Source organism: Thamnophis elegans, chromosome 15 (assembly GCF_009769535.1).
Source record: "Thamnophis elegans isolate rThaEle1 chromosome 15, rThaEle1.pri, whole genome shotgun sequence".
Lineage (NCBI taxonomy): Eukaryota > Metazoa > Chordata > Lepidosauria > Squamata > Colubridae > Thamnophis > Thamnophis elegans.
The window spans coordinates 25269274-25340866 of record NC_045555.1 but is presented as its reverse complement, the minus strand read 5'-3'; the positions used below and the strand labels follow the sequence as shown (position 1 = coordinate 25340866).

At 43.3% G+C, this 71593-nt stretch overlaps 3 protein-coding genes across 3 annotated transcripts in view; 2 read left to right on the top strand and 1 right to left on the bottom strand.

The window, feature by feature from the left end:
* The window catches only part of BMPR1A (bone morphogenetic protein receptor type 1A), a 77183-nt gene extending 67948 nt beyond the window's left edge, over positions 1 to 9235 (top strand). Inside the window, exons 9-12 of the mRNA XM_032231890.1 lie at positions 654 to 951; positions 3766 to 3941; positions 6113 to 6243; positions 7445 to 9235. Coding sequence (XP_032087781.1) covers positions 654 to 951; positions 3766 to 3941; positions 6113 to 6243; positions 7445 to 7570 — 731 coding nt within the window. The 3' untranslated portion in view covers positions 7571 to 9235. The remainder of the gene's footprint in view (positions 1 to 653; positions 952 to 3765; positions 3942 to 6112; positions 6244 to 7444) is intronic.
* Positions 9236 to 19001: 9766 nt separating this feature from the next.
* Positions 19002 to 51219, bottom strand: MMRN2 (multimerin 2). Its single transcript, XM_032231611.1, has 7 exons — positions 50921 to 51219; positions 33989 to 34111; positions 31481 to 31587; positions 30182 to 30247; positions 28870 to 29022; positions 26824 to 28668; positions 19002 to 19870 (listed from the first exon to the last, which is right to left on the bottom strand). Exons 1-7 carry the CDS (start codon positions 51151 to 51153, stop codon positions 19488 to 19490), a joined length of 2910 nt encoding a protein of 969 aa, XP_032087502.1. The 5' UTR covers positions 51154 to 51219; the 3' UTR covers positions 19002 to 19487.
* A 7342-nt stretch (positions 51220 to 58561) lies between these two features.
* LOC116518726 (gamma-synuclein-like) lies at positions 58562 to 71195 on the top strand. Its single transcript, XM_032232241.1, has 5 exons — positions 58562 to 58813; positions 67316 to 67357; positions 67888 to 68015; positions 70858 to 70935; positions 71154 to 71195. Exons 1-5 carry the CDS (start codon positions 58693 to 58695, stop codon positions 71193 to 71195), a joined length of 411 nt encoding a protein of 136 aa, XP_032088132.1. The 5' UTR covers positions 58562 to 58692.
* Positions 71196 to 71593: the final 398 nt, after the last annotated feature.

The window sequence follows — 71593 nt, the reverse complement described above, 5'->3', positions numbered from 1 at the left end:
ATCAAGTGCAAAGGGGGACACTAAACCTTTCAATAAATCTATTAAGGAACGGTTGAAAAAAGAACAGAAAGGAAAAAGAGGGGGAAAAAGAAAAGGGAAAAAGAGAGGAAGGAAGGAAAGAGAGAGAAAGAAAGAAAAGAGAGAGAGAGAATGAGAGAGAGAGAGAAAAGTCTCCGGCGGCCACATCAAATCCCATTGAATTTAAATCCCATTGAATTTAAATCCCCTGGTTATTTAAAAGAGACTGCATGCAAGAAATCCCTCAAAAGATGCATAGTTGAAAAAAATTCTGAATGTTTCAATGAAGATAACATTTTGATATGTCAATAGGAGGTGGGATCTTCTACTTTTTTCACCTAACTGTTAACATTAGGAAGCCTGGAAACACCGCGATGAAAAACTTAAATCATAAACTCAAAAATGGGGAAAATGAGCTGTCTCAAAATGAATCAGCAGTCATTGCTATGGGCAACATTTGGCTTTTCTCCTAAAAGCTGAATAACTGGACATCGTTTGACAGCTACCTGAGTGAAGAAGCTTGCCTCGTGTCTCCAAAATGCTTTTTAATGTATTCATTATTAATTTCTAAATTTGCTTTCTGTTGAATGATTCATTGAAAGCACTTAACCCCCGTTGTATTCTAAATTGTGCAGGATTCATCGCAGCAGACATAAAAGGCACAGGATCCTGGACTCATCTCTACCTAATCACCGATTACCACGAAAAGGGATCCTTGTATGACTTCCTGCAGTATACCACTCTGGACAACAGAGCTTTGCTGAAACTGGCTTATTCTGCTGCGTGTGGTCTCTGCCACCTGCACACGGAAATCTATGGGACCCAAGGCAAGCCTGCGATTGCTCACAGAGACCTGAAGAGCAAAAACATTCTGATCAAAAGGAACGGGACCTGCTGCATTGCAGATTTGGGCCTCGCTGTCAAATTTAACAGGTAGACGATCGACTCCTCCTTATAGTAATAGCACTTAGAGTTCCATACTGCTTTGCAGTGCTTTTACAGTCCTCTCGAAGCAGTTTTACAGAGTCAGCCTCTTGCCCCCAACAATCTGGGTCCTTATTTTACCCACCTTGGAAGGATGGAAGGCTGAGTCAACCTTGAGCCTGATGAGATTCGAACTGCCAAATTGCAGGCAGCAGAACTACCCTGCAGTACTGCACTCTATAAAGCCACTGTGGCTTTATAGAGTACAGTGCTTCTCAACCTTAGCATCTTTAAGCTATGTGGAATCCACTCCCAGAATGGAAGTCCACACAACTTAAAGTTGCTAAGGTTGAGAGGCACTGATAAAGAAAATTCAGTATTCATATATACAAGGAAGCCTGGAGGTGCATCAACATAGGGATAGTGTTCTGACCCCCCCTCCGGCGCAGTAACGCAGACACAGGCTTGGCTATTTGCCACTCTTTAATCACAGGAATTACAACTCCGTTGTCTGAAAGCCCATACAACACTCTCATGCCAGAAGGGTTGGCAGCAACCCAAACCAAACAGAACAGAAATACAAAACAGACCAGACAAGAGTTCCTCAAGACTGTTACGAACGATTGTGTCCTGCAAAAGGACCCCTCCCAAGTTCTCACTCATATACTCTCTTGGGAGGGGCCAAGCCACAACTACCTGGGCTTGATTATCTCTTATGGGTCTGCCTCCGCAGCTGTTGCTTCCGCTTCTCCGCCCTTCTCTTTATGGCATCAGGGACAAACTGCCTTTGATCTTCCCCACTGCTCCATGCCTCAGGCGCCTCCTGGTGGCCAACCAGCCTCTCTGGTCCCTGCTCTGAGTCTGAACCCTGCCCAGGATCCTCCACATCTTCCATAGCAGACTCATAGGGTTCCTCGCTATCCGAGTCCATCAGCAGCTCAAACAGCTCCTGCTGGGCCACAATAGGATAGTATCAAGGTCATATGAAGTGTTATGCTGCACTGGTAAGACCACACTTGGAATATTGCATCCTGGTCTCCACAATACAAAAATACGTTGAGACTCTAGAAAGAGTGCAGAGAAGAGCAAGAAAGATTATTAAGGGGGCTGTAGGATAAAACTTACGTTGAATGGTTGCAAGAACTGGGTATGTCTAATCTACAGAAGAGAAGGACTAGGGGTGATTTGATAGCAGTCTTCTAATATTTGAGGGACTGCCACAGACAGCGGGGGGGGGGGGGGAATGTCAACCTATTCTCCGAGGGCATCTGAGGGCAGGACAAGAAGTAATGAGTGGAAGATCATTAAAGACAGATCCAACCTAGAACTAAAGAGAAATTTTATGACAGAGAGAACAATTAATCGGGAGAATAGTTTGCCTTCAGAAGTTGTAAGTGCTCCATCACTGGAGGTTTTTAAGAAGAGGTTGGACAACTGGTTGTCCAGAATCGTATAGGGCAGTGTTGGCGAATCTTTTCGGCACCAAGTGCCGAACTGGGAGCGCTCGTGCGCACATGGGCCAGAAACCAGAAGAACAGCCGCCCAGCCACCCAGTCTTCTGGTTTCTGTTGCATATGCATGCGTGACGCCCATGCGCACATCAGAAACCAGAAGATCATCTTCCCGATGTGCGCATGCACATTGGGCAGCTGCTCTTCCAGTTTCCGGCACTCCCATGCTTGTGAAGAGCAGCTGGCTGACGCACCAGAACCCAGAAGAGCAATGGGCAATGGCTCGCATGCCCGGAGAGATGGCTCTGTGTGCCATTTCTGGCACGCGTACCATAGATTCGCCATCACAGGTATAGGCTTACCTGTTTGAGCAGGGGGTTGGACTAGAAGACCTCCCAACTTTCCTTCTAACTCTGTTGTATCGTTAAATCATCTAGATCTGTGATGGCGAACCTATGGCCCACATGCCACAAGTGGCACACAGAGGTCTCTCTGTGGGCATGCACACCGTTCCCCCAGCTCAGCTCTCTGTGGCATTTCTTTCATGAGCTTCTGTTTCCTTACAAACGACGAAACAAAAACTCACGATGGAAAAAGATGTCACTTGTGGCAGAGCTACCGGTGTTGGGATGCCCCGCCTCCCACCATCCAACTGGTCTTCGGGTCTCTGCTGCGCATGCGCGCGCCTTGAAGTTTGGGCACTCGGTCCTAAAAGCTTTGCCATCACTGATCTAGATCATCATTGCACTGTTACTATTACATCATCTTGACCAGTGCAATAGAGTCCCCCATCAGGTAACATTAAGTCTCATACATCTCGAGCCAAGGGTACGAGTCATACCATGGGTTGCTTGCCCACGGGACCTAAACAGCATTGTTCCTTCCCATGGATGATTTGAATCAGAAAGACAGACTCAGCATTTAAAGATAATGAAAGGCAATTCAGTGTTTTCTTCGTAAAACGAACATGAAAAGAATAATCAAGACAACATGAATGTTAAAAGGTATCTAGACTGACGTTCTGAAAACACAAGCTATTTAAAAATACCTCTGGCTTCAAATCAAAAGGCATATTTCCATATTGATTCTGCTCTTCCTCGGCAGCTTCAAATATTTCCATTAACATGAAGAAATCCTTTCAATGCTGAATCTTCAGTAATACTCTTCCATTAATGCTCAAGAAGTAACTGTATTAGCATAATTTCGGTCTTAGAAACAGGCAGTTGAAAATGTTCTTCATTGGTATATTAGTTTAATCTTGGTGCGTTTCCATGAAAACATTACCGTCGTAAATGTTCTGTATGGTAATTACCATAATTGCATCGTCTTCCGTCCCATGTCACCTTCTTTCATATCTTTTGCCTTCTTTTAGTGATACAAATGAAGTCGATGTCCCTATAAATACAAGGGTGGGCACTAAACGATATATGGCCCCTGAAGTTCTGGATGAAACTTTGAATAAGAATCATTTCCAGCCATACATCATGGCCGACATCTACAGCTTCGGCTTGATCATTTGGGAAATGGCTCGGCGATGCATTACAGGAGGTAAAACAATAACAGAATCACCCCCAAAACCTGTACAAACAGAACCTTCTGTGTTCCTCTTTGCCGGAATCCTTTTGCACTAAACAATAGAGCAACAAAGAAGATTAAGGGTCTGGAGGCTAAAACATGTGGAGACTTGCAGGAATTGGATATGGCTAGTCTAGTGAAAAGGATAGCAGTGTTCCCATATTTGAGGGTCCGCCAGAAAGAAGAGGATGCCAGCCTGTTTTCCAAAGCACCTGAAGGCAGGACAAGAAACAATGAATGGAAATTGATCAAGGAGAGAAGCAACCTAGAGATAAAGAGAAATTTCCTGACAGGTAGAACAGTCAATCAGTGATATAGTTTACTTTGGAAGTGAGGGATGCAGTGGCTAAGACGCTGAGCTTGTTGATTAGAAAGGTCAGTGGTTCGAATCCCTAGCGCCACGTAACGGAGTGAGTTCCCATTACTTGTCCCAGCTTCTGCCAACCTAGCAGTTCGAAAGCACGTAAAAATGCAAGTAGAAAAATAGGAACCACCTTTGGTGGGAAGGTAACAGCGTTCTTCAGACAGTGCTGGCTCTTTGGCTTTGAGACGGAGATGAGCACCGCCCCCTAGAGTCAGGAATGATTAGCACATATGTGCGAGGGGAACCTTTACCTTTACCTACAGTTTGCCTATACTGGAGGCTTTTAAGAAGAGACTGAGGACAGCCATTTGTCTGAAATGGTGTAGGGTCTCCCTGCTTGAGCAAGGGGGTTAAATTAGAAGACCTCCAAGGTCATCTTCTGTTAACTCTGTTAAATACTAAAAGTGGCATCTGAACAACCCGGGATAATATAGAATCCCTCTTTCTTGAGGTCCTTTTCTAGAACGCTGTTTTAACTAGTTATGAGGGGTTTGTTTGTTTTTTTTTTTTTTTTTTTTTTTTTTTAATATATATATATTTTGCCACACCCTCTGCACAAGAAATAGGATGCAAATAGACTGGAACGCAGGTGGACTGTCTAGTGCTATTTTATTGACATTCTTTGGGACTGATTAGATTTACTCCAGAAATAGAGAAAGCCACAAATGGCTCTCTTTTTGTTCATAGTATTCTTCATACTGGGGAAATTGAGCCTGTGAGAGTTTAACTGCAGATTGAATAAAAGGCACATTTTCTATGGACTGTGTAGCGCATGCCGTATTTTTCAGATTATAAGATGCTCCTGACTATAATACACACCTAAATTTAGAAGAGGAAAAGGTTTTTGGCCTCTTCAGCCCTTTTCCAGCCTTTTTTCTACTCATTTTTTGAGACTTTTTGGGCTGTTTTGGGCCCATTTTTGGCCCATTTTGGGGGTTTTGGGGAGCATGTTTTTGAGGCTTTTTTGGCGCATTTTCAAGGCTTTTCTTAGCCCATTTCTGAGGCATTTTTTTGCCCGTTTTGGAGGCTTTTATCTGCTTTTTTTTTTTAGGCTTTTTTCACATACACCCTTTTTTTGGGGGGGGGGAAATGGGCAGGAAAAAACTTTGAAAATGGGCCAAAAAAAGTCTCCAAAACAGGCCCAAAAAAAGGCCTGGAAAAAAAAAGGCATGCAGAGGCCACAAAATGGCCCCAGGGGGCGGGGGGGGGACGGACTTCAGCAATATTTGGTCTATAAGACGCACAGGCATTTTCACCCCCTTTTGGGAGACAAAATAGTGCATCTTACAGTCCGAAAAATTTGGTAACTCATTCCAAATGTCAAGGCTGTTTCACTTAATAACCAAGAAAGAAACCACTCAACTCCATTTTGCAGAATTAAGAGTACTTTTACCAATTATAAGTAAATAGAAGCTAAGCAAAGCTGGATCTGAGTAAAAGCGCGCGAAAGCGTTAGATATCAATACATGACCCATTCCCCTCCCCTTGGTAACCCCAGCCCATAGTCCAATCGTATATCTCCACAGCTGTCAGGTGGGAGACATCTTCAAAACTCATCATCAGGTTGGTATGCCGGACAGTTGGCCATGGTGGGAAACTCCCCTCCTTCCACATGCGCAAATGAATGGTGAGAATAACTCCCAATTAACAGTCCTCCGGTACAGAATATTTCCCTCACCCAACTACCATGCCCTTCCTCCCCGTTTCAATGGCAGCCAAAAAGCAAGCAGCAAAACAGAGGCTGACACCAATATTTATAGCAGCCATGAATTTCTTGCAGGGATTGTCGAAGAATACCAACTGCCCTATTATGACATGGTCCCGAGCGATCCCTCGTTCGAGGATATGCGAGAGGTAGTTTGTGTGAAGCATCTGCGTCCGGGGGTGTCAAATCGATGGAATAGCGATGAGGTAAGCTCCACACAAGGAATTAAATCTCTTGTGATTGCAGGTTTTTTTTATTTCTCTTGCTTACAAAAAGATTCCGTGCCTCCTGGCTGGCTTCGGATTGGGATCTCTTCATCCTCCAGGATTACAAGTTTAGAGCAGGCACAAAAAATGCTTTTCTTTCAAATTTAGAACAAAACTAAACAATCCTATCCACCGTGCTGGAGAACTTGGTCACATTGTGTTATTCTGAGAAATCATTTTGTTGAATAATTAATGCAACATCAAAGCACTTTGAACGTAATAATGTTCAAAGGACACCTTTGAAGTTGGTTACTTTGTTAATATTTTTGCCAATGGATTACCCATATATGTAAAGCACTGTTTGTCTTAAAATAGTAAGAGTAGATATTTAAAACACTTTTATTTCCTAAAATCTGGTTTCTCATTACTAGACTCTTTTAAAAAGATATCTTCTTAAATTAGTTTTTATATTCTTTGCCTGTTTGTATTATTATTATTGCCTCTGTTGTTTTTATTTACCCCTTACTCCAAAATAAAGGGTATTTCCATAATTAACTCCAAAGTAAAGGATACTACAGTAGTTTCATCCTTTAATTTATGCTATGTAGTCCTCTGTTACTAGTTTCTGGCATTCCTTTTTCTCATTCCTTTCTCTATCTGTGTTTCTCTCTCATTAAGCCCAGGAATTTCATTATTATGGAATTCCTGGTCAATTCATGTACTTTGGAGTTTTCCCATGCTTGACCTGATGTTATTTTTATTTGTGTGTGTCAAAGTTTGTTGCAGAAATCAAATCCAGAAAGCACACACAGGTAACTGATTCAGCAGGATTCACTTCTCTTTATATACATAATATATTATGTATATATTACTATATACAATACCAAGGGTGGTTCTTCCAACATGGTAGAGAAAAGAGATTGGTTTCAGTTCCAGCAGCAGACTAATTTCAGTTCTCAGAACTTAGCACAGCTAAGCCACGCCCAGGCTCCTTACTGTCTCAGCTCCCATTGGCTGACCTTGTTACTAAGCCCTATTCATTGGCTGACCTCGTTACCATGTCTCTGGCAGTTATGAACGCTCTGATAGTGTGACCAGTTGTAAATTGGGCATAATGGGGCTGGCGTATGTTACACAGTTGGTTAATATTATTATGGTGTATTTCCTTTCTGTGAGGTTTTCTTTTCTGTTCTGTTTCCAGTGTTTAAGAGCCATACTGAAGTTAATGTGCGAATGCTGGGCCCACAACCCAGCCTCTAGACTGACCGCCTTGAGGATTAAGAAAACGCTGGGCAAGATGGTGGAATCGCAAGACGTTAAAATTTGACAAAGAAACATCACATAGAAGTGAATTTGGGACTCTTAGTGCTGTTCACTCAACTCAGAGCAGGTTTGGTGGGATCAGGAAGGGACATTGATTTTCAACCCACACTTCCTCGCTAATTCTACAGGCTGCTAATAAATATTAAATTTTAATAAGAACACGGGATCCCCGCACACGATACAATACATGTGTGGATGGCCTTGTCTTTTTTCTTTCTCTCTCTAATTTTGAGCTGCATTAAGATTTTCATCCCGGTTTTAGAGTCCCATCGGTTTCTTTAGGGCTGAATTGAACATTCAGATTGATCGCGCTTTCTGTGAAAGCCTTAAGTTAAATGAATGCAACAGCAACGAAAGAAAGGAAGAAAAAAACAGAATCAAGCTTTTTGTCTCCTACCTTAATGATGGACTTGATGGAATTGCCTGTGTGTCTGGGACATTTGTAAGTAATTGGACAGTCCCTGAAGTCTTCTACAATGTTGTGCCAGGACTTTTTCTCCCGTGTTTGGAGTACTTAAGAAGCCATTCAATTTTGTGCAAAGCTACCGTTTCTTATTTTTTCCACGATGCCTTCGAGATGCGAAAGAAGAGTTACTTGTGTTTGAGTCCAGAATGACCTGAAATCCAAATAGCCCCTATACATTTGTTGCACAGCTTCCTTTCAAGTTTGATGCGAAGATTGAAATCAATCAAACCGCAGAATTGCTGTGATCATTTTTTAAGTGCCTGTAATCTTGTACTGTAAACCGTGCCAAAGCTGGTTGGTTTAGTTGGTTGGTTTTTTTTCTTTGAAGGTTTTTTGTTTTTGGAAAAGGGAAATTACTTATGCAGTACGCAAAGTGCTTTCATTTCCTGAGCTTTGTATGTGTCTAAACATGCCGTGCAGGGATCTGAAAATAATTTTCCAAAGTCGTTAGGTTCCATTAGAAACACACCTGTCGAAGGTGACACTTTGGAATAGTGCATTGGAATAGATGCACGGATGTTACTTCAAGCGTTTAATTTTTCCCTGGCGAAGCATTCGGTAGAAAATTTAATGCAGGGTTGTCCATCCTTGGCAACTTTTTAGACTTGTGGACTTCAACTCCCAGAATTCCCTAGCCAGCATGGCTAGCTGGGGAATTCTGGGAATTGAAGTCCAGGGTGCTTAAAGTTGCCGAAGTTGGACACCCTTGCTTTAATGCAACTTGAGTGTGAATTCAAGTAACAATGGCATGTAAGGGATTTTGGGTCAGGCAATACACAGCAGTATTTGTTTAATTTATAACTTGGTGTGCACATTTTATTTAACGTGTCTTTAAGTCACTTGCTCACTCAGCAATGCCTTTAAGTATTAGTGCATATTCCTCCGAATGGATAATAGATGCATAAGCTACGGATTAATTTATTGGGAAGGCAGCAAATGATGGACAGCATTTTGCCAGCGGTCCTTAGCAGATGACCCATTCTTCTGTCCATTGCTCAGAAAGTAGTGTAAGGTTCTGAAACTTACCTTATGTCTTGTTTCCCACAAGCAGTTACTTGGGATAAACCAAATTATTAATGCAGACCAGTTGTTTTTTTCCACCCTCTGTGCGTTCCGTGATTTCTGTCTACCTTCCATATTGCTATGTTCAATAAGGACCGCTCATGTGCCAGGTGCCACACCAGTATGATTCACAATCCAAAAATAACAGATTAACAGAGTTGGAAGGGACATTAAAGGTCATCTAGTCCAACCCTCCACTCAAGCAGACCGTACACCATTTCTGACAAATAGCTGTCCACTCTCTTCTTGAAAACTTCCAGTGATGAAGCTCTCACAACTTCCAAAAGCCACAATACTCGCAGCCTTGATTCTTTAACTGAAAAAAGCACAGCTTATCCTTAATATTCCCCAGGCTGTTTAGTCATTTAGTATATAATTCAACAGGTCTCTTCCAGCACCTTAGTTTTATTGATATATCTTCCAACCCAGGTTGCCATTTTTGAAGTGCACATTTATCCCAGGTCACTTGGTGGATCTGAGTGAAACACTGATCAGATGCCTTTTGTTAAACTTACGACTTAAAGCTGGTTGTTCTTAGACATTCTAAGTTGTTCTAAGACAATTCAGAATTTCCTACTTTCGCATGCAAAGGAGATTGGATGCTCAATGTCTCCACCTCTTGTGGGATAAAACTCTTCTTGGGCACACGATAGGTCTAAACACAGATGGCCAAGCTGGGCTACGCAAAATTGTGTGGTGTGCTTGATCCAACCGCCAGTGGATATTAACATAAGGGATGGCAGTGTAAGGGAAGGGCTTTGAGAACATTTCAGCTGCTATGTTGCAAGCAAAGAAACAAGATGTTCATTATAGCAAGAGTGAACTGTGCAGAGGTTGTCAGAATTCAATATGGTTTTGCTTTGTGTTTTAAACCAGGGGTCTCCAACCTTGGCAACTTTAGGACTTGTTGACTTGTTGTCCACAAGTCTTAAAGTTGCCAAGGTTGGAGACCCCTGGTTTAAACTAATGGCCTTCTTACAGCCCTGCCCAATCTGCAAAGTTTCGATAGTGGTGCATTGTGCTTTTTCAGTCCAGTTACTAGTAGGGAGTACGTACCTCTTCTTCGAAAACGCTTTGTAAATGTCTTCCATTATGTGCTATGTGGATTGATGCCTGGCCAACAGGTGTGTTTCTTTGAGCCATGCTTTTAAGAAAACCTTCCACCTTAAAAAGCTCTTGTGAATGGAAGCCTCAAGATTGATACTGAAATTATCAGGGGGAAAATGTTCCCAATTGTAGGGGAAGAAGATTTCCATATGGTTTACTCCTTGAAATGAACGGTGTTAGAAGCAGCAGACAGGTCCGGCTACCTTGTAGGCATTTGATAGTTAGTAGCCATTCATGTAATCCCATGCAAGATTCGCCTTTTTTCACTCTAAAATGTTCCTCCTATTGTAATCTTCCCAGTGAGCCTTCTGCTCATTGAAGTTATCTATTAATTTTCATTCTATGGGACAAGACATTAATTACGGAGTAGGAAATGAAAGATTTAGATCTCTATTAGAATAATGCTGCCAAACGTCACTGTAATTTCAGAGACAAAACCCCCTTTGCAAAAAGGACGAATCTTATTAAACAATCAAAGTCCTTTTGCTCATCTCAGTGATAGCAACAACACTTAGACTTATATACTGTTTTACAGCCTTCTGTAAGTGTTTTACAGCATCAGGATATTGCCCCCAACAATCTGGGTCCTCATTTTACCGACCTCAGACGGACAGAAAGCTGAGTCAATCTTGAGCCTGGTGAGATTTGAACTACCAAGTTGCAGGCAGGCAGCAGTCAAGCAGAAGTAGCCTGCAGGACTGAACTCTAACCATTGTGTCACCATGTGTTATTAAGGTATTAAAGGATACCTTTAATTTCTCATAATTATTTCCTCCGTGCTTCTCACTCTATTGGTGTCCTTATTTTAGGGTCATTTGTCAGTGGATCCAATTGGTTCAGTTTACAACCCCTAAAGCATGGAGGGCAGAAAAATCCTCTCCAGCTCTCACAAGCACTGGGATTTTTGCTTTCAAAAGAAAGAGAAAGAGCGTGCAAAAATCGACTTGCCATAGTGTCAACCGATCCTAAATGAGAAAGTTGCCAAATTCTGCTGGGTGTGCATGGGGAAGACTTGGGTGAAACTGCCTTGGATTTGATCCATTTTATGGTCTGGTGACAGCAGTTAAATATAAGGTGGCCTTTGCCTTATGTTTTGCTAAATTTTCAGTGCTTGTGAGTCTTCTCACAGTCCATTGTAGTGGTAAATGCTGGTTTACAAGGCAGGGAGATCACCAGAAACAGGCTGTTGCAGACAAATCTATGAGCTAAAAAGGATGTTGACACATTGGGGGGGGGGACACCTCCATAATAATATCCCTGTCTTGTCTTGTCTCATTTAAAAAAAAAAAACGGATGGGTTCTTCATTTAAAGGCTTGTTACTGGTGTAATAAATGTGTTGAGAAAGTGGTGGCCTTTCAGCTCCAACGGTCCTTGGATGAAGCCGATTATCTGGATCCCTTTCAGTCTGGATTCAAGCCTGGCTTCAGCACGGAAACCGCTTTGGTCGCACTGACCAATGATCTCTGGAGAGCCAGGGATGGAGGTCATGTCTCCGTCCTAGTGCTTCTTGACCTCTCAGCGGCCTTCGATACCATCGACCATGGTATCCTTCTGTGACGGTTACGAGAGGTGGGGGTGGGAGGCACCGTTCTTCGGTGGTTCTCCTACCTCTCGGACAGGTCGCAGTCGATGTTGGTCGGGGGGCAGAGGTCGACCCCTAGGCCCCTGAAATATGGGGTCCCACAGGGTTCGGTCCTGTCCCCCTCCTGTTTAACATCTACATGAAGCCGTTGGGTGAGATCATTCGGCGGCACGGGATAAAATACCATCAGTACGCGGATGATACCCAGTTGTATCTGTCCGCCCCGTGCCAACTCAGTGAAGCGGTTGACGTGATGTGCCAGTGCCTGGAGGCTGTCAGGATCTGGATGGGGGTTAACAAGCTTGCGCTCAATCCAGACAAGACCGAGTGGCTGTTGTGTTTCCCTCCCAAAAAATTTAGTACTCCCATCACTCAGGCTGGGGGGTGAAATTTTACGTCCCTCAGACAGGGTTCGCAATTTGGGAGTCCTCTTGGACCCACAGCTGACCTTAGAACATCATTTGTCGGCTGTGACCAGGGGGGCATTTGCCCAGGTTCGCCTGGTGCACCAATTGTGTCCCTACCTGAACCAGGAGGCACTCGCAACAATCACTCATGCCCTCATGACCTCAAGACTGGACTACTGCAATGCGCTCTAATGGGGCAGCCCTTGAAGAGCATTCGGAGACTTCAGCTCGTCCAGAATGCAGCCGCGCGAGCGATTGTGGGTGCACTTCGGTACACCCACGTTACACCTATCCTCCGGAAGCTGCACTGGTTACCGATTGGTCTCCGGATACGGTTCAAGGTGCTAGTCGTCACTTATAAAGCCCTTCATGGTATTGGACCTGGGTACTTGAGAGACCGCCTGCTGCCAATTACCTCCCAAAGACCCATTAGATCACACAGATTAGGCCTCCTCCAGGTTCCATCTACTAGCCAATGTCATCTAGCCACTACCCGGTGGAGGGCCTTCTCTGTGGCGGCTCTGGCCCTTTGGAACGAGCTCCCTGCAGAGATTCGGACCCTCACCTCTCTCCAGGCCTTCCGAAAAGCCGTTAAAACCTGGCTGTGTCGGCAGGCCTGGGGTCGATGAGTTCCGTTCCCCTCTCGAATCGTGTAGCTGTTGGTTGTTTTAAATGCCCTGTACTTTTTATTGTAGTTTTTGTGTTTCCCTTCCCCTCCTTGGGTTTGTGCGTCGCCCTGAATCCGGCTGGGAATAGGGCAGCATATAAATAAAATGAACCTTGAACGAAGAATGCTTTTTGTCCAAACTCAAATCATCTCATTATAGTTTTGCCTAATGACCTTGAATGCAGTCTAGAAGTTCACTACTCTTACATGCGCTGGCTTATTCCTGCCTTATATAAAAATGTATTATATTGTATACAGAAAGAATAATGTAGCTGACTTTAGAAACCATGTAAATAAAGAAGAGAGGGTGAAAACAGCAGCTTGATTATATTCCTTTTGTTACAGATGCCAGACATAGAATGTTTTTAAAATGTACTGGGCAATTTTTTTTGTATCACATCAGTTTTAAAAGGTGCCTTATGTTTACCATGAATTGCTTTGTTCTGTACACAAGTTTATGTCACTGTATCATTTTTTTTTTAGTAAATAACCTTATTTTAGTAAACGTTAGTAATATATTTGTTCCTGAGCAGTTTTAATATTGGGTGGCTGCCGAATTCCAGATTTATGGTGGCCTCTTTTGCTTTTAAAAAAAGAGCATGGAAAAAATAACTTGCTCAAGTACACGAAAATGTGTCTGTTCAGAAAAATGGCACAGCTGTTTCAACTATGTTAAAAATGGTGGTGCACGGTGGGGGAAGGATGGATGGATGGATGGATATTTGGATAGATGTGTGGATGTTTGGGTGGGCAGGTAGATAGATATTTGGATAAATGGGTGGGTGGATATTTGGGTGGGTGCATGGATGGATGGATATTTGGATGAATGAGTGGGTGGATCGTTGGGTGCATAGATGAATGCATGGATGTTTGGGTGGGTAGGTGAATGGATCAATGAATTGATATTTGGATGAATGGGTGGGTGGATCGGTGGATGGATGGATGGATGGATATTTGGATGAATGGGTGGGTGGGAGGGTACATGGATATTTGGATGGATACATGGATGTTTGGGTGGGTAGGTGGATAGATCAATGAATGGATGTTTGGGTGGGTGCATGGAGGGATGGAGGGATATTTGGATGGAAGGATGATCTTATAACAGTTGCCAGAGTTGGTGTTCCCACAATCCATTTTCTAAAAAGGTTGAGGCTGCAAGCAGGATTTTACCCTGACAACTTCATTTAAAGTTCATTCCAATTGGCCATTTTCTTTTTTTTTCCCCGCCTTCAACCTTGCTATTTATCCCCCTTTTGCCAAAACGTCCTTTATGTTGGTTCCCAATTGCTTTTGGAATCATTATAGAATTGGGATTTCTAAGAGCCTCGTGTATGATCAACCCAAGAATCCATATTTTGCAGGATGAGTTTGCGGGTAATATTGAATCCTTTGACTGAGGCTCAATGTATGAAGAAGCTAACCTCTGACGTGCCGTTGGAAACGAGATGTCAACATGTTGCGTTCTTTTTTAAAATCCACAATCCTGATGTCACAATTTAACATTCTCAAGATGGGTAAGAACAGAACAACGATATCCTGAGATGTTTCAATTTAATACTATTGCGGTAGCTTGAAAGTTGGAGATCTTACATAATTGACCATAAATACTAAACCTTCTATCAGCAGTGATTGTTGCTATTCTCCAATTTTGTGCCAAGAAGAATTGCAAATCAGACACTAAATTGATGGAGAATATAGTTCAGGGTTGAAATGAGGGGCCCTTGGTGCTCTTTAAGTTTGGTTGTTTTCTTGCAGACATTTTCATGACTTCATCAGTGACTGATGATGTTACCTATGGTAGTTTGGGCCAGGAAGTCTGCAAAAAACAACCAAGCTCAGAGAGCACCAAGGGCCTCTCGGTCATTAAGTCATAGGATTTAAATATGTCCCACTTACTACAAAAGTTTAACATGACATACTTGGCTGGGTATGATTTTTAAAGAAACATTTCAGTCATAGACACAGTCCTTACTTTCAAGGGACTTAAACACGATTACTATTAACTGGGCAGGGCTCATTCAAATTTTTCATTTACTCAATTTCATTGAATTTCTTTGTTTTTAAATTGCTTGGTATTTATTGCAGCAGAGGGGAATTGGTAAGAGACAGCAGTTGGATCCCAGTCCTGTATTTTACACAGAATGTGCTTAAAATTGTATGCCAGATTCACTCCCAGCTGCTCATATTATTTGGTGAGTTGCTGCCCATGTATCTTAAATTCAGAATCCAACTAGGAGTTGTTTGGCACTGCATCACGCAGTGTAATTAGCACACAAAGTGATCTTCGGCATGTACAATAAAGATTATTCTTAGTTGGTGTAGTAATCATATTTATTATGGCTCAGAATTGGGGAGGACATTGTACATCGTCAAGAAATGGTGCAATAACATTACAAAGGGATACAAGAATAACATTTTATCCTTATCTTTATGTGTCCCCTGGTGACTAAATCATATTACACATATGCAGTGTTGCTGATACATCTTCCAGCCAAACATGGTCATTTGTTTAATAGTTAGCTGTGAGTCTCAATGGTGGGCTAGCTAGTGTATTTGCTAATGCTTATATGGAAGCAAAGTTCTTACCCAAAAACACATCCCCTCTCTCTGTTGGTGTGCCAGGAGCAGAGAGATTCCATTAATATAAGCTTCATTTTTTAAAAAAGATAGAGATTTTTGGGAGGTGAAGCTTATATAGATACATCTGTGTATAGATAAGCCTCGACTTACGACTACAATTGAGTGCAAAATTTCTCCTGTTTAGTGAGACAGTGATTAAATGAGTTTTGCCCCATTTTGTGACCTTGCCTGCTGCAGTTGTTAAGCGAATCACTGCAGTTGTTAAGTGTCACACTCCCATCGGAGTCTGAATTTGTGAGGGAAGTTGAGCTGGAACAAGAGCCGACAGAGTGAGAGGGTAGCTCCATTGGCCTTGGAGGAAAGTCGGGAAGGGCAGAGTCAGCCCAGGTAAGGCTTTTCAGGATTAGAAAGAGAAGCAAGAGAGACAGAGCTCGATGAAGAGCAAGGACTACCTCATCCTGATCCTAGAGCATGGAGAGAAGGCAAGAACAACACAGACTGAGTCAGCTATGAGGCAGGAGAGTGCCTGCTCCCCTTCACAAGGCACACCTGGGGACTGAGATGTAAGGCACACCTGGGGACTGAGATGTCCCTGGGGGAAGGGACATTTGTCAGGAACAAGTGTTGAATTTGTGGAGCCTTGTGTGCACTTGCCGATGCCTGGAGGTTACTGTATGGCTAAATCTGGCTTACTGGACTACTGTTTGGCTAACCTGCATTGCTGGCCCTGGTTACTGTCGGCTAACCTGGACTGCTGGCCCTGGTTACTGGACTACTCATAGCCAGCGGGTGCTGAAAGTCCGTGTGAGAGCTTTGCTCAGAGATGGGGGTCACATACTGTAACAACTGGTTCACCCATCACCGGAAATTATAAGCACATACACATGTGTGCACACTTCACGCACATATGTGCCTTCCACACATGCATGCCGCATCAAAACAATTTGCTCATGCATGCCTTCCGCACATGCACGCAGCATCAATATACAGCAATATAGGATGGGATTGCACCCTGGTGGAGGTGGTAGTGGGCCCACCCCTCAGAGTACAACTACCAGTCCGCTTGAACCGGTCCCAACCAGCAGCAGCCCACCACGGGCTTTGCTCCAGGACCTGTAGTAAATAGGGGACATTTGGGGGCAAAGTTGGATCAATAAAGGGAAGTTAGACCTGTTCTCTGGTTGTGTGGCTTGGGTGCCACGCCCCGGGTCATCACATTCAGTTAGTAACAAGGTTAGGAAGTGAATTTGAGTTCCCCATTGACTTTGCATGTCAGTAGGTCGCAAAAGGTGATCACATGATCCCAGGACTGCGGCCATCATAAATATGAGTCAGTTGCCAAGCATCTGAATTTTGATCATGTGACCATGGAGATGCTACAACAGTTGTAAGTGTAAAAAACTATCATAAGTCACTTTTTTCAGGGCCATTGTTAATTTCAAACGATCACTACATGAATATTGTAAGATGAGTTCTACCTATAGGGGGGGGTTTGGGGCAGTTGTCCTAAAAAAAATCCCATCCTAATTATAGTCTGATATCATCTGGAGGTATCCTTATATAAACCCCAACTACTATAGGTGACAGGCCTGCAGCCATCTTTTCTCTTGGATCTTTGGCCTGCCACACTTTCTCTTATTCTGCTATGCATTTTCTAATTATCTTTAAAAAAAAACATTTTCCATTCATCGGGTGAGTTTGATACCACAGTTTTCAGCACATGAATTTTGGAAATAATCACTCTTAAGTACATTAAGTACAGGATGTTAAAAAAGAAATTGGGCTCAGGAAGGTCAAGGAAGTCAAATACTTCTGAGAATGGTCATCTTTAAACAACAGTTTTTAGGATTGTCTCTGTGGATTGGTCTCCATTAGCTCCCTGCAGATGATTCAAGAGGATGGGAGAATTGCCTTAGTGCTCTCCTTGGGGTTCTAATCTTTCAGTGTGACTATAGATCAGGGGTGTCAAACCCAAGACCCAGGGACCAGATCCGACCTGGGGGTGCTTAGAACTGGCCCATGGGGCTGCCCCAGAAACAGCAAAGGAGCAGCCTGCAGTGCCTCTGTCAGCAAAAACGGAGCTTGGGAGGGCTGTGCATGACCCTCCCGGGCTCTGTTTTCAGTTGCGACAGCTTCCTGCTGCACTCTGTCAGCAAAAGCAGAGCTTGGTGTGCCATATGTGACCTCCTCAAGCTCCCTTTTCCCTAGCAGAGGGCGGCAGGAGGCCTTCGCTGCTGAAAACGGAGCTCAGGAGCCCATTTTCACTGGCAGATCACTCGGGGCACCACAGATGCCCCTGACACGAGTGACGTCAAGCTGGCCATGCCCACCTCAGCCACGCCCAACCCTGCCCTCAAGGTCAAACACAACCCTGATGTGTCCCTCAATGAAATCGAGTTTTACACCCCTGCTATAGATGGTGAAGGAAGAAACAAGCTGCATCCGTTAAATAAAGTAATTTCTTTGGACAATAGGAAGCACAAAGTTGTGTTTTTCCATGGATGGGTTCCAGAAGCATTGCTCTCCCTTCCTAGTTATAACTTGGCTCTGCAAACATGGGTATTGGAATCAGACATGACATTTCATTTATAAAATTTATTTGCTGCCCGTCTTGTATCCAACAACTCTGGGGCAGCTGGCAACACAAACACGTTGAGGACGACAAAAGGAAAAAAATGTCACAACCACTAAGTTTCTAATTCTCCAGGTAGACTATAGATCAGAGGTACCAAACTCATGGCCCACGGGCTGGATGCATCATGCACTGGCTACACTCACACCCAGTTTAGCGAAGGGGGGGGGGAAGTCATGTGACAGCAAGTGACGCCGTGAGTTTGACACCCCTGCTATAGATGATGCAGGAACAAACGAGCCACATTCATTAAACAAAGTACCATATTTTTCGGAGTACAAGATGTTCTGAAGTATAAGACGCACTTAGCTTTTGGGGAGGAAAACAAGGGGGGGGGGGAAATCTGCTTCTGCCTCCCAGCAATTTGCCTCCTTGCAACAATCAGCAAACAGTACAGACAATATACACTGTTTGTAGTGTTGCATTTCAGACTATACTTGTACAGATGCTGTTAAAATTGATGTGCTTTCTGGAAGTATAGTTATTCTATGCTTTCTAAAAGAAGATACAATGGCACTGGGCCTCTTCAGATCAAGCATTTATTTTAAAAAGCTTCTTCATTTTGTTAAGCTGTCTAGAACAATAATAAAGCAGTCTTTAAAAAATAAGTCTAATAATTTGAACATTCTATAGGCATTTATAGTTATTGACTTACTTTCTTGCAGCAAACAGCCTGATTAGCACAAGAAAAAAAATCTGTTTCTGCCTCCCAGCAACTTGCCTCATGGAGCAAACAGCAAGTTTCACTTTCAGTTTAAGCGAGCCTCCCGATCATCAGCTGTTTCAGGCTGCAGGGATTGCTATAGCCTATTGCAGCCTCCTCAAGCCCCATTTTCCCCATTTGTTGCAAGGACGCAAATTGCTGGGAGGCAGAGGCCAAAGGATGGGGGACGGGTGGGGCTACATTCAGTGTATAAGATGCACCCAAATAATCACCCTCTTTTAGGGGGAAATGATGCATCTTATACTCCGAAAAATACAGTAGTTTGTTTGGATAAAGTGATGCACAAAGTTAGATTTTTCCATGGATGGGTTCTAGAAGCGTTACTCTCTCTTCCTACTCATAGCCTGGCTTTGCAAACTGTGGGCGTTGGGATCGGAAGTGAGTTTTTATTTATAAAATGTATTTGCCGCCTGTCTCGTGTCTCCAACAATTCTGGGGCGGCTGACAACACAAGAATGTTGAGGACCATAAAGGGGAAAAAACGTCACAAGCACCTGCCTGGTAGCTGGTTGAAGAAACCGATTGTCTTCTGCAACTCCACCTCGCTTGAGCTGTGGCTAAGCAGCTACTGAAGTCCTTCTAGAAAGCATTGCTGGACTAAAGTCCTAGCACAGAGAAAACAGGCCATTCATTGAAACATCAAACCACCTGCGCTCGCAGGAAGACCCCCTGATGTCACCAAGGTGCCTCTTCTCAGGTTTTCAGGAGCAGGAATCCCACCATGCTCAGGCCAACTGTGTTCTGTCTCACTGTGTCCCCTTGCACCAGTTCAAACCACATCAAGTCCCCCTTCTCCAGTTCCACCAGGGCGAAGACAGTTGTGTAGCCACCACTGGATTTCCTCTTCTTGTTGTTTATGAGAGTCATTTTGTGGCCGTTGCTGAAGACCAGTTGTCCCAAGGCAGGTCCTGGGGGAAACTCGGCACCTACCACCACCATATAAACCCCATGATGAGATGCCTTGAAGCACCTCTGTTCGTAAGAGTAACCTCCTCCGTAGTTAAGGTAGGTGCGGTTAAGGACAGAGGGCTCTTCTTTATCTTCGGCGTATTGCACATAGAAAGCCACCGTGGTGCCTGGAGGTAAGAAAAATGAAAAATTAAGGGATGCAAACAGACTTCCACATAACCGTAACTGTAGGAATTCCAGTGCTCTAGTGAATTTTGCTCTGATCCAGATTGTGATTCCCAGTTTTCCACAGTCATCTAAGACTGTCTCCATCTCCCTCTTCCCATCCTTGTTTGCTCCTCAAATATATTCTATATCAGTGATGGCTAATCTTTTTGTCATCACGTGTTGAAAGCATGTGTGCACGACAGCGTGCGTGCCCCCACACCCATAATGCAATGCGTGTGACCCCCCCACATGCCCCATCCCCCTGTGTGTACATGCACACACACCCCTGCACTCCCCCGCCCCCACTCTGTGCATTCGCCCCTCACCCATTTTTGGCTTCCAAGTTGGTGCAGGCCCAAAATGGGGCGCAGGGGGGGGCGCAAGGCCCTAAAATACTTTGTGATCCCCCCATGTATGCAGCCCACCCCATGCATATACACCCGTGCGTCCCCCTGCATGCACCCTGCACATGCGCGGCAGAGACCAAAAGACCATCTGGCCGGTGGGAGGCACGTGGTCATGCGCAGTGGAGCTGGGATGGGCCATAGGTTCAGCATCATGGTTCTATATCTTAACGTAATGGTGATGTCAAGAACTGCACTGTCACATGGAGTTCTAACATCTGGCCATACCATTGGCAGGCCCCACAGCATCATCCTGAAGTTTCTCCAGGTGATTCTGCTTAATGTAATAATTATTCATCTTTTGTGTGTTTAGCAATAGCAATAGCAGTTAGACTTATATACCACTTCATAGGACTTTCAGCCCTCTCTAAGCGGTTTACAGAGTCAGCATATTGCCCCCACAGTCTGGGTCCTCATTTTACCCACCTCGGAAGGATGAAAGGCTGAGTCAACCTTGAGCCGGTGAGTTTTGAACCGCCGAACTGCAGCTAACAGTCAGCTGAAGTGGCTGCAGTACTGCACTCTAACCACTGCACCACCTTGCCCTAAATGCTCCCCTAGAGAGAGATGAGAAATAAGGACTCCGTGCAGGATTGAGCTATCAAGGGGTTTGACATCAAGGGTGAAGTGCAGCAGGTTCTGACAGGTTCTGGAGAACCGGTAGCAGCAATTTTGAGTAGTTTGGAGAACCAGCAAATGCCACCTCTAGCTGACCCCAGATTAGGGTGGGAATTCAGATTTTGTAGTATCCTTCCCCTGCCACACCCACCAAGCCCGGCCATGCCCACCAAGCCACACCAACCGAACCGGTAGTAAAAAAAAATGAATTTCACCACTGTTTGACGTGAATATAAGTGAAGACTCCAGTTTAGACAATATGTTTCTCCAACCATACAAGCCATACCCATTAAACAAAATAGTTTGTCTGGACAATATGATGCATGAAGCACAACTATTGGTGCTCAGTGTATGGATAAACACAACTCTCAGCACCTGCTCTGGAGTTATCCATAAGAAGATCAACCCTGTCCAAACTGGATTTTTTTTCTCATCCAAAAGGTGGAAAAAGGATCATATTTCCCTTCCTCATTCTATGAAGGAGAAAAACAAAGGCCTCTAGGAAACAGACAAAACACAGGCTACTTCTGAGATTAGACCGACAACTCAACCACCCAAAGCGAAACATGAGAAGTCCTGAAAACCTCCCACCCAACCTTGTCTCAGTAAAGGAATCCCTTATGCCACCAGACTTGACATTTTGGCCTTAGACAACTTAGAACTTCGCCATCTTCCATCCAATCTAAGCATAGTACATAAAATTATCTGCTACAACATCCCACCTATCAATGACTACTTCAGCTTCAACCACAACAATACATGAGCAACTTAAGATAAATCACTCCGAACCTGATTGCATAAGATATGACTTCAGCAACAGAGTGGTCAATGCCTGGGATGTGTTACCTGACTGTGGTTTCTTCCTCAACCCCCCAAAACTTTAACTGTCTATTGTCGACTCCACCCCATTCCTAAGAGGTCTGTAAGGGGCGTGCATAAGCGCACCAATGTGCCTACCGTCCCTGTCCTAATTTTTCCTTTTATTTGTGTCCTTTTCATGTATTCAAAATCTTGTTTATACTTATATCTGTTATCTAATACATGTTTGATGAAATAGATACAAATAAAAAAATAGCAAAGGAGGTGGACACCACAAGGTGGCATCTGCTCTGCATTGCAACAAAGAGTCCTGCAACACCACCTGGGAAGCAGTCAGTTCAGCTTGGGAAAAGGAAGATGGCCAGGAGATGTCACTGCTACAAAGCAAAATAACTTCACCAGAGAAGAAAAATACTTGATACTCAGACTTTAATCAGACGGCTTCCTCAAGATCCCTTTTAGCTGTTGCCATCTTATTGATAAACTCCAACTTTTTTGATTTAACTGGGTGGTTATTTTCCTAAGCTTTTTAAAAACTCCGGATCATTACCTCTCCACATTTATTAGAGAGAGATATTGAAAGCTAACCAAGGGCATAGGGTACATTTTTCACTCTGAATCTCTGGTACAACATGCTTTTGTATTTGTTGTTGTTAGTTGCAAAGTTATGTCTGACTCATTGCAACCCCATGGACAACATTCCTCCAGGCCTTCCTGTCCTCTACCACCCTGTGGAGTCCATTTAAGCTCACCCCGATTACTTCGGTGATTCCATCCAGCCACCTCATTCTCTGCCGTCCCCTTCTTCTTTTGCCCTCAATCATTCCCAACATGAGGCTCTTCTCCAGGGAGTCCTTCCTTCTCATTAGGTGGCCAAAGTACTTGAGTTTCCTCTTCAGGATCTGGCCTTCTAAAGAGCAGTCAGAGTTGATCTCCTCTAGGACTGAACGGTTTGATGGCATTGATGAGGTGGCGCAGTGGTTAGAGTGCTGTATTGCAGCCACTTCAGCTGACTGTTATCTGCAGTTCTGCGGTTCAAATCTCACTGGCTCAGGGTTGACTCAGCCTTCCATCCTTCCGAGGTGGGTAAAATGAGGACCCAGACTGGGGGGGTGATATGCTGACTCTGTAAACCGCTGAGAGAGGGCTGAAAGCCCTATGAAGCGGTATATACGTCTAACTGCTATTGCTATTGCTATTGCTTGCAGTCCAAGGGACTTGCAGGAATCTTCTCCAGCACCAGAGTTCAAAGGTCTCCATTCTTTGGCACTCAACCTTTCTTATGGTCCAATTTTCACAGCCATACATTGCAACTGGGAAAACCATAGCATTGACGATACACACTTCTGTTGGTAGGGTGATGTCTTTGCTTTTTAGTATGCTGTCTAGAATTGCCATAGCTTTCCTCCCCAGGAGCAAGCGTCTTTTAATTTCTTGGCTGCAGTCTCCATCTGCGGTGATTTTGGAGCCCAGGAAAATAAAATCGGTCACTTCCTCAAGTTCTTCCCCATCTATTTGCCAGAAATTGAGAGGGCTGGATGCCATGAACTTAGTTTTCTTAATGTTGAGTTTCTAGCCAACTTTTGTACTCTCCTTCTTCACCTGCATCATGAGACTCTTCAATTCCTCTTCGCTTTCTGCCATTAGAGTGGTATCATCTGCATAACTGAGGTTTTTGATATTACTCTCAGCAATCTTAATTCCAACTTTTGATTCGTCTAGCCCTGCCTTTCTCATGCTTATAAGTTAAATAGGCAGGGCAACAGTATACAGGCTATTTCATCCCAGCAGAGCAAAGTGCATTTGTAGATTATATTCAAAGCCTCATGTTCTCTTTGTACTTGATTATATAGTGCTTGATCATTCTATTCTATCTCCCCAAACAGACACTGAAACTGAAAATGTGCATTAGTTGTAAATAGATCCAGGTATTTGACAAAATTTCCTTTTTTAACTGAATCATTTCCTCAGCATTTCCCTTCTGAGATGCACTACAGCTAGTCCTCAACTTACAATCACAGCTGGGGCTGGAACGTGCCTCACTGGAATGCAGGTCACTAAGTGACACTAAGCATCACAGTTGAACCCTGAGCTACAAATACCGTATTTTTCACAGTCTGAGAGGCTCCGGAGCATGATGCATCTTAGTTTTGGGGGAGGAAAATGAGAAGAAAAAAATTCTGCCTCTGCCTATCAGCATCCATGGTATTCAGCTGACTAGCTTCCTGACTTGACCCACATAGTAGAAGGTGAGCCAATGAATAGGCATAGCAATTAAATCAGCCAGGGAGGGCTATTTGGACTCTGAAACAGTATTTGCTGTGTGAGCAACAAGGAGACAGGAAGGAGCCTGGCTTAGCTGAGAACTGAAAGTGAAACTACTTGTGTTTTGCTGAATCAGTTACTGTAATTTCTGAATGTGATTCCTGCTGCAAACTCTGATCAGCCAGGTCAGCTTCACCACTTATTGCAGCCTGATTCAGCACAGCTGATTGGCAGGTGGATCGGACTGACGGAATACCCCCAATCAGCTCTTCCAGGCTGCAGGGATTGCCACAGACCATTGCTGCCTCCATGCCTCACGTTTTTGGCCTTGGTGGGGAGGGGAGCTACATTTGTATAATTTATTACCCTTTTTGGGGGGGAAGGTGCATCGTATACTCTGTAAAATACGGTATTCTCTTCTGTTGGTATCATCCAACTTGTCTGGCCATCCAGTTCAGTGCTTCATGATCTTGACAAAATCCAGTGACAAAATCCAGCATGCAAGTCCACTCCCAACATTCCCAGAAATGGATACCAGTACCACAACCCTTGGCCTACACAACTGGTGTCCCCAAGGTTGGAAAACACAAAACTGAGATTTCAATGCAACCCACAGAAATTGGCAGTGGACATCTAAGGTTTCTGAATTTCCCCAGCATTCTAGATCTTTTCCATCCAGAATCAAAAACTGAAAACTCAACTCCCCACATCAGTCTCTTCAGCAAAATTAACAGAATAACAGAGTTGGAGGTCTTCTAGTCCAACCTTCTGCTCAAGCAGGAGACTCTATACCAGTGATGGCTAACCTTTTTCCCATCACATGCCAAAAGCGGGGTGGGGGGGCGCAGGGAGGTCATGCACAGGCATGCCCACACCCATAATGTTATGCACATGACCTGCTTCAGGGAAGCCTCCTGAAGGCTCAGGAGGGCGAAAAACGGCCCTACAAGCAAACCAGAAGTTTATTCCCAAATTTCCAGTTTGCCCATCGGGCTGGTTTTTCGTGCTCCAGATGCTTCAGGGAAGCCTCCGGAGGGTGAAAAACAGCCTTAAAAGAAGGCCGAAGTCAGCCGTCCAGCGCACGCATGCACACTGGAGCTGACAGGGCAACGCCTCGCATGCCCTAACAAATGGCTCCACTTGCCATCTGTGGCATAGGTTCACCATCACGGCCCTATACAATTTCAGACAAATGACTATTCAGCCTCTTCTTAAAAGCCTCCAGTGATGGAGCAATCAGAAGTTCTAGAGGCAAGCCATTCCACTGATTATTTGTTCTGTCAGGAAATGTCTCCTTAGTTCTAGGTTGAATTCCTCTTTGATTAGTTTCCATTATTTCTTGTCTTGCCTTCTGGTGCTTTGGAAAATAAGTTGACCCCCCCTCTTCTTTGTGGCAGCCCCTCAAACATTGGAGCACTGCTGTTCTGTCACCCCTAGTCCTTCTTTTCTCTAGACTAGCCATACCCAATTTTTCAAACAGTTCTTCATATGTTTTAGCCTCCAAACTTCTAACCATCTTTGTTGCTCTTTTCTGCGCTCCCAGAGTCTCAACATCTTTTTTATAATGTGGTGACCAAAACTGGATTCAGTATTCTGTGTGGTCTTACCAGGGCTTTATAAAGCAATACTAATTCTTCATGTGATCTTGATTCTATTCCTCTGCTATGATTACATTGACTTTTTTGGCTGCCGCTGCACACTGCAAGCTCATATTTAAGTAATTGTCCACCAGTAGTCCAAGATCCCTCTCGCAGTTACTGCTATTAAGCCAAGTTTCTGTATCTGAATATTTGGGGTTTTTTGCCTAAGCATCAAACCTTACTTTTCTCTACATTGACTTTCATTTTCTTAGATAGGGCAACTCACCCCAGTCCAAGACAGGGAGAAGAAAATGGGAAGGACCCTGGCTGAGGAAAGAAGTGTTCAAAGGTTGTAAGGATCAATCCGGACCTTTTAGGGTTATGCTTTCTTCATATCCACCACCACTCTCTTAAAATAGTTTTAAATAGCTTTAAATAAAAGAACCCAAATCCAGATGTGTTCATATACCAACCTATCATATTGTTGTGGCTTGCTGGTAGCTAGCAAAGCTGGCAGCAGAGTCGGACAGTGAGGAGGTTAGGGGGGAACATGGGCCAGTCCTGGGGGCTGAGGAAAGCTCAAACAAGGGTTCTGCATTGGAGGCAGAGAGGGAGCTAGACAGCAGTGAGGCAGAGGAACAGCTGGAGCCTGTTCCCAGTGTGCACATGTGCAGAGCTGCCAGAAGACAAGAACAGCTAAGAAAGCAGAGTCAACTTGGGAGTAAAGCCATAGCTTGGAGGTGATTGGCTATAGGAAACAAAAGAGGAAAGAGCTTTTGCAGGAAACAATTCATTCCTTTGGTCATTTTAAGAGTGGAAACTTCTGTTTGTGATTATAAGAGACTCTGTGCCAAGTGTTGCCTTGCCATGCATTTGGAAACTAGTGAACTGGCAGCTCTCCAAGTGAGATAAGGTTCGTGTTGATAAATATTCCTCTGAAAGACTGTTTGCCCAGCCTTGCTGACTGTGAATGAAAAGAATAAAATAAAAGAGTTTTTGCCGAGACCCAAACTCAGCTTCATGCTTTTTAAGGAAGCCTGGGTCATATGACAGTCCAGATGATACACAATTGTGACTTATTTTATATAGATATAAGATATATGAGCAATTATTAATTCTAAGAATAAAATAACAGTCCGCTGAGATCTCAGCACCCACCCACAAATGCAGAACAAGAAGTTTAGGAAACCATGATGAGAACATTTTTAAAAGTTGGAAGAAACCTACCTTCCTCCAATGTCTCTCCATTTATCTTGTTTCTTCCATTCAAAGTGACTTCTCTGTGGCCATGGACCTCTTTCTTGTTCTTCATGTTTTGCTGTTCTTGCTCCTTAAAATGCTTCCTCGTTTTTCTGCTCAACAGCAACTGGAGCTTTGCTACATCCAGGCTTATGTTTGAGGCAGCCAACTCCTTACTATTTCCAAATAATTTCTGAAAGATCGCTAGATGTTCTTCAAAGTTTTTTTGGGCTGATACAAGATCTTCCTTCACCTCCTTCACTGAAACGCTGAGGAGGTCCCCTAGGTTGGCCTCAGTTTGATTGCAGCAGGAATGAATATGATCCCAATGCAATTCAAATTTCTTCATCTCTTTGGTAAGGTGGCCAATCTCTCTTTTTAGGGTTGTAATGTCATGGTATGCTGGATTGTCTAAGGCATCCTCCATGACAGCTTCATGGTTTGGCTCCATATATTCTACTCTAGCATGTTGGGGATTGTGGTCTATTTGTTTCTCAGTATCAGGATCTTTCGAAGATTTATGTTCATGTGGATTATTTTCATGATCTGCTTCCCAAAAGTCTATTCTCTTCTTAAAAGATTCTAGTGTCATACTTTGCTTCTTGAGATGGTCAGAAATTAATTTGATGCTCATCACAGGAAGTTGATCTGTGGATAGAATTACCTCTTCTTCTTCAGATAGGTGTTCCAAAATTTCCTCTCCAAGCAGGATCTCAAGGGCCTTCTCATGTCTCAATGCATCCACCAGCAATGAGTTAAAAGAACTGTTGAGATATGTCACATGGTCCCGCATCTTCTCGTCAGCTTTTTTCACCATATCAATCTCCTCAGAAAAAACTTCCGAATGGTTTTTTAAGAGAGACAAGCCATCTTGTAGCTTCCAACTTTGCTCTTGCTGGAAATCCAAAGATTGGTGGATAAGCGGGAAAGCAGCAGCAAGATCTTTTAAACGTGCCTCCAGATGCTTCAGATGTTCTCCATGCATCTCAGTGATGTTCTTTAAGTCTTCCACATTAGTACTTGAAGGCTGGTCTTCACAACAGCATGTCTTCATGGACTTCTGTAGACTCTGGTAATTTTCCTGAATATCTGCCAGACTATTATTAAGAACGAAAATCCTCCTTTCTACATCTTCTCTGTATTCATCGACCATGAGACTCCCTTCTATTAATCGTACTCGGAAGTCCTCTATGTCACGTTTTGAGCTGTCTTTTAGCCTTGTGATGGAATCTGTTAGTTCTTCATAGTCTTTTTCAGACTCCTCATAAAGTGTCTTTAGCTCCCGAGCATGTTTTTCCAAAGTCTGATTGAAGCTCTGCATATCTATATCAGCAAACCCCACACCCTGATTGCCCAATTGCCTTGGGAACATTGCAACATTTCTGTTTAGGAGCTCAAGCTCACCACGGAGCTTATTTTGCTCTTGTCTCATGTCGGCCAAACTGTTGTTTAAAGCCAATAAAAAAGACTGCTGCTGCTTGTGGTGTCTCTTGAGCTTCAGGTCCGTATCCGCTTTGATCATCGTAAGATTGTAATGGATGGAGGCTTGTTGCAAGTAGTTATGATGATCCATTTCTCGCTTCATCTGGTCGGCCCTCAGAACATTGGCTTGGACTTTGGATTCGAACTTTGTCCCTAGTTCTTGGAAATCTTTTCTGGGCACAGAACTTTCTTGGAATAGCTCTATGCTCTTCCGGTTAGCTTCCACACTCTGGGAAAGATTGTGCAGAGCAATGGACAGGTCCTGTAGACTTTTGTTGAAACTGGCCCAGACAGGATTGAAATGCTCCTTCAAGAAACTGTTTATGTGGAGAAAGAGCATTTGCTGGACTTCTGAAACACATCACAAACCAAAAATACATTAGCATTGACTTCTATGCTTGATTGATTGCCTCAGATTCTTGGGAAATGAGGGGTCTTTGATGCTCTCTGAGCTTGGTTACCAAATCCAGAGAGCATCAAAGATCCCACAGTTCGATCCTGAGCTACAAATATTCTCCTTTATCGGTACTGTTGAGAAAATAGCTCTCTTACCTGACTGATGCTGCACTGTGCTTCCATTTCCGTTGGTGCTATTGTGATGAAGGGCTTTCTGTAAGATTCCCAGATTGTTTGCTGCCTGGTGAACGTCGTTCTGTAGGTCTTCTAGCACAGCTTCATGACTTTGATGAGCTGCTACAACATCTCCTGAATCCGGCAAAGACAACATTTATTTGCAAAGAAGCAAAGACAAGATAAAAACACATCTAAATATAATTTAGCATGGAAGATGAACCTCCAGATTAAAAAAAAAAGCCATGCATACATGTTGCTAATAAGAAGAAGGAAGGAGGATGCTGGGTTTTTTTTTTGTTGTTGTTTTGTTGTTGTTGTTTTTGTGTGCAGTAAATGGAATTTCAAAAGAGCAAGGAATGTAGCTTAGTTGTGGTCAATCAATATGGAACAGATTCAAGAAATAAATCAGCAATATGATTTATGTAGATTTCTGATCACCTCAAAGTCCTTGTTTGCCTCATCGGTGTATACAAAACCCTTGAACAAAAGTGTATACTCCCAAACCACTTTATTGTTGTTGTTTTTTAAAATCACTGGCACATGGAATGCCTTCATCTCTATCTTGTTTATTTTGTTTTACTACCTTTCTCTTCCATCCTTCTTAATTTGCTCATGCCCGGAGATGCGCAGTTAAAAGAGATAAACATGGTTTGCAATTTTCAGACGTGGTTTTCATGGGCAATTAAGAACTCTGTGGACACTGTTGGTTTAAGCAACACCCAGCTTAAAAGGCTGGATGTAGCAGAAGGAGAAGACTGTTCAAAGTCTAACATAGGGGCATCAAACTTGATTTCAGGGAGGGCCATATCAGGGTTGTGTTTGATCTCGGGGACGGGGGGGGGAGGCAGGGTGGGTGTGGGTAGGATGGACATGGCCAGCTTGATGTCACTTGTGTTGGGGTGCCTGTGGTGGCCCGAGTGCTCTGCCAGCAAAAACAGGCTCCCAAGCTCCCTTTTCGGCTGCAATGGCCTCCTGCAACACTCTGCCAGTGAAAACGGAGCTCAGCAGCCCATTTTCACTGGCAGAAGCACCACGGGCCAGTCCTTCACTATTTCCAGGGGGCCCTGTGGGCCAAATCTAAGCACCCCACAGGCCAGATCCAGTCCCCCCCCCCCAGGCCTTGAGTTTGACACCCCTGGTCTAGCACCTTTGAAAAACAGCAGGTGGTATGAATGAAGAAGCTGCAGAAATACTCCCCATGCATACAATGAAGACGTGAAGTACAACTATGGGCTTAATCACTAGCAGCTTCACAGATACATTCTTCCATAAAGGATGAGTTGAAACCTACTGTGGTTTGCGAACTCTTCTTCCCAACGTTCAGGCTGACTGGTATTCACTGGAAACTGAGCTGGATCTGCAAATCAATTCCATAAGACATTTATTTCCTCTGTCCCCCCAATTTATTGCAGGAAACCCCCCCCCAATTATTCCAGCTTTTAAATGACATCTTTCAGTTGTGTGTCATCCCAGAGATTGACCTGTTTCCTAATACTAATATATGCCCAAATGCAATAGTGTTAAGAGAACACCTTGATACAATTCAGAAAATTCAGATGTTTCTGCTCCTTCGAAATAGTTCTCTTCTATTTTTGACCATCCTTACTTATTAGGGAGGTCAGAATGAACTTCATATTATAGGGGACAAGAAAGTCTTCAAGACTGAGGTAAAAATTCAGATTTTGAGAAGATAGAAAGGAAAGACCTTTGTGGCTTTGCAATCTTCTCTGCTCTTCTGCTACTTATGATCCAGCAAAGACTTTTCCCAACAGTCAATAGTACCTTTTGGTTTCTCAACCCTCCTCCTTCTTCTCCGGTAACATTGTACTGCAAACTAGGCATACAAAATCTTTGCCAGAATACAGCTCATCTGCCTGGAATCCACACTGTATATTGGACATTAATACAATTGAACAGGTCCAGAGATATTTCATGAGAAGAGTCCTTCACTCCTCTGCTCACAACAGAATCTCTCACTCCATCAGGCTCGAAATTTTGGGCTTGGACAACCTGGAATTACGCCGCCTACGGTCTGACCTAAACACAAATTTATCTGCTACAATGTCCTACCTGTCAATGACTACTTCAGCTTCAACCACAATAATACACAGGCAAACAATAGATACAAACTTAAGGTAAACCACTCCAAATTTGATTGCACAAAATACAACTTCAGCAAGAGTGGCCAACGCCTGCGATGCTCTACCTGACTCCATTGTTACATCCTCTAACCCCCATAGCTTCATCCTTAAACTGTCTACCGTGGACCTCATCCCACTCCTAAGAGGTCCATAAAGTGGGCATGCATAAGCACACTGGTGTGCCTACCATCCCTGTCCTACTGTCCCCATTTATTTGTACTCATTTCCATGTTCGTGTCCATGTTTATACTTATGCCAGTTATCCTGTACATATTTAAATAAATACATAAATGAATAAACAAACAAACAAATAAATAAATAAACAAATAAATAAAATGAATACTTGAATCTGACTTCGGCCAACCTGGTTGATTTCGCCAATCTGATTGATTAGTTGATAACGCAGAGTGCCCCAAACTACAGAAGGCTAATTAAAGATGTATTCTTACCATATTGTTCGCAATCCTCGCCTATGTAACCTGGGCAGCACTTCCAGTTTAAAAAGCTTACAACTTTCTCTTTTATCTTGTAGACTGGCTTCAATGCTGTTCTGTACCTAGAAGAAGAAGAAGAAAGGAACGAGTGATAGAGTAGAAGCAAGCCTCATCTCATACCCTGAAGCAGAGGTGGTATTCAGCAGGTTCTGACCAGTTCTGGTGAACCGGTAGTGGAAATGTTGAGTAATTTGGAGAACCAGTAAATACCACCTCTGGCTGGCTCCGCCCCCATCTATTCTCTGCTTCCCTAGTCCTAGCTGATCGGGAGGGAATGGGGATTTTGCAGTAACCTTTCCCTGGACTGGGGAGGGAATGGAGATCTTACAGTATCCTTCTCCTGGAGTGGGAAGGGAATGGATATATTGCAGTATCCTTCCCCTGGAGGGGGGAGGGAGTGGAGATTTTACAGTATCCTTTCCCTGGACTGGGGAGGGAATGGAGATCTTACAGTATCCTTCTCCTGGAGTGGGAAGGGAATGGATATATTGCAGTATCCTTCCCCTGGAGGGGGGAGGGAGTGGAGATTTTGCACTATCCTTCCCTGGAGTGGGGAGGGAATGGAGAGTTTACAGTATGCTTCCCCTGGAGTTGGGAGGGAATGGAGATTTTGCAGTAACCTTCCTCTGGAGTTGGGAGGGAATGGAGAGTTTGCAGTATCCTTCCCATGCCACGCCCACCAAGCCACGGCCACAGAACCAGTAGTAAAAAAAATTAATTCCACCACTTCCCTGAAGGAAGATGTTTTGGCTAGGGAAAAGCTACCTGCAGAAATCCAGGTGAACCTATGGTTTTTTTTTTCTCCCTCTATTTTTTTGCTGCTTCATCTGTAGGCTTCATTTGCTTTTGTGTGCCAGCCCAGTTGCTGAAAGGCGCAGGGTTCTTTAACCATCAATCTGGTTCTGCAAAAACCATTCCCTGTCAGAGGGCTTTTGGAGAAGCAGCCTCTCTAGGCGCCATTATTTCCATTCTCAGCAAAGGTGTTTAGAACTGCCCACCAACAAGTCCATTGATTTTAATGAATCCTAGGATGCCTTTAAAAAGAGAAGCATTCCTCATTTGGGAGAAGGTGTTCATGACCATAAATGAGAGACAAGACTAAGATGTCATCTCTGGCTGGGGGATCCGTTTCTGGTTAAATGCTAAAGAATCAAATTGGGATGATTTGCATAGCAAATGTTTTCAATAATGAACTCATCAAATTTGGATTTCTTGGTTGTGTCTCATGCGTTCCTATTTGGGTTGATCTGGGTTCTACAGTGGGGCTGATCTGATGGGGTGTGATTCCTGAAGAAGGCAGTTTTCTCTAAGCTAGGTGACATATTTCCTCCCTCCTGAGAAACCTTCAAGCTACAGTGGATAGTCTTTTTTAAGGGCCTATGACAGTTCGCCATGGTCAACTTGCCATCCACGACTAAACTTGCCACAGCCAACTTGCCACAGCCACTGCAGGATAACTCGTCATTGCCATCTAGCCACAGGACAACTCGCTGCAGGATAAAAGTTACATTAAGATCAAAGAAATGGAGGAATAGAATCATTAAAAAAAGATGCAAAAGGTGGGACTGTGTGAATGGCAAAAATTAAAATAATTTTTATTTATTTTAAATAATTAAATAGAATTGTTAAATTGTTCCACAACAAGTTGTCCTGTGGCAAGTTGGCCAGTGAGTTGGCCATGGTGAGTTGACCATGGTGAGTTGGCCGTGGTGAGTTGGCCATGATGAGTTGGCTGTGGCGAGTTAGCTATGGCGAGTTGGCGATGGTGAGTTGACCATGGTGAGTTGGCCGTGGTGAGTTGACTGTGGTGAGTTAGCCGTGGTGAGTTGGCCATGGTGAGTTGGCCATGATGAGTTGGCTGTGGCGAGTTAGCTATGGTGAGTTGGCCATGGTGAGTTGACCATGGTGAGATGGCCATAGTGAGTTGGCCATGGTGAGTTGACTGTGGTGAGTTAGGCATGGTGAGTTGGTCATGGTGAGTTGGCCATGATGAGTTGGCTGTGGCGAGTTAGCTATGGCGAGTTGGCCATGGTGAGTTGACCATGGTGAATTGACCGTGGTGAGTTGGCCGTGGTGAGTTGACTGTGGTGAGTTAGCCATGGTGAGTTGGCCATGGTGAGTTGGCCATGATGAGTTGGCTATGGCGAGTTAGCTATGGCAAGTTGGCCATGGTGAGTTGACCATGGTGAGTTGGCCGTGGTGAGTTGGCCATGGTCAGTTGGCCGTGGTCAGTTGGCCATGGTGAGTTGACCATGGTGAATTGACCATGGTCAGTTGGCCATAGTCAGTTGGCTGTGCAAATTGACTGTGTCAAGTTGTCCAATTCCATATTTTGGGGAGAGGAAGGAAGCTCTCTTCCTTGTCAAGGGAGACACCTGACACTGTATCTCAACGGGCAACAACCAAGGCTGCTTTAAATGCTGGGTTGATTCCCTCTTAAGAAGGAAAGATGGTGCTACGTACATGATCTTCTGGCAGTCTGGAGTTCCATTCGGACATGGTTGTTGGGACCTGATTATGTATTTCTCTGTCCTGCACACTGCAATGTACGTGGCAACCCGATATTGGACAGAGGAGCACCAATTCCTAAGGGAAAAGAGAACAGATTGAATTTGCCAAGAGAGATCTCGGAAATCAGGCAAGTCACTCATCCAAGCATATTAACAGAATAACAAATTGGAAGGGGAGGTCTTCTAGGCCAACCCCCATGTTCAAGCAGGAAACCCTCTACCATTTCAGACAAAAGGCTGTCAAAACTTTTCTTTAAAACCTCCAGTGTTTCTCTCCAACTTCTGGAGAGAAGTCGTTCCACTGATTAATTGTTCTAACTGACAGTAAATTTCTCCTTATTTCTAGGCTGCTTGTCTCCTTGATTAGTTTCCATCCATTGGTTCTTGTCCTGCCCTCAGGGGCTTTGGAGGATAGCCTGACTCAGTCTTCTCTGTGGCAGCCCAGAAAGAGAATTAATGACATTCTCTGTCATTAAGGGGGGAAATTGTCATATTTCTGCTTTGGAAGACCAATAGCAATAGCAGTAGACTTATATACCGCTTCATAGGGCTTTCAGCCCTCTCTAAGCGGTTTACAGAGAGTCAGCATATTGCCCCCAACAATCTGGGTCCTCATTTTGGGTCCTTGACCATTCAAGAGCCTTCTTCTCTGCCTCTGCTGCAGTGGTACAAACCCAGTATAAACCTGCTTCTGGCACACGATGGACCCATTTTTTGCCCTCCCCAGGCTCTAGAGGCTTTTTAGGAGCCTGGGGAGGGAACCATGGCAGCCCCCCCGGAGGCCCACCAGAGAGAGAAAAACAACCCAACGTACAAACCGGAAGTCCATTCCTGAACTTCCGGTTTGCACGTTGGGTTGTTTTTCGCATTCTGGAGGCTTCAGGGAAGCCTCTGGAGGGCAAAAAATGCCTGAAAATGAAGGCCGAAGTTAGCTGGCCAGTGCGCGCATGCATGCTGGAACTGACAGGGCAATTCCTCGTGTGCCCTAACAAATGGCTCCAGGGGCCACCTGTGGCATGTGTGCCATACGTTCACCATCACAGGTATAGGATCTTCTGCTTGAGCATTGAACAGGGGTCTCCAACCTTGGCAGCTTTAAGCCTAGAGGACTTCAACCCCCAGAATTCCCTAGTCAGCTGGCTGGGGAATTCCGGGAGTTGAAGTCCTCCAGGCTTAAAGTTGCCAAGGTTGGAGACCTCTGCATTAGTAGACCTCCAAGGTTCCTTCCAACTCTGTTAGATAGACCCTGTCCTAAGGGTCAACAACCAAACAAAATTTCAGAGAAGTAATGCCTTAACTTGAGATACCAAAGACTGACCTTATATGCAAAAATGAGACCTTCTGCATTTAACCATTTGTGGATAGGGGTGGTAGTGGTGGGTGGGTCTTTTAGTCAAACTGGGCTCCACATGATTGCCTAAAGTAGTATCTTCAGCTTTCCTGGCAAGGTTTTCAAAAGTGGTTTGTCCTTGTCTCCTTCTTCCTAGGGCTGAGACAGAATGATTGGCCCAAAAGCAACCAGCTGGCTTCATGCCTAAGATGGAACTAGACCTCTTGGTTTCTACTAGCCTAAGTACCTTCACCACTACCCAAAGTGGCTCTTTGAACTCCCAACTGTCTGACCTCCATGTTGCCTCCCTCTCAGCTGATCCCACACGGAGTGGCTCAATCTGTTGTGTTAGGATCTCTGTTCACACAAAGCATTGGTGTTTTGGAAAACATGAGAAGACAGTTCCACCCAGAATTGTCCTGGATCAGTAACTGTGGCCAAGATGCCAAAGAAGCAGGGGGGCATTTTGTTCCCTTCTCATTGTGCCGCTATAAATACTCTTTTCTCCTACAAGGGCAGGTGAGCGAATCAAAACAGAAATCCTCATACAATTCCCCAAGCCTCCAGAGAGGAACTCGGAAAGGTCAGGGGGCCCTTTACCCGTGGCTGCCTCTGAGGACTCGCATGGACGTTGGGTGTGGGCCTCCTAAGAATAGAAAGAACTTCACCCTGCAAAGAATGGCCGGTGGAGTTTACTCTCTTGACGTGGGAGTTGAAGAACTGAGGTTCTGATAAACCTCCTTACATGGGAAAGTTTCTGCTCTGGAGGTGGAGTGGATGAAACAATGGAAAGTGTGTAAGACCCCCGAGAGGAAATTGACATTTCAGGGACAGGGTTGTGTTTGTGGCTATGTAATAGAGACTAGAGAAGGTGATAAGGAAAATATCAGAATGTGCAGAAATGAACAGATTAACATTAGCAATTAAAGAGAAAGAGCAAACTGAATATTAGGTGATTTGGGAAGTATTTCACCAATGGTTGGAGAGAAAAAAAAGGAGTTTGGAAATGAAGAGAGCTAAAAAAAATAAGTAGACAATACACTTAGATAAAGATATAAATAAGATGAAACTGTTAGCATGTGTATGATGAAAATAATGATGTTTAATGTTGATATATTATTACTAGAAGATATTAAGAAAAAAATGGAGTGTTTTATAACGTTTAAATGCTCAATGTATTATAATACTAAACTTAGAGAAATAATGTTAATGTGAAAGATGTGGCAAAAGAGGAACGATGTTGCCCAGAGATGTTTGTACCCAGACAACATACTGCATAAGGAAAGATGGAGTGTTTATTTTTATAATTGAAAAATAATAAAACTCTATTTTTAATAAAGTTTTTTATTTTTCCATTTTCATAACATACAACCACATGTGTACTATTACACAGCCAACATTGTATTGTATTATTAAATGTTTACATCAATTCGTCTTGTCATCAACTCCCAAAATCAATTATTGGCTCTTCTACTCTCCATACCCATATTTGTACCTTATCCATCACTTTCTTCTCCCTCTCTCTTCTCCCTCCCTACCTCCTTTTTTCCCTCTATCATCCTTCTCTTCTCTACTTCCCCTTCCTCTCTCCTTCTCCTCGCTCCCCTTTCCACTCCTCCTTTCTCTCCTCCTCTTTCCCCCCTCTCTCCTATTCCTCTCTTTTTCCCTTACCTCTCTCCTCTACTCCCCACTCTTCATCTCATTTACTTGGTGTATTTCAGCTTCTGAGCGAGCTCCATTTTACGTTGATGGTATTTATAATTCCTTTTCAATATACATATTTAATTTTAACATATATCTTCCTCCTTTTTAAAAAAATAAAACTCTTTACAAAGAGAGAGAGAGAGAGACTAGAGTTTTGCAACTGAAAGTGGTAAGCAGGCAGCAAACTAATCCCAAACCAAGACATAATCTAAGGTGGCTTTTGCCACGCTAGTCAGGCCACGTTGCAAGGGTGCCAGACCACCACGTCCCTAAACAGCTCCTCTATAGTGAGCTATCTCAAAGAAAGCGATCGCACGGGGGGGGACAAGCAATACAAAGACACGCTGAAAGCCTCCTTCAAGTCCCTTGATATTGATACCACCTCCTAGGAAACCCTGGCACAAGATCGATCCACATGGCGCATGCTGATCCACCATCCACCATGCCAGACATTTGGAGACAGAAGTACAACCACAGCACAAGAGAAGTGAACACTCTGCAAAGTCAGAGCTGCAAATGCTACAACAAGTGGTGCCCATACGTGTCTGCCCAACATGTGGCAGAACATTCTGTGCCCGTATAGGCCTTACCAGCCACCTGCGGACACACTGTGGACAGCCCACAACCTGTTAGATGTCAAGGTCCTCTTCGAACACAATGGATGAAGATCATGTATAATGGATGTTTGAATGCATATACCCAAGAGGCACATGCATTGCAAATGCATGGCACCAATGGGATTGATCTTGAAAAAGCTAAGCAAATTGGAGCTTGGTTAGTACTTGGATGGAAGGTCAACCACGGTTGTTAGCTAGACTGAGAAGTTTAAACAAGGTTGCAGAACAAAGCAACAGTAAATGTGCATCTACCAATAGAAGAGGATATTTGTAGCCCAGGGTTGAACTGTGGGGTCCTTGGTGTCCTCTGGACCTGGTGGGTTTCTTGCAGATGTTTCACGAACCAACTAGGTAAGATCTTCAGTATCACTAGAAAGGAATGGAGTTTCCTCTCTGTTTATATACAAGTAGCTAGCCCTACCACTGTTGGTGGGAGTGATCTTGACTGTTCCTTGATTAAGCTAAAAGACCACAACATCTCCAGACCAACAATCAACACCCTTATAAACAGAGATTAACACCAAACAGTAAACATCAGTATAGAGCAGTAAACCCAGTCAGGAGACTACCAACTCATAAACAACAGCCTAATCAAGGAACCACCAAAAACATCTACCAACACTGACAGAGGAAGCCAGTAGTATGGTGTATGCACAAAGAGCAAACCTCACTCCCAACAGCACTGAAGGTGTTACCTAGTTGGGCCATGAAATGTCTGCAAGAACCTTCAGAGAGCACCAAGAACTTCATGAGCATATAGTTGCCCAGTAATTGCATGGACGTGTCCATGTAGTCATCCAGAATTGAGTTCGATGCAATCCTAATCCTCCCTCCTTCCCTCCCTCCCTTCTCCCTTCTTTCCCTCTCTCCCTCTCCCTCCCTTTTTCTCTTTTTCTTTCCTTCTCTCTCTCTCTCTCTCTCACACACTTCTCATCCCTCTTATATTATTAAAGTGAAAGAAAAATGGTCTAAATTTAAGGTCGATCTGAATTGAAGATTGAAAATCAATCATAGCCTGGAATCCTCTGCAGTGCCTTCTTGCCAATCCCCCCTGAAACAGTCCTGGAGACTTATGACAATTAAAACTGAAGTCAAATGCAAAGTCCATCGATCTCCACCTGCATTTATCTATCAACCAGCCTCTCTCTCTCTCTCTCTCCTCTCCAACATAAATGAAGGACTCTTGGCTTATGCCACCACCCGGGACTTGATCAGAAATTCGCTATTTTTACGAAAGAAGTTCTGCTATAAAGGGGCCCCTAAGAGGAGATTCCCCCACTTGCATCTGTGTGCTTTGCCCTGTGCTGAAAACGTTTCCGTGGTCATTAAGTTCTCCCCACCCGACTTTATCCCCTCATCTACTTTCTCATGCAAATACAAACACACACGCTGCCAACTTGGCTGGCATAATTTTATTCTGAAACAGGCTTAGTGTTTCTGGGAAGCCTGCCAGCCACAGGCACAGGCTGGCTTTCAGGAAAGGAAAACTCCTTTCAGACAGCCATCTCTTCCTGCAATTGTTTGGTAGTCCCCCAACCCAAACCGGCTCTTGCTTCCTGAGTCAGCATCTTGCTTGCTTTCCCTCATCCAGGATCAAAAGTAAAAAAAAAAAAAAAATCCCAGACCAAATACACCAAGACTGGTCTATCATCTCTCAAGCCAAGTAAGAAACAAATTAATCTATGGTTTTAGGGCAGGAGTCTCCAACTTGGCAACTCTAAGTCTCGTGGACTTCAACTCCAGAATTCCCCTAGCTGAGGAATTCTGGGAGTTGAAGTCCACAAGACTTAGAGTTGCCAAGTTTCAAGAGCCCCGATTTAGGGCTTTGAGTGGTGACCTAAACTGGGGACATCTTTGTTAGCGCCACCACTGGAGAATTTTGAGAAAAAGCTGGACAACAATTTGCCTGAAATGGTATGTGGGGTAGGTTTTTGAGACCAGGCGCATGTGCGGATGGTGGTGTGCAAGCAAAGTGCATGCACGGAAGGCGGGCGCATGTGTGGAAGGGGTCCGTGTGCCCGCAAAGTGAGTGTGTGTGTGTGTGCACATGGAGAACCAGTGGTAACAAAGTGTAAAACCCACAGCTGCTTCTGGCCCATTTCAACCTCCCATTTTAACAATAAATTATTTCATTATGCTAAAATCATTTTAAGATAAAATTGCTTCTATTAGCAAGGATGGCATTGGAGATAAAAGTTAGGTTTTACACAAAGGAGCAGGTATTGTGGAGAAGACTCTGTCCTACTTAGAAGGAGAGAACATTTCAGAATTTTGCTACCACATTTTGCAATGTGAACAGCGGTGGGTTCCAGACCACAACGCAACTGGTATGCTGCGTACAGGGCCAGGCATCCTAGTCAGGCATGTGCGCACACTTGCACACGCCACTGCCCTGCGACACCCAGTTGCACAGGCGGCGCATGCTGTGTGTGCGTGCGCAATTGCCCCAGTTACTTCAAAAACAGTTATGGAACACAGATGGGTGGGCCAAATGAGCCATCGTACTGGTACAGTGCCTGCTGCTCCTGGCTACTGCCGGTACAGCCGTACTGGGCCGTACCACCCGGAACCCACCACTGAATGCGAAGCATAAAGAAAATGACTTTTACAGAGAGAGGCAGACTCAGTTGCCAAGAAAAAAAAGGGCTAAAGTAGTTTTTAAAGAACAGTAGTAACATTTGGAGGCAGTTCATTCAGACACCTTCCTTAATTGGTGGAACTATAAGGTTCCACCAAAAGGTTCAGCAAAATCAGACTTGGAAATTTTTGTTATTGTAGCTAATCACAAGAAGTAAAAGTAATCAGTAAAAGTAGTGGTAGACATCCTGTGGAGTTGATTTCATGGTCTGGGCTACCTAATGAGTTGGACATCAGCCAGCTATTACCAAAACCACCTAAACGAAATTGGGGTGATATTCTTCGTGTCTCATTTCTAGAGGAGACTCAGATCTGCTCCTAGAATGAATTGACACCACCACCACCCAACAGTTTATAGCTTCCTTTTGATCTTGGCTTCTGACTGGCCTTCTTACCAGTCACTTAGTCTTGTTCACACACCATGCAGAGTTTCATTTGGATCTCCATGACCAACTGGGAAAGCTATTTCAATCATCAGGCATTCTAACTGGTTGTTGATCCTGTCCAAGGGCTACAAACCCAAATGATTGAGGTTCTCATAGTATTCTGGTGAGTCTCATAACCAGAAGGCAACAGGATTTTCTTCGGGGTTTTTTCTCTTGAAAACATTTTGCTTCTCATGCAAGAAGCTTCTTCAGTTCAGTTCTTCAGCACTGAAGATAATGTTTTCAAGGGGAAAAAAACAAAGTCCAGTTGTTTTTTGGAAAAGCAAATTTGGGGCAACCATGACCTGGATGATTGAGAATCTCCATAGACATTTCATAACTGGAAGAGCCCACCCAGAGCTCTATTCTGTTTTTGGTGTGAGATGAGAAGATATGGTTGATTGAAACCCTTGTTGTGGCCCGCCAGCAGAACTGGCAACAAATTCGGACAGTGAGGAGGTTGGGGAGGAACATGGGCCAGTCCTGGAGTCTGGGGAAGGCTCTGATGAGGGCTCTGCATCGGAGGCAGAGAGGAGGCCAGAGCCGTATGCCAGTTATCAGCTGCCTTCGGAGTCAGACATAGGTGGGGCAGAAGAACAGCTGGAGCCTGTTCCCAGTGTGCGCATGCACAGAATTGCCAGACAAAGGGAACAGCTAAAGAACAGGGGTCAACTTGGGAGTGAGGCAGAGGTGGGTTCCTATCAGTTCGCACCTATTCGGTAGAACTGGTTCGTCAAATCTACCGAACCAGTTAGAAGAGGTTCCACCAGTGGACTCAGAAAGCAGGCCACACCTACAGAAGAGGTTCCAAAAATTTTTGAAACCCACCACTGGAGTGAGGACACAGGTGGACAATGAATGGCCCCTCCCATAGGGAATAAAGAGGAGCGAAAGGGGAGGGGAGTTTGCAGGAGACAATTAGTTCAATTCATTCGGGTAAAGATCTGTTCCTGACTTCTTGCCAAGTATTGCCTGCTACAGCGTGGCATTTGGAAGATATTAACCTGGCAACTCTCCAAGCCTGATTAAGGTCTGTAGTTGTGAAATCTCTTGAAAGACTTGGCCGGGACTTTGCTGGAGAGGAATTCAGTTTAAACTAAATAAAAGGGGTTTTATCGGGACGAGGAGTCGGCTTCGTGCTTTTGGGAAGCCTAGGTCAGAACAAGCATCATTGTTTAACATTCCTTTCTTGCACCTCTGCTTAAAGCAGATTCTGGTGGTAGACATGAGGGGCAGCTTCAAAGATTTCCTGCTGCTCCTGTATAGAACTTCCTTATTTCCGGCGATATCACAAAGTCGCTTTTTTTAACATCTCCCGGATAGTCTGTCAGCGATCGTGAAACTGAGATGAAATGGATAGAAATCATAGACATCCCTTTTCCTCCTGCAGATATACATTCAACCACCTGTTGTGAGATTACAGTCAGTAGGATAATGCTATATATGACCTTATATGGAAAAATGTGGACTTGGGTCAGATTTATTTATGTGGGGCTGGTTGATGGCTCCATCTGGCCATTGAATTGTTTCCTCTGATTATATTCTCACGCCTACACTTGAGAGGCCATTTCAGCATCATCTCCATGTTCATATATGAAAAGCTATATTTAGAACCCTGCATTTATCCCACATTACGACTCCAATCCAAGAAAAGAGTTTGAAGAGTCCCATAAACAAAGAACCTGAAGCTTCTGCCTCTTATCCAGAAGTAACTGCAAGCACCTCTATTTGCAATTATGAATATCTATCAAAGGTGCATGCAGCCTAGCCAGTGGCCCTACACAGGGGTGGGATTCAGCCGATTCAGACCGGTTCGGGTGAACTGATAGCTCCGATGATCAGCTGGGAAGCAAACTGGTCGCTCCAACAATCAGCTGGGGAGTGAACCAATTAGCTCTGATGATCAGCTGGGGAATGAACCGGTTCACTCTGATGATCAGATGGGCCTGCCCACCCACCCCTGCACTATACTTATCTATATTCTTTCAGCTGATTTGTGCGGCAGAGCAGATTGTTGTGCCTCAGCTGTGTTACTCCCCAGAAGTAACGTAGAAAGTATGTTTTGGTAAAACTGCACCTGCGTGTGAAGTTTGGAGTTTGGAGTTTATTCAATTTGTAGGCCGCCCTATTCCCCGAAGGGACTCGGGGCGGCTGAACAGAAGCCAAGGGAGGGGAAATTACAAAAAGTAAGACAAAAACAATCGGACATTACGAACAATTTAAAAGCACAACAGACACAAAGCACCCGATCACAGAACTAGTTGTATAACTGGCAGGATCCCACCACTGGTCCTACAGAAACATCCTAAAGGGCATAGTCATCCATCACTTTGATCACCTTGCTGGATGTGAGCATGCTCCTTTAAAGCAATAAGAGGCCACATGGTTAAATGCAAGCAAGAAAGTTTCTATTAGCAACCCTTAAGCTGGCACCCCTGTTGTTTTGGACTATAGTTTCCATGTTTAGTTTACTTTACTTTATTATTATTGAACCTCGTACAAAATTAAATGCCATCTTCCGTGTACATTATACATATAAAAACACACATCCTTCATATTCAGTCCAATTGAATTGAAAACTCTGATATTGCATAAATATTGCACTATACAGTAGAATTCAACATAGTTACTGCCCTGGGATAGAAGCTGTTTTTCAGCCTCTTTGTCCTTGTTTTTATTATCCTGTACCGTCTGCCAGATGGTAATAGTTCAAAAAAAAGCTGCCTAGGATGAGATGGATCTTTAAGAACATTTTGAACATTCTTAAGGCAGCGGGAGCTATAAAGTTCTTCCAAAGAGGGGAGAGGGCAACCCATGATCCTCTGGGCAATGACGTTGACCCTCTGGAGTGCTGTCCTATCTGCCACAGTGCAATTGGCAAACCATTCACAGGTGCAGTAAGTCAAAATACTCTCTATGGTTGCTTGCTAACCATGAGGGATGGAGTTGATAAGAACCATAATTTGGGTGACGATAGATTGTGAAAAGATGCTTCAGAAGATTGTATGGATAGATTGTATATTGTGTTGATTGCTTAGCTGCTTAGATTTTATGTATGCAGAATGATAGGGTTTTGGAATAAGAAGTGTATGAATAAAATATGGGACTGTTTAATCATGAAAACCTGTAAAGAACTTTACACACAGATGATACCATCAATTATAGCTTCTTTGATTACTGTGCAGAGAAAGGCAACTTTTGTCATCAGAAAAGAATAAATAATAATAACAACCTTGGGCTTTTTTAATGCTGCAAATTGCAAAGAAAATCTGCAAAGAACAGGTTAATGTCAAGGGCAACAATTATACTGAACAATAATTTAGAGATGAGATAAAATTAGATACCAGGAATGGATTTTGATTTTTGCAGCTATCTAAAAGGGGATGATTAGGTTTGCAAAAGAAAAAAGAAAGGATCCCATGGGGTCTTGTGCTTGTAGGAAACTACACAGATGGCCTCAAGACAAAAAAAAAGATGCAACAACTGTCAGGACAACACAACCATCATTCAGGAGAACAAAAAAATGTGAGAAAGAAACCACAACTGAAGAAACTTCTTGGAGGAGAAGAGAAGCATTTTCAAGAAAAACTCTAGAAAATCCAGTTGTCTTTTGAAAAGCACCTTTGGGACAACCATGACCTGGATGGACGAGAATCTCCATAGACATGTAAAAAACAACAATCCTCAAGATTGCCCCATTCTTGGATAGAAGAGATGGAAGAAGAAAAAAGAGAAACTGTATCAAGCTTTTGAGATCCTGTTATTATAGCCTACATAATATAGCCACTTGTGGTGTCTGCTTCTTGACTTGGCCAACATTGAAAGATTGACATCATTTGCCCTTATCTCTAAGAACCAGAAGGAGAACTTTCAAGAATTTCTTGAAGTAGAACAGAGTAGGTCCTATTCAAATCTTGGAGGGTGATGCTGCTGTTCTAGAGACACACTTTTGGGGTCCCATCAGATCAATGAGTAGTCTTTAATGGGTCCAAGTTTACATGGAGAGACGTAAGCAGTGGGGTACCACAAGGTTCTGTCTTAGGCCCAGTTCAATATCTTCATAAATGATTTAGATGAGGAAATAGAAGGGGAACTTACCAAATTTGCAGATGATACTAGCTGGCAGGAATAGCTAACACCCGAGAAGATCTAGATGGACCTTGACAGACTGGAACATTGGGCCCAATCCAACAAAATGAAATTCAATGTAGAGAAAAATAAAGTCTTACACTTAGGTAAGAGAAACCAAAAGTACAAATGTAGACTGGGTGAAACCAGGCTTAATAGCAGTGACAGTGAGAGGGATCTTGGAGTCTTAGTGGACAACCAGCTAAATATGAGCCAGCAGTGTGCAGCAGCAGCCAAAAAAGCCAATGCAATCCTAAATTGCATTAACAGAGAGATACAATCAAGTTCAAGGGAGGTACTAATACCACTCTATAAAGCCCTAGAAAGACCACACATAGAGTACTGCATGCAGTTTTGGTCACCACACTATAAAAAAGATGTTGAGACTCTAGAAAGAGTGCAGAGAAGAGCAACCAGGATGATTAGGGGACTGGAGACTAAAACATATGAAGAACAGTTACAGGAACTGGGCATGGCTAGTCCAGTGAAGAGAAGGACCAGGAGAGACATGACAGCAGTCTTCCAATATTTTAGGGGCTGCCACAGAGAGGAGGGTGTCAAGCTATTCTCCAAGGCACCTGAAGGCCAGACAAGGATCAATGGATGGAAACTGACCAAGGAGAGATTCAACCTAGAAATAAGGAGTAAAATTTTCTGACAGTGAGAACAATCAACCAATGGAACAGAAGTTGCCTTCGGAAGTTGTGGGAGCTTCATCAATTGAGACTTTCAAGAAGAGATTGGACTGCCCTCTGTCAGAAATGGTGTAGGGTCTCCTGCTTGAGTGGTGGGTTGGACTAGATGACCTATAAGGTCCCTTCCAACTCTTGTTAATATGTTATCGGATGACCCAGTTGGTATGCAGATGACTGTTGGATCACGTAGGCTGGGCAGCAACCAGAGGAAATATATGGTCCCTCAGGTAGCCAGGACCTCGCAATGTAGGGTTTTATAGAGTATGACAAAACCCATGAATTACAACTAGAAGTTATTAACGATCACAGCAACGCATGAAATGGGTGTGACAGGGTCATAGCAAGGTTTGTTAGTGGTGTTGCAAGACATTGGGAGAATTTGCCATAGGAAAATGGTAATCTTATGGAAGAGTGGATTTTTGTTTTTGTTTGTGGGGGGGGGGGTTTGAGAGAGAGAGAGACCATAAGAAAGTAAATAATCTTTCCCTGGCTTTTCCCATTATATCCACGAAAGATGGATATAATGGATTTCACTGCAGATGGGGACTGCAGCCAAGAAATTAAAAGATGCTTGCTCCTGCGGAGGAAAGCTATGGCAACTCTAGACAGCATCCTAAAAAGCAGAGACATCACCCTGCCAACAAAAGGGCATCTCGTCAAGGCTATGGTTTTTCCAGTTGCAATGGATGGCTGTGAAAATTGGACCATAAGGAAGGCTGAGCGCCAAAGAATGGAGGCCTTTGAACTAGGGTGTTGGAGAAGACTCCTGTGAGTCCCTTGGACTGCAAGGTGAACCAACTGGTCAGTCCTAGAGGAGATTGTCAGCCTCTGCTTTGCTACTGCTTCGGCTGCCATTGAAACGGGGAGGGGAGGCATGGTATTTGGGAGGGGAATCATTGTTGTGCTGGAGAAAGTTTCTAGACACTGAACTGACCACCTTACTGCACATGTGGAGGAGGAGTGTTTCCCGCCAAGGCCAACGGTCCAGCATTCCATCCTGGTGATGCCTTTCAAAGTTGTCTCACACCTGACATTTGGGAGAATTATGATTGGACTGTGCACGGGGATGCCAAGGGGAGGAGAATGAATTATACAATATATTATTCACTTTTGCGCCTAATTAACCAGACTTAGCTTAGCTTTGCAACTGTTCATTTATGATTAGTAAAAGTACACTTGATTTCAATACAAATTGAGTCCAGTGGTTTTCTTTCCTGATTACTGAATGAAGTGCTTCTGACAGAGATCAACCCTGACTGCTCTTTAGAAGGCCAGAAACTTAAATACTTTGGCCACCTAATGAGAAGGAAGGACTCACAGGAGAAGAGCCTCATGCTGGGAACGATTGAGGGCAAAAGAAGAAGGGAACGACAGAGAATGTGGTGGCTGGATGGAGACACCAAAGCAGTCGGCATGAGCTTGAATGGACTCCAGAGGATGGTAGATGACATGCAGGCCTGGAGGAATGTCCATGGGGTTGCGATGGGTCGTACATGACTTTGCAACTAATAACAACAACAACAATCCACCAAAGAAAATTTGGTTTAGAAGAATTCATACTTCTGAAAGTGAAATCACAAAAGTGTTAGCAGCACAGAGCATAAATACAGAGAAATAGGTTGTTTCCCGAAAGTAGCCTGGTAGTGAAGTGTGCTATAAAACATTCATCCATCTTTCCTCAAGATTTTTTATATTTTATCAGGTAGAAACCAGTGGACGTGCTCAGAATCTCTCAAATATGCAATTTTTAGGATTCTTGAAAATAACTCTGCACAACTTCTCTACCTTTTGTTCTGGAAATGCAGCATTGTAAATTCCTAGTGGTCCTAGTAAATGAGGAAGATGTTAGTTCCTACCATTTTTTTCCAGCCATTCAGTGCCTGCTAAGACCCACAAGATTTGTTGCTTACCACCAGGTTTTGACCTCCTTGCTAACCTGCCCCAATCTTTTAGCCAAAAAGAGTGCATCAAGAATTGTTGAGAGTTAACCAGAAAGAAGATGTGATTGTTATTACTTGTCTGATCCTTCCTATGTCTTCCTCAAAGGATTCAGTCCAGAAGATAAGGGACATCAAGTAGTTGGTACAATGGAAGAAGAGGTGGTCACCACCATGACCATTATGGTTGAAGTCCTCCAAAGATGGAGCCAGAGCTAATGCAGTTCATAGATTCAGGTTCTCCATTCCTTGAAGCACATCTACTCTTTTGAAAACTCTGAAGAAACCTGTTTACATTCCCACCAAAAGCATCAAGGACAAGGACTGGCCAATATGACAAACCTGATTTGACTCACCCGGTTTACAGACCCATAATTGGGCACTGTAAAATCCCACTGATATCAACAAAAAGTGGTATGCCTTCAATCTTCAAATTAGAGAGATACAGAAGTATTTTTCTGAGATTTTTCTCAGTTCAGGATTCCCACATATTTAAACTCATTTAATCCTTTTTTTTTTACACTATTGCACACTGCTGTCATTTGCTGGATCTGTCATTCTTCCTGCATTCCTTTTTCACTGTGAGCTGCCTTGAATTCAAGGCAAGAGATGAATGCATGCTCACTAAATATTGCAAATAGCAGCTAACACTGATGAAAACGTGAATGAACACATATGAAAAATTGATAATTAAATGCATCTTGGATATACTGTAGCTGAGCCAGATTCTCTGCTTCCTGCTGACTTGGAAGTTTACTTCAAAGAGATCCTTATAATAACCAATTATTTCCTTGAGGATGATGCAGAAGATGATGATTGATATAAAAATAACATGTTGAAACATTGAATAATTAGAAAATGAAGGATTACAAGTTGAATAAGTTGAATAAGCAAATAATGAAAGATCTTAATTTAAATATATAAAGTAATAAATATGATGGATAATATTTTATAAAAGATGGTATTAATAAATGTATTTAAATAATATGGGGATTGGCATAAAAATAACACAGAATTACTGACTAAACAAAAATGAAAGATGATAATTCAATATGAATATGCATATGTATGCTAAATGCAACAAATATGATTAATAATATCTCAGTTGTATAGTGTAAAATATGGTGATTGATATAAAAACAATATATTGTAATATTGAATAACCAAATAACAAGTTGAACAAGCAATAGTGGAAGATCTTAATGTAATATAAATGTTGGTATTAATACTAGATATATAAGTTTGTTAAATGTAACAAATATGATTGATAATATTTTATTCATTTCAAAAGATATGATAATTAAGATAGGGTGATTGCTATAAAAATAACATATTGAAATACTGAATAACTAAACAATGAAAGATTATAATTTAATATAAAGATGTGTATTACTACTAGTATTATATAAGCTTGTTAAATGAAACAAATATGATTAATACTAATTTTCTTCTATGAAATGTATTATACTCAGGTATCACACTGATCACGCATTGATATGTTTGTAAAAAAAATAAAACATAAAAACTTGGGGAGAAAATAATAATAATAACAAATTATACCCTTGTGGATTGAACACCATGGAATCCTTAAACCAGGGGTGGGTTTCGACCGGTTCGCACCGGTCCCTGCGATCCAGTTGGTCGCCGAACCCGGAAGTAAGTAACTTCCGGGAACGGCGAAGCCCCCCCCCCCCGCGCCCGCGCGCGCCCGCACACCCGCGCCCGCTCCTTACCCGGTTTTTACGAATTCTGCGCTTTCCACGCATGCGCAGAACGCATACAGCGCCTGCGCGATCCTCCAGGAGCAGCTGGAGCATCGCGCAGACGCTAGTACGCATGCGCACGCCGCGTGCGTGCGCGAGGACGCCGCGTGCGTGCGTGAGGACGCCGCCGGCCTCGTTCCAACCGATCCGGTTGGAACGGGGTGAGAAACCCAGCCCTGCCTTAAACCATGTTTTATTATGCTGCCCCCTTCTACAGGGATATAAGGAGCAGGAACATGGCACCCCCTTTTAGTGAACTTCTCAATACAATTAAACTTTTTTTTACAATCAACTACTGCTGGCAGTAAGTGCTGGAGAAGACTCCTGCGAGTGTCTTGGACTGCAAGGCGACCCAACTGGTCAGTCCTAGAGGAGATCAACTCTGAATGCTCTTTAGAAGAAGATGAATCCTGAAGATGAAACTTAGAGACTTTGGCCACCTAATGAGAAGGAAGGACTCCCTGGAGAAGAGCCTAATGCTGGGAAAGACTGAGGGCTAAAGAAGAAGGGGATGGCAGAGAATGAGGTGGCTGGATGGACTCACTGAAGCAGTCGATATGAGCTTAAATGGACTCCAGAGGATGGTAGAGGACAGGAAGGCCTGGAGGAATGTTGTCCATGGGGTCACGATGGGTCGGACACGACTTCACAATTAACAACAACATAACACTGCTGGCAGATTAATACAATTTTACATCTCTGGCAGTGACCAGATTCTGCTTTGCTATCTTTACGACCAGAAACCAAATTCTGATTGAGGAAGAATAATAATCTACTCCTGGATTATTATTATTTTTAAAAAGCCCTATTTGCATATTCTCTTTTCCATTTTTTTTGTTTTTAATTGGCTGTTAAATAACAATAAAACCCATTTTAAAAATATCTTTCTGTATTTTGTATGTAAGTCTGCCAACTAAATAAAGAAGTGAATGAAAGGAAAAATGATTTGATGCAAACCAATAAATCTAAGCTGTGTTTCATTGTTTAGAAGACAGCAATGGACTTTCTCAGTGATGTCCCCACTTAAGTAGAGCTTAAGTGCCTTCATCTGACTGCAATGGCCCAGGATGATGGATGTCATAGTTTCCATATCTAGCTGGAACTAGGTCAGGGAGGACAGCGTGTTCTATGCCTGTTACAGCTTGAATGAGGTGTGTGCTTTGATTGTGGGACAGAAAGGGATGCTCTTCAGTAATTTGCCAGCTCCACCCAGAATATGCACATGGTCTCTAGCAGCACAAAAAAAAGTTTGAGAATCAGAGATTTAGATCTGGGTCCCTATCTTCTTCTTTGGGGATTCTAGTAGGGTTACAAAATAAAAAGACGGATATATTACAATATGTTTGTACTTACTCCATGGATATGAAAACAACCAAAGTTCTGGAATTAACAGCATGCCTTCTCCAAAAAAAAATTGATATTTATGGTAAGTCCACCCAGTTGTGGGTACTCCAATACTGGAGGTTTTTAAAAAGAGACTGGACTGCCATTTGTCTGAAATGGTAGAGAGCAGGGGGGTTGGACTAAAAGACCTCCAAGGTCCCTCCCAACTCTGTTATTCTCTTTGTAATTCCAGAATGAAGAGTTGGGTACTATTGCAACAATTGCAGATTTATACAATGGAGATTCTTTTAAAAAAAAATACTTACTCGTTTCTGGGTTCATGACTTGCAGGGTAAAACTCCTCCATCTCTGCCTCAGTTTCGCCTTCAATAGACTCTCTTCTCCAAAATTCTTCTGCTGAAGAAGATAGTTGTGGAGGTGAAGGCATCTGAAAAACATCTGGCCCTGGCCTCTGATGGTGATGACCAGGATGCCTTGAATGTGTGTCTGATTTCAGCAGCCCAACAGCCCCACAAAGCAATAAGAATGTCGTTAGCATCTTCAGTTCTTCTCAAACTCCTTGAGACCTCTCTGGTCTTCAGATCGGTCTGTCCTTACAACCTGACTTGTCTCATTCCTTTAACTGAACCTTGGAACAAGGAATGGTGCAGCTAACAAAGGGCGGAAGCGTATCATGTTGGCCCTCCCAGCCCTGATGGAAATGTCAGGGGTCAGATGACAATGTGAAAAAGTGCAGAGGACCTCAGTGTGAGCGATGGTTGTATGTGAATTTAAGGGAAGGAGTCGCGGTTGATTCGAGGGGGCAAATCTTACTTTTGACTTTCTTTGGGCTTATCAACACATGCAGAGAAACACGGCCCTTTTTTATCAGCTGCCTTCATGCCAGGATACAGGAAAAGGATGTTAACTTTAACTAGCAGGCAAGACAAAGTAAATATTGAGGGCTGGAGCAGATGAATATCATAAAAAATATCCTGACACTTGGCAGCAGGGACTTAGAAGGCAAATCTTTCTCTCCAAATTGAGTGAACATGTAGAGACTCTAGAAAGAGTGCAGAGAAGAGCAACAAAGATGATTAGGGGGCTGGAGGCTAAAACATATGAGGAATGGTTGCAGGAACTGGGTATGTCTAGTTTAATGAAAAGAAGGACTAGGGGAGACATGATAGCAATCTTCCAATATCTCAGGGGTTGTCACAAAGAAGAGGGAGTCAAGCTATTCTCCAAAGCACCTGAAGGCAAGACAAGAAACAATGGGTGGAAACTATTCAAGGAGAGAACCAACCTAGAACGAAGGAGAAATTTCAGGATTGTTAGAACAATTAACCAGTGCAACTTCTTGCCTTCAGAAGTTGTGGGTGCTCCAACACTGAAAGTTTTGAAGAAGAGTTTGGACCATAATTTGTCTGCAATGGAGTAGGGTTTCCTGCCTGAGCAGGGGTTGGACTAGAAGACCTCCAAGGTCCCTTCCAACTTTGTTGTTGTTGTTGTTGTTGCTGTTGTTGTTGTTAAGTTCTCAAGCCAAGGGGTCAGATGCCTTGCATCCCAAAAGCTGGAGACTGGGTCTTGTCTAATTGCTGGTTATAGAAGCAGAAAAGGTGAGAGATAAAATTATTAACGTACATAAACAAAGGTGGAGCTAAATTGCGGAGCATTGCTTCCGAGGGTTTAACACTGCAAGAGAATTGATTGGCACCAATATACTGTTAAATTTTGAATCAATATTTGAAGTGCAGGTAAACCTCAACTACCCAAAAATTTCTATTGCAGCCTGCCTAATGTCCCTGCCCTACTTTTATTTATACGTGTCCCCATTTATTTGTTCCCATTTCCTGTGTTCTTATTCATGTTTATTCTTATTCCTGTTACCTTGCACATGAGCAACAAAATAAATAAATAAATAAATTGATTGATTGATTGATTGATTGTAAAGTGAGTTTTACACCATCTTATGACCTTCCTTGCCACAGTTGTTAAGTGAATCTGCACAATTAGTTATACGGTTGTTAAGGAAATCTGGCTTCCGCTTTGATTTTGCTAGACAGAATGTTGCAAAGGGTTATCATATAACCCCAAGACACTGCAAATGTCATAAATTTGCATCAGTTCTTAAGTGGCCAAATTTTGATCACATGACCATGGGGATGCTGCAATGGTCATAAGGATGAGGAAGGGAGGGAAGAGAAGGGAAGAGAAGGGAAGGGAGGGAGGAAGGAAGGAAGCCAAAGGCCCTTGAAAGAATAAGGAATCCAAAATATTACAGATGTTTATATTATACCTTTTTTGACTCTTACCCTGTTTCCCTGAAAATAAGACCTCCCTGGATAATAAGCCCAACTGGGCTTTTGACCTCATATGCTAAAATAAGCCCTCCCCAAAAATATTGCAACACAACAGCAGCCATGAGGTGACAAGCTCGCTGCCTCCTGCACCTCAAAAATAATAAGACCTCCCTGAAAATAAGGCCAAGTGCTTATTTGGGGGGGTCAAAAGAAAATAAGACCCTGTCTTATTTGGGGGGGAACACAGTAGCTTTCTGTGTTAGTAACAAAAGGGTAAATTTCTATTTTTAGTTGATGTAGAAAAAGTACTGTACCTAGCATAATAATATATAGAAAAAAAAACCTTAACATGACAGTAAGCAAAGCAACATTTTAAATAAATGCTAAAACATAGTTTTATTTCCGGAGTGCCCTTTTAAATGCTCATATACAACTTTAACTCAGGAAGGAAGGCGTTTCATCAGGTGCATTGCATAGCACATCCTCAAATATGTTTTCTTAAACCAACAAACTTTTTAACTATTTTCCTCCAGTGGAAAACAAAATATAATATCTATAATTAGGTTTCATAGAAAATTCAATGTAAGTTGCTTTAGGAAGCAAACATCCTCTTCTTATATGCACGCATAGGCTTACCCAAAAATAGATCAACCATCTCCAGAAGCCTCTGAGATCTGAACTTCAAAGATGTCTTCACTTCCTTCTTGAGGTCCTCCATTCTGAAAGCAGAATGATGTGAGAACAGGATTCCTTAATAATCTGGATCTTTTCTATGAGGTAGAGCCACTTAATACTTGGAAATGTGGGGACTCAAGGCTAGACTGGCAGGCAGTAATGGGGAACATTTTCATAGGGTCCTCAGACGTCAAGTTTAGATTTGAAAGACTTTATTTCAGTATCTCAATATCTCCAACTTTCCATATGTCAATATCTCCAACTTTCCATATCTTAATATCTCCAGCTTTCCATATCTCAATAGCTCCAGCTTCTATATCTCAATATCTCCAGCTTCATATCTCAATATCTCCAGCTTCCATATCTCAATATCTCCAGCATTCTATATCTCAATATCTCCAGCTTCCATATCTCAATATCTCCAGCTTCCAAATCTCAATATCTCCAGCTTCCATATCTCAATATCTCCAGCTTCCATATCTCATTAGCTCCAGCTTTCCATATCTCAATATCTCCAGCTTCCATATCTCAATATCTCCAGCTTTCCATATCTCAATATCTCCAGCTTCCATATCTCAATATCTCCAGCATTCTATATCTCAATATCTCCAGCTTCCATATCTCAATATCTCCAGCATTCTATATCTCAATATCTCCAGCTTTCCATATCTCAATATCTCCAGGTTCCATATCTCAATATCTCCAGTTTCCATTTCTCAATATCTCCAGCTTCCATATCTCAACATCTCCAGCTTCCATATCTCAATATCTCCAGTTTCCATTTCTCAATATCTCCAGCTTTCCATATCTCAATATCTCCAGCTTCCATATCTCAACATCTCCAGCTTCCATATCTCAATATCTCCAGCTTTCCATATCTCAATATCTCCAGCTTCCATATCTCAATATCTCCAGCTTTCCATATCTCAATATCTCCAGCTTCCATATCTCAATATCTCCAGGTTCCATATCTCAATATCTCCAGCTTCCATATCTCAATATCTCCAGCATTCTATATCTCAATATCTCCAGCTTCCATATCTCAATATCTCCAGCTTCCCAATCTCAATATCTCCAGCTTCCATATCTCAATATCTCCAGCTTCCATATCTCATTAGCTCCAGCTTCCATATCTCAACATCTCCAGCTTCCATATCTCAATATCTCCAGCTTTCCATATCTCAATATCTGCAGCTTCCATATCTCAATAGCTCCAGCTTCCGTATCTTAATATCTCCAGCTTTCCACATCTCAATATCTCCAGCTTTCTATATCTCAATATCTCCAGCATTCCATATCTCAATATCTCCAGCTTTCCATCCAAGAAACAGGCATTTCCTATGAACCACAGACTGACTAGTCTGACTGGTATCTGGGAACAGTGCAGAGCAGATCATGAAATCATTTGGAAATACCTGGAAAGTGATAGGGTATTCCCAGGTGTTAGATGAGTGTTGCCATATTGAAATTTTTTTCAATGTGCAACCACAATCTCAGCTGACTCCAAAAGCTAAGCAGAAACAGGTATTTTGGAGGGAGACCACCAGAAAAATCACAGGATGTGAACATTGCTGTACCTGTTCATTGAGTGTCTATGGAGATTCTCAGTCATCCAGGTCAGGGTTGTCCTTTTCCCAAAGGCAACTAAACATCCTTTTTTTCTTTTGAAAATGTTTGACTTCTCATCCAAGAGGTTTCTTCACTTCTAACTTCAGTTCTAGAACCGAGCTTGGATGAGGAGCGAAAGGTTTTCAAGGGGAAAAAAAGAAAAAACAAAAAAGTCCAGTTGCCTTTGGGAAAAGCACCTTTGGGACTACCTGCCCCTTGAAGTCACCATGAGTCACGTTCATCTTGAAGAGGTCCCTGGACTTCAGCTCCTTCATCCAATGTCCAAGCTGGTTGGGATGATAGGCAATGCATCCAAGAGACACGAGGTTGGGAGAAGGCTACCTTAAGCAACCTTTATTTTCACCGCTTCACAGATCTGATTGCAATATAGCCCAGAGCCGTGGTGGCAAACCTATGGCACGTGTGCCAGAGGTGGCACACAAAGCCCTCTCTGTGGGCACATGTGCCGTAGCCAGCTGCTCTTCTGGTTTCTGGCAGGCACATGTGTGCTGGCCAGTGGGTCTTTGCGGATGCCAGAGAAACAGAAAATGTCCTGAAAATGCCCTCCAAAATGGCCCAAAACCAGACCGTTTTTCAGCCCGTTTTCCAAAGAAAAGCCCGAAAAATAACCTGAAAATGGCCTGAAAATGGCCAGAAAACAGGCATGCATGTGCTGGCTAACTGGTCTTTGGGTTTCCAGCACTCTGGCATGTGCACGCACACATATGCCCAAGCGTTCCAATTTGGTCACTCGATGGCGAAAAGGTTTGCCATCACTGGCTCAGAGCATGTTCTTAAAATGTTTTTTTCTTTCCTAGATTTTAGGTAAGAAATCCACACTGATCATCCCTGCAATGGCTAAATAAAATATTGATTTATGCTGCATTGCAGTCATCGATGTATTGCTATTGACCATGTCTCAGTTAGGATGAAAGGAATTTCTCTTTCTCGCATTCACTCCCTTCTCCTTCCTCTGTGAAGCTGCCAACCAGCTGCATTTTCAAGGGCAAGAATGAAGAACACTTGGTAGGAACTCAAGCAAGTGCATCTAAGTCCCTCCTCTTTATCCAGGGAATCCAGGATATCTTATAGTTTAAACGAGGCAAACAGTTGATCTGATTTTTACACTTTGTTAGCTTTTATTGGGGGGGGGAGCAGTTCTCTTTCCCAATCTGCATGATTATCTGTATTTATCTGTTATCGAAATGACTATTCTCTCGTATCATTTTTTCTCAATTGTTTCCCTCTGTTACAATCAGGAAACTTCAATTCCAGTGGCATCTCAAGAATGCAAAGCAGTGGTGGGTTCCTTCTGGGTTAGACCGGTTCGGCCAAACTGGTAATGGTTTGGCAGCCTTGGTCGCTGGAATCGGCAGCCACCCAGGCCTGCCACGCCCCTGAACAGCTTCTCTGGGCAGCGCCATAGGTGCCACTGTTAGGAATATAATCTAACAGTTGGGTTGGCAATATATAAATCATGTAACAATGCTATACCTGTTTCTTTAAAGCATACTGTAAAATGTGATTGGTTGCTGTTTTCCTCAATCGGCCATAAGAGGAAGCCAGAATGACTGTTAGCTCTGTGTTTGTTAGATGCTGGGCTGATCTGATCTGAGTGTTTTTGGAAACTGGCTGTTAGAAAGTGCCATGAGCTATTGTAAGTTTTGCAACTGCTAGCAAACTTTGAGTACCGGATTGTTTGTATATTTATGGACTATGTTATTTGGATTATCCCTTAACTGAAAGACATTGATGACTGACTGTCTTATGACTTGGACTGTTTGATGGACTCTGATACCTCTGTTTCCACGAAAGTAAAAGCCTACTTAAACCGCAGTATCTCTGTATGCTGGTTTGTGTGTTCTCCAACAACACTCTCACAATGCTTCTTTGAACGTACTTGCTCTCCCAATAGGGAGCTTACATAACACCACCATATTGTTTTTCGCTTCTGCACATGCACAGAACAATTTTTACTGCACTGTGCATGCACACGCACTGTGCATCGAGCGCATGCGCGCAACACACCCACAAGTGAACCGGCAGTAATGGCTGCCGGAACCCACCCCTGATGCAAAGGGCTCTTCATACAACAGCAGGCAAGTTTTAGTATCGTATTTGCCTTACCTATATTTTCCCGGAAAATATCTATGTGATTAGTCAACTCTGACTTGATGGCATAAGATCAATCAATTAATCACATATGTTTATTGGGAGACACTTAATTGAATAACGATTGTATTCTTTCTCTGGTCACACTCAAGGTGTTTTTTCTGTACGTCCTTGTCATTTGTACTGAATTATTTGATTTTCAACCTAAAATGGAATACTATTACACAATAGTAAGTCATCCTTTAGCTAATGAATTAATACAAAAGTCTCTCTCTTTTTCTCCTCTCTCTCTCTCTTTCTCCCCCTCTCTCTTTTTCTCCTCTCTCTGTTTCTTTCTCTTTCTTTTTCTTTCTCTCTTTTTTCTCTCTCTCTCTTTCTCCTCTCTCTTTCTCTCTTTCTCTCTTTCTCCTCTCTCTTTATTTCTATCTTTTTTTCTTTCTCTCTCCCTCTCTCTCTCTCTCTCCCTCCCTCTTAATAATTTTTTCTGCAAATTTCTAGATCAGGCAGTCATGCTGGATGGCTTCAAGTCCTAGATATAGATGTGTATTTGAGTTAAACCACACTCAAATGTTCTTGGGATATCTGATATTTTTTGATAGGTTACTGTATAAAGGAAAAGAAAGGCATATTTTTTTAATACAGATTTGTTTTCTTTAAGCAAAACAAAAAAAACATTCCTTTTCTTTACATAGTAATTTATTCTCTATACCTGAATGCCTACATACATACGTATACCTACATACACACCCAAGCCCATGGACAAATTTATTTCTGATAAGTCTTATTTGTTTGAGGCTTACAAAGAGCTACCTTGCGGCAAAAGGCTGGCTAGATTAAGCCCTCATTGAAAGATGTGACGGTTGGATGGTTTCTGGTCTTCTCTATCTGGCCCCTATCCCCCTTTCAGCTCCCATTTGCCTTCCTGGGAGACATTTGCTTTTAAAAGTGGGGGGGGGGTGAAAAGCTTTGGGCAGCTAAAAGCTTTCTCTCCTGCTGCAAAGGTTTGTAGAATAGGTGACCTTGAGTAAGCATTGCAGCAGCTCTTTGAAGGACATCTAAACATCTTCTGTAGCTTTTCCAAACCAAGCCTCTTGCTTACCTTGGTACCCTCCTCCTCCTCCCCCCTCCCTTCTCTGCTGCTTCTCTCTCTAAAACCTTACAGGCAAATCCATGCCATTAATATTTCAGCTTCAGGGTCTCGCAGGCATTGGCTGTCCTCTAATGTGTTGCCTCAATAAGAGAGCCAGGAGGGACGAGCCACTCACCCAGCCCTGCATCTGGCATTTGGCAGAGAAGTAAGAGCAGGAGTGATTCCAGGAGAAGAGGCTGCAGAGAGCAGGCAGAGAACTCCTATCATCAGCAACTGCTATTGCCAAGGCCAGCCAGCCAGCCGGGACACCATGGATGTCTTTAAAAAGGGTTTCTCCATCGCAAAGGAGGGAGTGGTGGCCGCAGCTGAGAAGACCAAGCAGGGAGTCACCGAAGCAGCTGAGAAGACCAAAGAAGGGGTGATGTACGTAGGTAGGTTGAAACCATCTCCTTTCTGCACAGGCAGCTGGCAGCTCTGCCTGGCAGGGAAGAAATTCGTGTCTGTGTGTGACCTTGGAGAGTGAGGCTCTTGAGATCAGGAGCAAGGAGAGGATGGGAGAAGATTCCCTTGTGAGAAAGAAAGAAAGGAAGGAGGGAAGGATGGAAGGAGTGGGGGAAGGAGGGAGGGAAGGAAAGTAGGAAGGATGCAGGGAGGGAGACAGGGAAGGGATGAAGGAAGGAAGAAGGAAAGGAAGGAAAGTGAGAAGGAGGGAGGGAGGCAGGGAAGGGATGAAGGAAGGAAGGAAGGAAGAAAGAAAGAAAGGAAGAAAGAAAGAAAGAGAGAGAAGGAAGGTGGGAAGGAGGGAGGCAAGGAAGGGAGGAGGGAAGGAAGGAAGGAAAGAAAGAAAGAAAGGGAAGTGGGAAGGAGGGAAGGAAGGAAAGAAAGGAAAGAAAGGGAAGGAAGGTGGGAAGGAGGGAGGCAAGAAAGGGACGAAGGAAGGAAAGAAAGAAGGGGAAGGAAGAAAGGAAGGTGGGTGGGAGGGAGGGAGGCAGGGAAGGGAGGGATGGAAGGAGGGAGGAAGGAAGGAAGGAAGGAAGGAAGGAAGGAAGGAAGTGCTTTCCCTGCTGAATGCCACATACTGATCCTCCCTCCCCCCTGGGTTCACCAATAGAGAACTATCAATATGGAATTTGTAATTCTGAATAATTTGAAGGCATCCTGTTAGGAAAGAGTAGTCTATGCATGTCCTTTCCTCCTTCTCCTATGAAATTTACTCTGATGAAAACTCTAGTTTGACCTATTAGTTGCTCTGGGTTCCAGAGAAGTCTACAAAAGGAAGGGAGGGAGGGAAGGTTATGTGAGACCAATCTTTTCTGCCTTGGTTGGAGAATTGCTTTGGGGAAGAAAAGCTGGAGGCAAATAAAAGTTTGGTTGTGAATTTATTTATTTATTTATTATTTTTACATTTATTTGCCACCCATTTCGTTGTAGGGCCACGCTAGGCACCTGGTGAATGGTGAGGCATCTTGGGCCTGGGCCACCTCCAGTAACCTTCCCCTTCCCCAAGGACTTTTTGTGAGAATAAACCACAAAAGGCACGAATTGAGGATCAAAGGATTTCTTTCAATATGACTTCTCAGCCTTCCCTTCTTCTTGCATTCGGACTCTTTGCAGTTCCCTGGCGGAGGGCGGGGGGCGGGGGGATGCGAATGCTCTCAGAGAGGTAAAATCTCTTTTGGCCGAGCCCCAGAAATTGAATGGCAAGATCAGTGCACCAAAAAATACGTACATCTATCCAGGCTCTGTGAAGGCAACAGACTCACTCTTCATTCCCTGCAAAGGGCAAGGAAGTGGAGAAGCTGTTCAGAGCATTGCCACAGTCTACATCTAAGAGAATATTGACTTTTTTCTCTCTCTTTACCTTGTCTTCTTTCCCCCCCCTAACTACTTCAGTGTGCAATTCACCTATACGTTATTTTCCCCAGCATTGTTCCTTATTTTATGTCGGTCACCAAAATCGAGCTCCTAATAGAAATAACAAACAGCACTTATATACCACTTCGCAGAGCTTTAGAGCCCTTTCTAAGCGGTTTACAGAGTCAGCCTATTGTCCCCAAACAATCTGAGTCCTCATTTTACCCCCCTCGGAAGGATGGAAAGCTGAGTCAACCTTGAGCCGGTCAGGATCGAAGTTAACCATATTTGTACGCTTGAGCAATCCATTAGCCCTGCAGTGTCCTCTGACTTCTGGAGCTGAACAGAAACTGTTATTTAAAAAAAATACAGAATAAGGAAGTTGGAAGGGACCTTGGAGGTCTTCTAGTCCAACCCCCCCACCTGCCCAAGCAGGAGACCCTATACCATTCTGGACTGTCCAATCTCTTCTTGAAAACCTCCAGTGATGGAGCATCCACCTGTTTCCACTAATTAATTAAGGGATCCAATTTTGACATGGAAGTAGCCAAAACAACTCCTGCATCCAGCAAATGTGCCAGAATTATAAACTGCAGTTCACAGAGGCAATAAATCCTCCTCGGTCTTAATTCCGATACAAAGGATCGACCAATGTTCCTTCTTCTAATAAATAACTATTTAAAGCCATCACTTTAGCTTGGGGACATCATCGGGCAGTTGCCTTAAAATAAATAAGTAATTGCATCACCTTTGAATCTCAAATCCTCTGTTTTTCTAGTGCACAAATTTTCATTCACGTCAAATCCAGAAACCTTGATAATCCTGCATCTGCCAATGAAAATGGCTTTTTCTTTAATTGCTATATGAACTCCTTCCTTCTTTTGTCTGCATTCCTCTTCCTTTTCCTTTCATTTCCTGGGCTGCGGTTGTATAATATTTTGAACATTTTTCTGTTCATAAATACAGAAAATTCCCCCCTCTCTTTCTTGTGACCTTCGCATTTCATCTCAGCATGGATAATTCCTGCTAAGCTCCCCCCCCCCAAAAAAAATCTTACAACTCATTAGCCTGGGAAATGAGCTTGCCGGGAAATATCAAAAGAAAAGCTTCAACATTTCTGCAGATATTCCCCTAAATTCAATTTCTCCCAAGACTGAGAGCTCAGCTTTAAAAGTTGGACCTGCAATGGACAAATTTTTGGAAAAGACAAAGAAAAGAAAGCAGGAAAAAAGGATGAAATTGTGTCCTTCTAAAGCATGGCTATATCCCAACACATTCCCTTCATCTGAAAACAAATGCCCACATCTTAAGGTAGGTAGCGAAAGGTTAATTAATAGGTAGCTCCACCCTTCTCTACTTCATGATTGTTCTGTTCTAGGCTTCTCCAAAAAGCACGAGGCAGAGTCCTGGTCCCGACAAAACCCCTTTTATTAAACGTGTGTCCACTTTTCCTGAAATCCTTCTCTAAATTGTAAACTGAAACTACCCACAGAATCTCTGCAACAAAGGTTGAAAGATGCTCAGCATCACGGATCACTGATAGACAGGAGGAAGACGTTGCCATTTCAGTAGAACAACCATCCTCTCTGTCCCACCAGTGGAAAAATATCAGCAACAAAAATCTGAACCAGAATAAAGCAGGATTAATCAACTGAGCAGGGGGTTTCTTCGGCCCACCCTCTCTGGTTTTGCAGATTACACTGAGCCTGAGTTCAGTGTGGAAAATCTGAATCTCTCATCTCCTGCTTAGCTTTGATTATTACATCCCTGAGAAAAACACAGCTAGGAAGGAATAAGGGAAGATTGTTCTCACCGAGGCTTCCCAAGAGCATGAAGCAAACGCCTTGTCCCGACAAAAATCCCTTTTATTAATTGACTGTGAATTCTGCTCATTCACATCCAGCAAAGTCTTTCAAGGGAGGATTTACAGTCACAGACCTTATCTGGCTTGGAGAGCTGCCTGGCCGATATCTGCAAAACTTGGCCAGGAGTCTTGGAGAGTCACAAACCAATTAAACAAACTAATTGTCTCCTGCAAACTCCACTCCCTTTCGCTCCTCTTTTCTTTCCTCTGGGAGGGGCCATTCATCGTCCACCTGTGGCCTTACTCCCAAGACGACCCTTGTTCTTTAGCTATTCCCTTTGTCTGGCAATTCTGCACATGGGCACACTGGGAACAGGCTCCAGCTGTTCTTCTGCCTCACTGCTGTCTGACTCCCTCTTTGCCTCTGATGCAGAGGCCTCATCTGAGTTTTCCTCAATCCCCAGGACTGGCCCATGTTCCTCCCCAACCTCCTCACTGTCCGACTCTGCTGCCAGCTCCACTGGCCATCGGTGGGCCACAACACTGGGCCATGTGCTAGAGATGGGAAAGTTTTAAAACCAAATTGGTTTTAAGCCATCCTTGGGTCTTAAACTGCTTATCGTTAATATATTCCCAAGGTCTCTCCTGATATAACAGTTTGATATTTTGCTGTCAGCTGTATTGGAGGCAGAAAATTGTTTAGGGAAACAGGGAATATTGAATTATCTGTATGTATCATATTACTGTGTATGCTATTGTATGCATAGATGTATGAGTATCTACTTATGGTAAATTCCTATCACCTATAGTACATTTCTATTTTTTATATAGCCAGATTAAATGTACATGAAGACCCTCTTGGCACTCCAACCCCAAAACAGCACAAAGTGTTACTGAAGTTTGCAGATGGAGCTTTTGCAGGGAGTTGGTCCTATTAGGATGGCATGATGTTCTTATATCTTTTTTTCTTGAATTTTATTTTGGTGTTTTTGAGGGCTCTCTGCCATCATGAAGGATAAAGTCAACCACTTCCATGTTTAACAGAACAGTTTAATAGAATGACAAAGTTGGAAGGGACCTTGGAGGTCTTCTAGTCCAACCCCCTGCTCAGGGCAGGAGACCCTACATCAGTGTTTCTCAACCTTGGCAACTTGAAGATGTCTGGACTTCAACTCCCAGAATTCCCCAGCCAGCATTCGCTGGCTGGGGAATTCTGGGACTTGAAGTCCAGACATCTTCAAGTTGCCAAGGTTGAGAAACACTGCCCTACATCATTCCAGGCAAACAGTTGTCCAGTCTCTGCTTAAAAACCTCCAGTGAGGGAGCACTCCCAACCTCTGGTGGCAAGTAGTTCCACTGGTTAATTGTCCCCACTGTCAGGAAGTTTCTCCTTAATTCCAGGTTGCTTCTCTCTTTGGTTAATTTCCATCCATTGCTTCTTGTCCTGCTTCTGGGGATTTGGAGAATAGGCTGACCTCCTCATTCTTCTTTGTGGCAGCCCCTCAAACATTGGAAGATGCTATCATGTCACCCCTGGTCCTTCTTTTCATTAGACTAAGCCAATCCAATTCCTGCAATCATTTTAGTCTCCAATCCCCTAATCTTCTTCGTTGCTCTTCTCCGCACTCTTTCCAGAGTTCCAACATCTTTTTTTGCATCGTGGCGGCAAAAACTACTGTAGACATTGTTGGATTTTGCTGGTTTCTCCTCATCCTATGCTTAATCCCGACTGTGTTGGACAGGACCTGGGGCAACCCCAAGAGACTTTGCTGTTATCTTACAGCTCATCTCAGTCCTATATAACCAGTGTCTTCTCTCACATAGCTGCATGATTCAGGAGGGACAAGGCATGGTGGGTGCTCGTGGTTTGAGCCATCCTAAACCCTGCGGCCAATAACATTCTTCTCCCCAGCTCCACTGCTTATTTTGAAACCACACCCAACTCCTGCATTTAAGCTGATGCATCTTCTCGGAACATCAGGCAGCCTTCCAGCAATTGTGTTGGTTTACTAGGCCTTGATGTACTTCATCATGGTGGGTTGAGTAAACCACAATGACTGCGTCTGAAGATGGTACTAAGCCCCACCCCTAAAAAAAATAGCATTTGGCTTAGTCTGTACTGGGCTGGATCCAAAAATGGTGTACTATTCTGTGAATATGTGTAGGTATGGCTGGCATGAGCATCCTGACCAGTTTCACCAAAGGCGATCAAAGCTGTATCCATTTTTTCTTCTTTGGATCTTCTGTGTTCCTCACGCTCCATTGAGTGAGTACAGAGGTTGGAGGATACTTCTGACATGGTCAAGAGATAAGAGGAGACACATTTGGCCTCTCTCCTCATTGGGTAGGAAATGTCACAAAGGTCCATCTTGTGAGATGTTCACCTGACAGATTCCTCAGGTGCAACCCGAGAACAGACAGTAGAACATCTTCCCTGAGCTTTAGATCAAGGGTCTCCAACCTTGGCAACTTTAAGACTTGTGGACTTCAACTACCAGAGTTCCTCAGAAAGCTGGCTGAGGAACTCTAGGAGTTAAAGTCCACAAGTCTTAAAGTTGCCAAGGTTGGAGGCCCCTGCTTTAGATGATCCCCAACCTCATTGGCCTTTCAGAAGGCCTTAAAAACCTGGTTCTTTCCTGAGGCTTTAGGGAAGAATCCAGTTTCTTTATTTCTTTTCTCTGGATTGAAGATGGTTATTTAGTTTGACTTTTCTAAATTTTACGCACATGCTTTTGCTGTGCTACATACCCAGAATGGTTTGAGTAGAAGGAGCAAATATGTATATTTGCATAATAAATACATGAGGGGATGCCTAAATGTAATTAGACAGTTCTATCCAACTAAGGCTCAGTGGCTAAGATGCTGAGCTTGTCAATCAGAAAGGTCAGCAGTTCGATAGTTTGAATCCTTAACGCCACGTAACGGAGTGAGCTCCCGTTACTTCTCCCAGCTTCTGCCAACCTAGCAGTTTGAAAGCACATAAAAATGCAAGTAGAAAAATAAGGACCACCTTTGGTGGGAAGGTAACAGCGTTTCATGCGCCTTCCATGTTTAGTTATGCCGGCAACATGACCACGGAGACGTCTTCGGACAGCACTGGCTCTTCGGCTTTGAAACGGACACGAGCACTGTCCCCTAGAGTCAGGAACGACTAGCACATATTGTGCAAGGGCAACCTTTACCTTTATCTTATCTAACTATATTACAGTACTTGCTCACAGCAGAAATCCATTTCAGTTTGTTTAAAAAAATATCTTTATCTGTGTTGAAATCATGACTATTTTAAAAAAAATGCTCCTGTGCTGTTACTGTGGAATAAAGTTACAGAGCCGGATAAATTTGTACAGAAACTATTAGCAAAGGATAAATAAGCATGTTTGCAGCCTGATTAACGTTAGTTCTGATTCGTTTTTCCAGACTGAGAATTTAGCAGTCAGGTCCTTGGCCTGGCACCACTTCTCAAATCTGGCACTGTGCTTTGCAGTTCATTAGCAGAAAAGATCTCCCTGCCTTTTATGAGATGTTCGTCTCTATGTTCTCCTGCTTCTCCAGCCTCCCCCCCCCCCACTTCTCCACCCCGTGACTCCTCCTGTTGACTGTAAACAAGCCCCAATAATGTTGAGTCATTGCAACGAGAGAGAACAGTGGCAGAATCAAACAGATTGTACTGGCCAAGGACTCCAGCTTTGTCTGCTTCGATTAGAACAAAAAGAATCAGCCAACCAGAGACAATATTGAAGAGATGGGGGATTTAGAATAAGGAACTGGGAACTTCTGGCCACCTTCTCAGGCCTGAGAATCTGCAGAATCAAAAGAGATTTTGCACCAACGCCATGCCAGTCAAGCCAAGGGGAATGAACAGCCCCCCCTTTCTGCTTGCTTTTTATCTGGATAGTGTTGATTGAGCCAAAAATCTTAGGCCAAGGATGGTTGCAGCCCCTCCTGATCTAAACTAAGCCAGATTTTTTAAAATATATATATTTGCAAGAATGGCAAGAATTTGACTGCAGTGCAGCGCAGGTTTGCAAGGGTGCCATTTTGACATTCTCCTTGCTTTTCCTTCATCTTCTCTATGGCATCTTTCCCAAACAATCGTTTAAAAAAAAAAAAAGTAAAAGAGAATGTGTGCCGTCTTCACAATCCTGTAAACAGAGGCAGAGATGCTAGAAGCAGAATCGCGGGCTCTCTACTAGAAGCTCTACAGCTTTAGACAAAGTCCGTAGGGTGACCCTGAATATTTCGCTTGCATGCACAAGGAGGAGAAAGAGAACAGACTGATTTGGGTGTGAGACAGCTTTACAGAGAGGAATTAGGAAAATAGGGGCACAGAAGACAGACATGGTGGTTTAGTGGCTAAGACGCCGAGCATGTCGATCAGAAAGGTCAGCTGTCGGGCGGTTCGAATCCTTAGCGCCACATATCAGAGTGAGCTCCTGTTACTTATCCCAGCTTCTGTCAACCTAGCAGTTTGAAAGCATGTAAAAATGGAAGTAGAAAAATAGGAACCACCTTTGGTGGGAAGGCAACAGCATTCCATGCATCTTCGACATTTAGTCATGCCAGCCACATGACCACAGAGACGTCTTTGGACAGCGCTGGCTCTTTGGCTTTGAAACAGAGATGAGCACTGCCCCCTAGAGCCAGGAACGACTAGCACACATTTACCTTTTTAGAGGAAGATGGCGATGTGTTTGCTTGCTCCTGTCTGATGGCCAGGGAGGCTAGGGATCCAAGATCTTTGCTCTTACCACCTTAGAGTTATTTACTTTAAATCAACTTTGGGGGAAATAACCCTTTGAGTAGAAAAATATTGTCTGCCACCACAGCTTCAAGTTGAGAAGTCATGTGTAATGTAGGCCATCCACCTCCTGGCTTTTTCTCCTTCCCCAGCAAGACTTTTTTTTTTAAAAAAAAAGAGCTGAACCTGAAATCTGTTTTGTTTGTGGGTTTTGTATTTGAATGGATGCTCAACCGGCCATTTGTCTGAAGTGCAGCATTCATCTTGAAAGAAGGAAACGCAAGACCTTTTATCCTGTGACTCATTCTCTGCTAAGCTGCCCCAGCACTGCAAATCTTAATGGATGGTTTTTGAAAGCAAAACTAATCAATTGTTCTCTCTGTGTCCCTCTCCCTTCCTTTCTCCCTTTCTCTGTCTCTCTTCTGTCCTTTGTCCTCTCTCCTCTCCCTCTCTTCTGTCTCCTCTCTCTTTCCCTCTCCTGCCCTCCCTCCCTCCTCCCCCCTTCTCTCTCTCCCTCTCTCTCTCTCTTCTTTACAGGCACAAAAACCAAAGAAGGAGTGGTGCACAGTGTCACTTCTGGTAAGAACTATACAAAGATTGGCCTGGTGGAGTAGCTTCTGGGTTTTCTGTTTTGAATTAATGACACCCCCTCCTGTCTTTCTATACCCAGGCATGCAGAAGTGGTATTGAGGTCAACTCAATAACTTCTTCTGAGGGAAAGACCAGATGGTGTTCCCCAATACACTTGTATATCTTGTCCTTCATCTTCAGGGCTTTGCCATTGTATATTCTGAAAATAGGTGCACACTTGACATATTCTTGGAGTGGGTGTAAATCCCCTTCAAAATTCCAGGAAGTACACAATGGGGGCTAAACAATCTGCCTCCATACGATTTTGGCCTTGTGGAGATCACAAAAGGAAAGCTGATTTTTTCAATATTCCCAGACCTGGGTTGCAAAAATCCAAGGGAGACACGGATCTTCCTTTAAAAACTGACCTCTATTGAAAGATCCCAGATAATCTTAGTAGTTTCCAACCACTCCTGTAGAAGTGGATCTTCCACCTTCTCATAAGTCATCCTCTCAGTTTCTTTCTGCTTCAACTACAGTTGCTGAGAAGACCAAAGAACAGGCCAATCTCGTGGGAGACAGTGTGGTGTCCAGCGTAAACACAGTGGCAAAGCAAACAGTGGAAGGAGCAGAGACTGTTGTAACCAGCACTGGTCTGGTCAACAAGGTAGGTGTGATTTTTTTCCCACCAATGAGACCTTACCACGTTCATAACATTTTGCCTGTGAGACATGCCCAGTGCAGGGGGTGTTGATATTTGCTGGGGGAAACCATTCAGTTGAATGTTTTAAACTGTTCTGAGCCAGCCTTAGCAGAAGCAAGAAACAGACAGTCCCGAAAACCCGCTCTTTATTTACCTCCTGTGAATTTATGGCATTCACCCATCAAAAAGTCCAGGCAATAATCCTTCAAAGAGTTAACTGCAGTAACAGACGTTGTCAGTTCCTTGAGATAATTGCTGGGCTGGTTAGCAAAATCTTCAGAAATATGAACTGTTGTCTTCTACAACCACCATTCCCCTTTCCTTCTATTTATTCCCCAGCCAGGGAGGGGCCATACAAACTACCTGTATTCACACATGAGTTTCACCACAATGGCCATGCTGGTGTCTATGATCTTTTCTTCCTGCAAGACCAACATCTGGTGAACTACCTTAGAAGACCAGATACCTTATTGAACCTGCCCTTCTCAAAGTCACCAATGACCAAAGGGTTATTTTCACCCATCAAGAGCTGTAAAATAAGCAGTAGATACAGCAAATGTACCTTGAAAACGAGGAACAACAGAATATAGACATTCATTTAGTGAATATTTTGTTCATTTCAAAGACCTCCAGTGCAGCATCTCATTTTCTACAAAAATCAATTACGCGGAATTGATAAGCACAACTGGAAGTCCACAAATATTTATGTGGAACATCAAGAGAAAAGAGAACCAGACCTTTTTACAACACAATGGTTTTTGATTTTGGGGTTTTGTTATTGTGAGGGAGCCAAGAATAATTTTCCTCCACAAAATGACAAACTATTTAGAGAAGGATCTCTGATCTCATAGGAGTTCTTTTTAAAAAATCTTCAAATTCATAATTTGGTATAGCTTTGTTTGGAAGTAGGATTCCATGCCCAGAAATGATCTTTTGGTTGGCTAGGGAATATTCTGAAAAATGAGATGATTCTAACACATTAGTCTGGTTGGCTTTGGGTCAACATTCTTGATTTTGAGAGTGGCTGAGTCCAAGTTTTGTGCCTCTCAATAGGTCAAAGTTGTCCAATTTATATTGGCTTGGGGAGAGAAGAAGCACACAGCCCAACACGTCTTCTTCCTGTAATTGTGCTCCAGTTCTCAAGATGCTCCTTTCCTGCCTGCTTAAAAATAGAAGATGAGTCAGAGCATGAAGTCATGATGAGGGATGCAGATCCAAGAGAAACAAACAGAGGATGTGATTCTTAAGCCACCATTCATAATTAGAGATGCGCTTGAAGTTTTCCTCCAGGCCAAGGAAACAGGCAGACAATTGTTTGTATCTAAAATGTATGCTTGCCTCATTCATGGATAAATTGTTGATGAGGAGGCAGGGCAGGGAAATGAAAGAGAAAAAGCTAAATCAATTCCTTTCCTAGTTTACCTTCCTAAATTTAAACAATTAACTCCATGTATCATAGCAGTTGCATGGGAAAGAAAATAATAATAATAATAAAAACAAACCGAGAAGGAATCAAAAGACCAGTGTTTATCCAAAGGAACAGCCAAAAACGAGTTTGAAGTTCAGCAAAGACAGGATGGAAGATTAGATTTGCATTTATTGTATGTCTGCACCAGAGAAGAACAAAACAGGACACTGTGTGATATAGCTAGGGGTGAGATTCAAAAATTTTAGCAACTGGTCCTCTGCCCGATTGCTGGGGAGGGGGCATGGTCATGGTGGGTGTGGCCTACTCAGCCTCTTGTACCATGGTGGGTGGGAGCACTTTCACCCTCCCCAGGCTCCGGAGCAGAGGTGGGTTCCTACCGGTCGGCCAAGTAAGTAGTAACTTGGCTGGCCATGCCCGCAAACCAGTTCTATCAGTGGTGCCATAGGCACCGCCATCTTGTTTTTTACTACTGTGCATGCACGCATAGTGCGCATCAAGGGCACACACATGTGAAACATGTCCCTGAGTGAACTGGCAGTAACAGAAGCCAGAATCCACCTCTGCTCCAGAGACTTTCCTTGAGCCTCTGGGAGAGTGAAAACGCCTCCCCAGGCTCCGGAAGCCCTTTCTAGATTTTCCATTTCTGGACTTCCAAAACTTCCGGGAGTCCCATTTTTCACCCTCCTAGAGCCACTGTGTGGGCCCTGCACTTATTTGGCATCCAAAACAGGCTGCATGAAGACTCCTGGGAGGGGCAGGGTGGGGTGGGTGGGGCCAGCCAGTCCTTGCAATTACCGGTTCAGCGAACCAGATGTAAAATTAGCATCCAGTTCATCCAAACCAGTCCGAACTGGCTGAATCCCACCCCTGGATATAATAAATAATTATTCAACTTGAGCAAACTTTTCAGTCTTTAAAGTCTATGTGCCTGGTCCTTTTGGACAGAAGAACAGTCTTCATGGGTCATCTCAGTCCAGCATTTTGTTCCGGGTGTATGCACTCAACCGTTGCTGAGCAATCTGGGAACTGTAGTCCATACACATTTGGAAGATACTTTTTCAAGAGGCAACTGGACTTTCTGGTTTTTCTTTGAAGCTGTTTCGTGTCTCATCCACGAAGCTTCTTCAGCATTGACTGGATGGGTGGGGAATCACCATCCAATCAGAGCTGAAGAAGCTTCTTGGATTGAGAAGCGAAACATCTTCAAAGTAAAACCAGAAAGTCCAGATACCTCTTGAAAAAATACCTTTGAGACAACCATGACTGAGAATCTCCATAGACATTTACACATCTGGAAGCTAGCCAGAATGGGAAATCCTGGCTTCTGGTCTTTGTGGCATCTGATGATACTTTGGTCTGTTCTTGTGTGTTCTGTAGGAGGAGCTTCATCCAGATCAACACCAAGACCAACCTGCTGGGTTTGGAGAAGAAGACATCCTGGTGGAAGCCACAGAGGTAAATCTCAGCTTGGCTAGCCCCAGAGTCTTTGATTCAGTGGGGACGAAGGGATGCCAGGAAGGGTTAAAAAAAAACCAAGATCATAAATAAGTCCTCAAAACTCTACTTCCTGTTTGAGTTGATTAGCCTTTCTTTTCTCCATAAAGTGATGACAGAACTTTGCTCTACTAATTTTTATATCGAAATACTCCCTTCTTTTTTCCTCCTTCCCCCAGCCCCAATTTCTAGACAATTTTGCTATATTGGGTGACAATTAAGAGTTGAAAATAGATTTAAAAATTATTCTTCGGCTTCAGCCATTGATTATTTGTGACCCTCCAGATATAGTCCAATAACCCCACACTAATTCAGTGGTCGACGGTTTTTAAGTGAATCATTAATTAATGATATTGATTTAACTTAACATTAATAGTAAAAGCAAACGGCTGCGGTGGCTCACTGGTTAAGACGCTGAGCTTGTCGATCAGAAAGGTTGGCAGTTCAGCAGTTCGAATCCCTAGCACCGCATAATGGAGTAAGCTCCCATTACTTGTCCCGGATTCTGCCAACCTAGCAGTTCACAAGCACGTAAAAATGCAAGTAGAAAAATAGGAACCATCTTTGGTGGGAAGGTAATAGCATTCCATGTGCCTTCAGCATTTAGTTATGCCGGCGA

Coding starts and splice junctions, on each gene's coding strand:
- LOC116518726 (XM_032232241.1), top strand. CDS start 58,693: ATGGATGTCTTTAAAAAGGGTTTCTCCATCGCAAAGGAGGGAGTGGTG. Junction 68,016..70,857: donor GCACTGGTCTGGTCAACAAG/GTAGGTGTGATT, acceptor TGTGTTCTGTAG/GAGGAGCTTCATCCAGATCA. Junction 70,936..71,153: donor TCCTGGTGGAAGCCACAGAG/GTAAATCTCAGC, acceptor TCCTTCCCCCAG/CCCCAATTTCTAGACAATTT.
- MMRN2 (XM_032231611.1), bottom strand. CDS start 51,153: ATGCTAACGACATTCTTATTGCTTTGTGGGGCTGTTGGGCTGCTGAAA. Junction 31,588..33,988: donor CCAGACTGCCAGAAGATCAT/GTACGTAGCACC, acceptor TTCTTCTTCTAG/GTACAGAACAGCATTGAAGC. Junction 30,248..31,480: donor CGAGGATTGCGAACAATATG/GTAAGAATACAT, acceptor ATTGATTTGCAG/ATCCAGCTCAGTTTCCAGTG.